General features: G+C 43.0%; 2 protein-coding genes and 1 long non-coding RNA gene across 5 annotated transcripts in view; 2 read left to right on the forward strand and 1 right to left on the reverse strand.

The window, feature by feature from the left end:
- The first annotated feature begins 927 nt into the window (after positions 1-927).
- On the forward strand, positions 928-15523 carry TNFAIP3 (TNF alpha induced protein 3). 3 transcript variants are annotated; one of them, XM_084515951.1, is made up of 9 exons: positions 928-1186; positions 3499-3811; positions 7474-7664; positions 7884-8031; positions 8247-8417; positions 9147-9327; positions 10668-11590; positions 12914-13146; positions 13787-15523. In XM_084515951.1, the coding sequence occupies exons 2-9, from the start codon at positions 3514-3516 to the stop codon at positions 14066-14068; spliced, it is 2427 nt and encodes an 808-aa protein (XP_084372077.1). In that variant the 5' UTR covers positions 928-1186; positions 3499-3513; the 3' UTR covers positions 14069-15523. The 3 variants fall into 3 exon arrangements, with proteins under 3 accessions (XP_084372077.1, XP_084372079.1, XP_084372078.1); XM_084515953.1 differs by lacking the exon at positions 928-1186 and adding an exon at positions 1336-1931; XM_084515952.1 differs by lacking the exon at positions 928-1186 and adding an exon at positions 1988-2728.
- A 29560-nt stretch (positions 15524-45083) lies between these two features.
- LOC311434219 lies at positions 45084-62326 on the forward strand. Its single transcript, XR_014691322.1, has 5 exons — positions 45084-45146; positions 52197-52416; positions 54625-54740; positions 57641-57864; positions 60237-62326. It is a non-coding gene; the product is annotated as an uncharacterized lncRNA (long non-coding RNA).
- A 1504-nt stretch (positions 62327-63830) lies between these two features.
- LOC311434218 (p53 apoptosis effector related to PMP-22-like) overlaps positions 63831-71628 on the reverse strand; it is a 15115-nt gene continuing 7317 nt past the window's right edge. The window contains exons 2-3 of the mRNA XM_084514235.1: positions 64483-64626; positions 63831-64213 (exon numbers count right to left, since the gene is read on the reverse strand). Of these exons, the coding sequence (XP_084370361.1) occupies positions 63999-64213; positions 64483-64626 (359 nt within the window). The 3' untranslated portion in view covers positions 63831-63998. The remainder of the gene's footprint in view (positions 64214-64482; positions 64627-71628) is intronic.

Below are 71628 nucleotides of genomic sequence, written 5' to 3' on the forward strand. Positions count from 1 at the left end.
CAAACTATATTGTATTGTATTTTATTTCTGCCTGCCTTCAGGTTTCAAGCCTTGTGGGCAAGGCACTGCCAATTTCCACCACAGATCACATCCATACGTTGTACCTACAGGCCCAAAGTATTGTATTTTATTTAGTTTTCCCATTGCACAGACTTTGGGATACTGTTTGAAGGTGTGAATTAATGGATTGCAAGCATGAAATTCAAGGATTGCTACAAACTGCCAGGCGTGGACAGGAGCTTACCAACCTGCCCTGAAAACTACCACCAGCCTTAGTCTGAGGTCCTGACCCACACCTGCACTGGCCTTGCCTTGTGCAGGGCTGGATTACAGCCCGTTAACACCTCCTAAAATACCAGTACGGGGATCTAAGTGATTATGTATCAAGCGGATAACCCCTAATTAACCAAACTGAAGTCAGCAGTGGCTACTGACACACACAGAGCCAAAATGGCGGAGCACAGGTAGCCTCAGAGGGGCTTGAGTTTGTGTGAAGGCTTGGAGGAACAGCACCACATGGGGCAGCCGGGTAGGGCCACCACCATCAGGCAGGGGGGCGCGGAGCCTTCCCCATGCACCACAGGGTGAGCCTGAGCCCGCCCGGCCGAGAGGGGGAGACACAACCGGGGGCAGGCTGCGGCCGGGCCGGGCAGGGGGCATGGGGCCGGGGCCCGGCTGCGGAGCGCCGGGGCGCTGCGGCGGCCCCTGGCGGCGGCTGCTGGGTGCTGGGTGCGGGCGGCTGGCGGCGCTGCGGTTGTCACATGTCGGAAAGTCCCAAGCGCTGACGGTGGAAATCCCCGCTGGTTTTTTTTTTTTTTTTTTCTTCTTGGTGTGTGTTGTGTTGTGCTTTTTTTTTTTTTTTTTTTTTTTTTTTCTTTCGCCCGGTCGCTGAAACAGAAAGGGGAAAAAAAAAAAAACACCAAGAGGCTGGGCTCAGCCCTTCATTCCGCGGCAGAAGCAGCGGCGGCGGCAGCTGCAGCTCCAGCGGGGAGGGGGCGGCGGAGGCGGCGGCGGAGCGGCCAGGGCACCCCGGGCAGCCCGGGCAGCCCGGTCCCGCTGCCGGCACGGCCCCGCGGGCTCTGCGGGCGTGGATGGCTGCGGGGCTCGGCTGCCTTCCCCCGCCGCGGCCCGGCTGCTGAGCAGCACGCAGGGGCAGCACCTCCCGCAGCAGCCCGGCGGCACCCAGGTGAGCGCTGCCCCGCCGGGGCCGGGGGGGAGGCGGCCGCGGCTTCGCCCCGGCTCTCCGGGGGCTGCTGGCGGCAGCCCGGTGCCGGGCGAGGAAATTGTGCCCTCTGTTGATTGGCACGGCGCGGGCATTTCGGGCTCAGGGGTCCGAAATAGGCTGACCCCAGGCAGCCCTAGGGGGATAAACAGGGACGTCAGAGCAGCCCGCAGCGTTTTGTTTTCCTGCGTGTTTGGGAAGGTCAGAGCGGCACCGCTGGGGCTGCATTGGCCGCGCTCTGTATGGCCGGGGTATGGGGTGCTGGTGGCTTTTGTTTCAACACCGCTTTCTCAAACCAGGGTCTCTCGGCTCTTGCCTGGGTTGCTGTTTGGTGGCTGTAGATGGCACAGGCAATATTTTCCATGCTCGGAGGGGGGGGGGGGAAAGCGGAGCTGCAGCGCAGGGCACCGAGCCACACGGTTCTGGTGAACGCTCCTCTAAGCGCCGTACTTTTTGTTGCTTAAAGCTGGAAATAACCATTCAGGGGGCCATGTCAGTAGTGCTTATTCATCTGCTAAGTCTTTATTTGGCTTTAAAAAAAAAAAAAAATCAACCTATTGACTCAATGACTCTACTTACGTAACGAAGGGATTCGATGTCCTGCTCGCCTCTGAGCAAAGCAGAGCGGTGTTTATGAAGAAAATTAATACGTGGTTGCTTATATATTTCTTAAATCATCCGTACATTTAACTGAAGGATTATGTGAGCGGTATGTATGAAACTGGGGGGGGCTGAGAAAACATGTTGTTTCTATTTTCAGCTCGTTTATTCTTAGGGAAAACGTTTATAATGTACCATTTTTATTAGGGAAAGGAAAGCGTCCCCACGTGTTGTGGGATGACAGCTCTGAGCACTGTTCCTGGTGCGCTGCCACGAGCAGAGGAAATAATACGGCGTGAATGACGCTGCCCTGCTTGGGCAGAGAGGGCTGTGCTGCCGTCGCCGTGTCTCGTCCATCACCTGCCTCTATTTCGGGTTTGACAGGGTGTCCACCGGCGGCGGCGGCCAGCTGGCTCTTGGCCAGGCTGCAGGAGGCAGGCGGCTCTTGGCAGCGGGAGCTGGAGGTCCCTCGCCCTGAGAGCCCGTCCCAGCCTCCGGAAGGATGGCTGGAGCTGGAGCTGGATGCTGTCGCTTACTAGAAACTTTGCTTTGTTTGTAGACAGAGAAGTAATCCGCCTGGACAGCGTGGAGAGTCTCTCCCTGTAAAAATAACTGTTCATAGCGTTAGCTGCTGTAGGGCATGGGAGCCTGGGGAGATGTGTGAATGTGGTCCCTGTGTTTGGCTGTAGCTAGCCGCAACGTTAGGGTGCTCCGAATAAGTATTTCGGGCTGTAGATAGTTTGAGGTTATGGGTTGTTTTTTTTTTGTTCTTCCTGCTGTAACCCATGAGGCCGGAGATACTGAAGAAAGGGATGCAGGGCAGTAAACATTACTTGTCCCACTGTGGAAAAATGCTGGGGTTTTTGAGCCAAGTGGAAATGCTTTTTCAGCTCTGTTGACTTACCGGTGAGTAATACTGGCACTGCTCTTTGCACCCCCACACGCTGCACTAGCACCTCTGTGCAGCAGCTGCACTGCTCACAAAACATAAGGAGCCTCAAGAAGAGTAACATAAGTCTGTCCTTGAGTACTTGCCCTGCTCCTAATACCTTATTTACCATCTTCAGCCTCTGTAAGTATGGGAAGGATACTAGCACATGTGTAATTCATTATTCAGGTTCTTTGTACTATCCCAGGCATCACTTCTCAGAATGCACGGGCTGCAGAAAGCTGAAATGGTCATTACCTGCTTTTTTTGGCATGTCATCAAAACAAGAGCTTGGAACGTGCTGAAAGTTCAATGGGTTCATATGGCATTACTGTGCAGTTATCAATTAGTCAAGTTTCCAAGATAATTTTCCCTTCCCTTGATCTTGCCTTTTTTTTATCCTTGCTTTCATTTAAATGCCTTTTTTTTTTTTTGGAACAGTGATGTAATTTCCTTCATTGTGAATAAATTCTCCTCGATATTTCAGTAAATGATCACAGTAAATAAGTGAAATAAGCTGTTCAGTGGCTATATCTGAGTAATGTGGACAGAATGATGGATGTGAGCTTTGAAAATGATCAGCTCTGTAAGCCTCAGTGGACTGCGTCCATTCTGTGTACTTTTTGGGCAAAGCAGCAACCAGAATCCCGCGCCTGGAAGTTCATTCTCAGTCTCTGCAGAAGTGATAGCACTGCAGTGCAAGGATGCTAACATGTCAATAAGAAAATCCTTTTCTTTTTTGTTTCAGATTTCGTGTGGGAACATGGCTGGCCAACATGTCCTTCCTCAGGCTTTGTATCAGAGCAATATGCTGAAAGCTGTGAAGATCAGAGAGAGAACACCTGAAGATCTGGTCAAACCCCCCAATGGAATAATTCACCACTTCAGGACTATGCACAGATACACCATAGAAATGTTCAGAATGTGCCAGTTTTGCCCTCAGTTTCGGGAAATGCTTCAGAAGGCGCTGACTGACCAGGCCACCCAGACTTCACTGGAGCGCCAGAGGAAGCTGAACTGGTGCATGGAAGTCAGGAGACTTGTGCCTTTGAAGACTAATGGTAAGTTGTGAGCAGGTCTTTGTGTTGAAATGCCAGTTGTGACTGGAAGGCAAGGTCTGGTGATGACCCAGCTGTAATATCGGTGCCCATGAGAACATGCTGACCTTGTTGGTGGTGGGCTTGGCTGCCCGGTGGGCTCTGCGAGCTCTTGCCTTCCCTCAGGGCAAGGAAATGTGCGATGCCCTTTTATTTTAAGGGTCACTGCTGGTCAGAGAACTTCACGTTAGCATTACTTTATGTGTATTGTGTCAGGCGCTGTAAATGAAGTAGCGCGAGTGCAGCGATATCTTAGCGGGGTGCAAGAGCCCATGTTGCCAAGCAGGAAAACTTTGCACATGACTGTGAGAACTGCTGGGCATTTCACGTTCGGTGCAGGAAAGATTTGGTAATGGCTATGACTTATGGTCATGCAACTCCAAGCTTGGACTCAGGATTCCCTACAGCATAGCAATGCCTCAAATGGGAAGGTAGACTGGGACGCTGAGGACACCAAGATTATGGGAAATATATATTCCTTGCTCAAGGAGCAGATGACACTGGGTGTGGTGGACCTTCAGCCTAGTTCAAGTCAGTACATTATGCTCTTAGGAAGCTTATTTTCCTCTCTGTTTATATATACATTGTCCGTGTGTTCCTAGACCACGGTCTTTTCTTTCCTGTTTGCACACAATTGTAGTTTACAAAACCCATGAAAACAACCACCATGCAGATGCAACTGCTGTGACCTTACTTAAAGAGCCTGATCCAAATGTACCCTTCTGTCACTGTAATTGAAACACTGACCTTTTGGTGGGCTTTTGTGGGCAGCTTCTGCTTTTGCATGAAATTCCTGTGGTTGTAATTAGTCTGTCCGTGAAGACTGGGTAACCTTGGACTTCCAGAGGACGAGAGTTGCAGGCAGTGCTTTGCAGGCACCAGGAGGGTGACATCACTCCAAGTGTTGTGTCTTCAAAACTTCACTGCAATAGATGCACTCTAACAGACCTACTATGAAAATGGACAGTGTAATTTATGTGTAATTTGTGTAATTTATGCCCACGGCATAGGCTTTGGAGTCCTGCATCTGATGTTAATAATTCTGCAGGGGTCAAAGCTTCCCTTACTGCTGCAAACACAATGTTCAGTGAACAGGTGCCTTGTGTTGTGACTCTAGACCAGTGTTATAACTGGGAACAATTTATGGACCTGGGTCCTATCCGCGAGTAGGTGCACCAGTATACAGGATGCTGAAATATTAGGGATGGCAGAGCAAAAGGGGTTAGTTGGTGTTCCCCCACTCCCCGTGCAGCCAGTGCATTGCACTTGGCTTCCGTCTGGTGCTGTAAGGTCATCAAGTGCTTGCGCAGGAGGAGTGGCTTTGGGAACCTGTGGTTTATGCAAAGTTGCTGCAGCTCTGCAGGAGGGAGAAGGCAGACTGGGCTGAAGGAGAGGATGGCTGAGAGAAGCCTGGAGAAGCCCTGTACGAGCCCAGAAAATTATGTTATTCAAACGAGTGGAAAAACTATGGTGTTTTTTTTTTTTTTCCTCCCACATGGCATGAAGAAAATTTTAAAAGCATTTGACTGCTTAACCCACAGATGTGGGAGGAGTATTAGTTCCTTCAGAGATGGGCTTTCTTCAGAAAAATCCACGTCTTTTAATGAAGGCTTTAGTTGTTCATATTGTTCAAATTAAAGAGATCCTTATGGGACCTTTTAATGTGTATTTTACCTAATATGTACACGAGTTGGTGGTGTCATTTCTCTTCTCACAAGAAGAATCACTGCACGCTTACTTGCAGGCATGTGAATGGTGGATAGAAAGCGGGCGGTAGGAGGTATAAAAATTGAAACTTTCGAAAAAAAATTAATTTAAAATCCCATCATCTATTGGCTGTAGCGATTTCACTTGTATAATGAATAGGCATTCATTCCAGCTCGCCCAACCACACCCCCCGGGAAAGTCCGAGGGAGGCTTCGCTGTGCAGCCGTGCGCGCAGCAGAACAAAAAGTACAAGTGTTGCTCAACTGCTAGTCAAACGGCGCCGGGGAATTCCAAGTGCTGCGTAAGGAATTTTGGGCGCTGCTTCTCAATAAAGAACTGAAAGTCAGCTCTGAGAGAAGAAGAAAAAAAAAAAAAAATCTTATCTTTGCTCTAGATTTTGCAAAGGGAAAATTTTAACGGGATTAATATGTCATCTCTCTTGTTCAGAAGGAAACCCAGTCAGGTTTTCAATATTATATGCTCTTCCCTGATGTTTTTTGAGCTCGAGTACACAGTCTGCAGACACAGTCTGCTTTGCAAGACTCCATTCAGAAACCAGAAGTCAGTGGTAGGAACCTGATATGCAGTGAGACCATAACAATTTATAAAATGTTAAGCATGTTTGCAAATGATACTTATTCAGGATCTGGTGTCTGTTGTAGGTTTTTCTCTGCAGTTTCACAGAAAAAATAGCGAAGTGTTCACAAACAATTTACTTGAGCTCATAATGCATGTAGCCTAATACATGGTTTTAAGTCTGGGCAGTGGAGTCTTTCCTTTTTTTTTTTCTTTTTTTATCTTCTCTCCCCATCCCAAGAAAAATCTAGCAGGTTTATCATGGCTGATGTCCTCTCTTCCAAGGAAATTAATATGATTTCTTAATTTTCAGTGAATCTGTTTACCACTGTATTAAACGCCAGGCCTAGTTTTGAATCTGAGGACAGGACAGTAATGGTTCTTGCTATTTCCCTTTCATAAAGGCTTTTGAAGAGGGTGGATAGAGGTAGAATTTGAAAGGGAGCCATAGGCATACTTTGTCACACCTTTCAATTAAGTTTATTACCTATTCAGATTCTCAGTTTCTTCCCTGTGAAACTGCAGAACTCTGCTTTTCTTCCTACATATAAAGAGGATTCCTTCAATGGAAGGAGTAGTCAAAATGAGAAGCAAATCATTATGCTTTTCATTTAGCTAATTTTAATTTTGTGCTTTAGAAAAGCAAATCTCTACATGGAATTTACAACAGCACAGCATACAGACAGCTAGCAGCTCTGAGAGGAAGGCAAGAGGTGTTCCTACAGTTGCTTTACATAAATGAAATAGGTACAGAAAGGGAAGAATAGGTCATTATAATTCGTTATAATTCCTCCATGCACAGACAAGTGCCAAGCTTTCCTATGCGGTGCTCGTCAGGGGAGGTGTTACTATAGGATATTATTTTTGTTTTTCGTTTTCTCAACCCTGTGCCATCAGGTGTGCATTTGTTTAAACACTGGTGAGGGAGACTTACACATTCTTTTGAACTTTTATGATGACTTGGTTGTGTTTAAAAGCCATTGCAACTGCTTGACATCTGCAGGCAACCCCAGAATTCAGTTCAGGAGATCAGTCCAAGTTAGTAAGATAAATAAGGAGCAGGTAAGTAAGATAGATAAGGGGCAGGTTTCCCACTGCTGCTGAGTACAGTTCACCAGCCAGTGCAGGGACAAGAAGCAGAGAGGGGACAACTTGTTTTCTTCCCTTGGGCAGAGCACTCACAGCTGCCGTCTTCCTGTGAAAAGCCCTCTGGCAGAGGCTTAGTGAAAAGTGCACGTGGAATATGTGGATGTGCTGCGTAATTAATTCCACATCCTTCTTGTTGGTGGGGTTTTATTTAAGCAGCCATGTAAAATCAACGTACTCTTTCCTTTTTCTTTCAGGTGATGGAAATTGCCTCATGCATGCTGCATCTCAGTACATGTGGGGTATTGAAGATATTGACCTCGTCTTAAGAAAAACACTGTTTAGCGCCCTCCGGGAGATTGATACACGGAACTTCAAGCTGCGCTGGCAGCGGGAGGCTATAAAGTCCCAGGAGTTTGTAGAGACAGGACTCCGCTATGACACCCGGGTAAGGCGGCCTGAGGGAACTGTGCAGTTTGCTGAATGCTTCTCAGGGTTGCCTTGCTGATTTTCTTTGAGTCTTTGGCTCCACGGATCCCGCTGTTTGTGGAGAGAGGAAATGCTGTTCCTTTGGAGGAAATGGGAAAATGTGCATATTTTGAGTGCTGCAGTTGGTTCCTGACCTCCATGTCTTTAAACCGTTGCTGACGGATGTTTCTTTCCTCAGAACTGGGAGGAGGAGTGGGAATACCTCATTGAAATGACCTCTCCAGAAACATCTGGGGCTCGAAACAGGCTTCCTTATAATGCGCTGGAAGAAATCCACATCTTCATCCTTGCTAACATCCTCAGAAGACCAATCATTGTCCTTGCAGGTGAGTTGCCCAGCAAGTCATCTCACATGAAGGGTCGTCTCAGTCTGTGCTCAGTCTGTGTTAGTGATCTGATTTTGCTAATTGTTGTTTTTAGGTAGGTGTATTTCAGAACTGGGAGTTTCAGCAATTGTTCTAAAACACCCAGAATGTTTTTCTGTTACCTATAGCACATACATACTTGTGCTTAACAGATTTTTTCCTTCTTCCTTGTGCAGATAAAGTGGTGAGAAGCTTAGAGTCAGGCTCCAGTTTTGCTCCTTTGAACGTTGGCGGTGTTTACCTGCCACTCCTTTGGCCAGCAGAAGAATGCTACAGATATCCAATTGTGCTTGGCTACGACAATATGCATTTTACACCTCTAGTGACCCTGAAGGACAGTGGCCCAGGTATTTTTCAAGTACTTCGTCTACTAATTGCATAGCCTCTTCAGTACTTTTATGCTGACGCAGCATTTAAAATATAATTTGGCTAATATTTGCATTTTAAAAGTTAATGTAAAAGACTTCTTCGGAATGTGTTCTTAAAATGTAAGCAGAAATAGCTGTGTCTGTAAACATGAATAGAAACTAAAAACTGTATTCAAAATGCCAGCTGAAAGTGGAGCACAGCTCACCTGCTTCCAGGCTGGCATCAAAGGGTGACCTCTGCTTCGCTGTGTGCCTCTGTCTCGCTGTGTGCTGGCCTCCTTTCCATGTTCCACCGTAAAAGTAGCTTCAAACAACACAGTCTCACAGCAGTGTGCAGCTGCCTAGCAGGGGCAGTGAGATACATTAAAAATGGCAAAGCATGTATCTCATCCAAATGGGTAACAGTGCTCTAGGTTCAGGCATCACCTTATAAAAAGGTGTAATAAACTAAGCTCTATGATACTGCCCCCAGGGAGAAGGCAATTGCAATGGGGACATTAAAAATTGCAGTAGGATGGGACTAAATTTTTGGGACTGATGTATCTGAATCCTCTCTTAATCACACTGTTTAGAAACCAGTTTGTCTTGCCAGCCAGTCTCTTGTCTGTCCAAAATTCAGCAGCAGTGCTGATATCTCCGTTGTGTTGTATCTTGTGGTTACTCCTGGCAGGTAAAATACCTGTGCTAACCCCTTGTGTTTCCACACAGAGATCCGGGCTGTCCCTCTGGTCACCAGCGAACGAGGCAGATTTGAGGATTTGAGCGTGCACTTTCTGACGGATGCGGAGGAGAGGGAAAAAGAGCAGCTGCTGAAGGACTACTTGATAGTCATAGAAATTCCAGTGCAAGGCTGGGATCATGGCACAACTCACCTAATTAACGCTGCAAAGTGAGTGTCATTCCTGTTTCCTCAGTTATGTTGGTTAAGGTGGTGGTAGAAGCCACGCCAGTCTGTGTGTGTGTGCCTCTTCACTATTTCTTTCCTTCCATGATAGTGCACGTTTGCCCTCTGCAGTATAAAATATTGGTGTTACCGTTCACATGGTTTTAAGTGGTATGGGCTTGAACCAGTCTCAAAGCCAAAGGCAAAAATGTATTTGGATTTAGCAGCATGAGCCTAATACGTTAGAAGAGTAAAGCCAACAGACTAGTTGCAGTGACATTTACGTTACTCGGGGAGTGGCTGAGAAGTAGTTACAACCAGGAACAAGTTCTGCAGAACTCCTGCACTTCATAAATTGCATAAAGTGCAGTGGTGTAATTTTGTCTGCACTTGGCAGTGTGTTCAACGTACAAATGCCTTGAAAGGTTGCATTCTTGCAGCGTCGCAGCAGGCAGGAAGCTGTGGCCAGTGGAGGAGCTGGCACCTGCCCTTGTCCCCCTGGCAGTTAGCAGTCAGCAACGTGTGGAGCAGCTGATTGCACTCACCAGCTTTTTTAATCTGGAGAGCAATGCCTGCCTATCCCTCCGTGACTCCCCGTATCCCCTGTCACTTCTCCCATTACAGCCCGTGGTGACATCTTTGTGCTGTCGAGTGCCACTGCTACACTGGGTTCTCGAGTATTACCAGCAGTGCTAGCTCCTCATCCTCTGAGCTATTGCATGATAAGCTGTGATGTGGGGTTTTCCCTGCGGTCAGGGTCACGTAGGGATTCTGTGATGGCTTCCAGCATTGCTTCAACTGAATTGAAGCCACCTAGTTTGTTTAAAGAATTTGACTGGTAGTTGCAGAGCCCATAGAGCAAAAAAAGGAGCAGATTTCAGAATGACTCAGTATTTCACGATACAATTCCACGGGAGGAAAGGTTTGTTCTGAGCATGGGCTGTGAAGAGGGTGGTCAAACACTACTCACAGCTCAGTTGGGCATTGGTCTTCAGAGGAATTTAGAATTTGAAGGGTTTTTCTTTTTATTTGAGAGATTATGTAGCCTTCCTGCATACATCTTTCATAGACAGTAAACCCTTACCTTGAAAATCCTTCCAAGAATACTTCTGCATTTAGCACTGTGAGACCATTTCTTTAGATGTGAAAGTCTCCATTTGACATCACTGAACACCTGCTTTTAAAATTATTTCCATTTACAGCAACAGTTAACATCCTGGATCTTCTAGCTGAGTAATATGGATGTGTATTAAATCTACATTTCCTCCCCACGTGGCCTGTATTTGTCTCCACCCCCAGCCATCTGCCCTTTTCAACCGGTGATATTTTTTTTTTTTGTCTGTCAGGTTGGATGAAGGCAATCTACCGAAAGAAATAAACCTTGTGGAGGATTACTTTCAACTGGTGCAGCATGAGTACAAGAAATGGCAGGAGAACGCTGAGCCTGCTAGAAGAGAGACCTGCCCCAGGGCCAGACAGGATCTGTCTTTCTCCCAGCTCTCCCTCTTACAGGTGAAATGTGAAACTCCGAACTGCCCTTTCTATATGTCTGTGAACACTCAGCCCTACTGCCACGAGTGCTTTGAGCGGAGGTCACAGGGAACCAAAGGCAGAAAGCAGACCCCTAAAGCAGCACCTGAGAAACTAAAAGTAGCTGGATCGGGCTCCTCCCGCGGTGAGGTCTGTGAACCTGGGGGATGGATGTCTAAAGAGTCCGTAGCAGGGCCTCGCTCCGCGCCTCCAACTGCTCCCAGCCTCTTCCTCTACAGCGAAACCACTGCCATGAAATGCAGGACCCCAGACTGTCCCTTCACCTTGAACGTGCAACACAACGGACTTTGCGAACGCTGCTACAATTCCAGACAGCGTGCTCCTTGTAACAATGTGGATGACCAGAGACAGGTAGACTATGCCACGTGTAAAGGCTGCCTGCAGAAGGCCAACAGGACCTTTAATGGCATGTGCAGCACTTGTTTCAAAAGGACTACAGAGCACTCCTCGAATGGTGGCCCTGGTTTTCTGTCCATGTGCCACCAGAGATCTACGTCTGACCCATCCCAGATGTCGCCCAGCCTCCTTCAGCATCCTTGCCATCAGGCTCCCAACAACTGTGAAGAGCCAGCACCGGCACCGCTGCCTCCTGCCCCACACGGGCCGGAGGAGAAGAGGGGAAGTAAACTCTGCAGGAAACCTGGCTGCAAGTTCTTTGGAACCGCTCAGAATGAGGGCTTCTGCACGCTGTGTTTCTTTGAGTACAGGGAAAACCATGGTAAGTGAGCTCTGTCAGATGTGGTGCAGATTGTGAAACTAAAGCTCAGCACACACTGTGCCCTAAAAAAGCAGGGGTTGGCAGAAACAGTGTGGAGCACAAGTAGCAGCGTGAGGAAAATATGCGTTTTTTGCCATTATTATCCCAGAAAGAGGCATGCAGTAACATGGGGGACTTCTGTGAAATCTGTTGTAAAGCTTCCCATAGTCTTTTGTGGAAGCAAAACGTAGTCAGTGAAGAGTCTCATTTAATGCCTTTCAACTGCAGTAATGTTTTGCTATGAATTTTCTCCAGTTAAACATCATAATAACTAGAGAAGTTGTAGGAATTGGTGGGGGAAATGGTATTATATTGATGCTACTGAAAACCAGCTGTGTTTGTAAGGCAAAGCTTTAAGGCAAACTTAAAAAGCTTGGTGTGAATTTCAAGATAAAACAGGTATAACACTCTGGAGTAACTACTGAAGTCACTTCAATAAATAAAGCAGGCAAAATTTGTGCAAATATGGAAAAAATTTGCAAAAAAATGTGCAAATACAACATGTGTGCAAGATAATACAGAATAAGTATTCTGTAGTGACATAGGAGTATATTATTATAATGTACCTTGAAGTCTTTCTTGGTAGTATCAAGTACATTTGTGCACATGTCAAGCCCATAAAAAAAAAAAAAAGTAACTGTCTATAAATCATGTCTTGAAATCTTCAACTTCCATGTTTCTGGTTGATTACACAGTCAAAGTGTCCTTGGGTACAGAGGGCAGAAGACGTGTAAGAGAAATAATGCTCACCTCTTTCATTGCTGACAAACATGCCAATACTGCCCTTTTCACATCCTTTTAAATTATGAGCTTGTGTAAATTTTGAAAAGCTTGCAAAAGCTTCTTTGCAGTGTTGGTCACAAGGAAAAATGTTTTCCTTACGACTGTGGAATATATAAGATTGCCTTGTGAGATTAATAAGTGTAAGGCATGTTAACCCATTTAGCTCTGTTCTGTTACCCAATGTGATTGTAACAGGGGAGGGTGAAAGGGAAGGAAGAGTTGGGAATATCACAGGCAATACTCTGAAAGCAGTGGTGAAATTCCCCTTGATTTCAGTGGAATCCAGTTTCTGTGCCGAGGGCAAGTTTTTATCAAATCAGCTGTTGGAGCAGTTCCTGGAAAGTGCAAGGACTGAGGGGTCTGTGGGTTGTCCAAAATCCATGCTTGAGGCTAGTAGATTTTTTTTTTTCTTTGTAAAATGAAGAGCTTTTCTTAGTCACTTTGGGTCACCCGATCTGTTGGGCTTATTCAAACTCCCCCTGTCCTTACTTTGCATTACAGACAGTTCTTTGCTACGCCATCAGAGGAGATCTCAGAGGAATTCCTCAGCAGCTGGTCAGCAAGGGAGCTCTGCTGCAGCCTTCCACAAAAACATGTCCTGCCAGCAGCGCAACTGTGGCACCCTGGGTAGCACCATGCTGGAAGGCTACTGCCAGAACTGTTTCATTAAAGCCCAGAGCCAGCGATTTCAGGAAGCCAGAAGGACAGAGGAACAGCTTGTGAGACAGCCCGAAGTAAGTATGAAGTTTGAAAATCTTGATTAGCGTGATTTTTCTCTTGTGAGAACAACTCAAAGCATGTTACAGGATGCAGCAACATTAAATTTTTCTAAGTGTCATGGGAAGACAAGTGCAAGGTATCTCATGATTTTCACCCCCTACAACTGAGCAGCACCATTGAGGTCGTTCTCAGTTTAGGGTAAGCATGGCTGTGTTCAGCTTTGCCTGACTGGAATTTCACCAGCAATTTCACTGGAAGCAATTGGACCAACAGTTGTTTTGCTGGCTGGAGAGAGATTTTTGTCCTTACCTTTAGAGCTGTGCAATCATGTCAAGAAACTTAGTCTGTTTCATGTTGCTTTTTTTCGTTGAGCACGTAAGTTTGTTTCAGGCTTTTTCACTTGATTTGTTTTGGCTCTATAATTGAGTTTTACCAAAGACAAAAAAACAGTTTTTCCAAGAAATGACAGTGTTTATGATGATCTTTGGTAAAGCCCAACTCAGCTGTTGGTATCACGCCCTTCAGAAGATGTGTGTGTCTTCCTAGGAGGGAAGCAGGGTTACATATACAACGCATTAGCACAGCTGAAAGAAAATGGAAATGCCATGCGTGTCGCCAGCATGATAACTGACAGTGTTTTTCATGTGTTTCTAGAGAACAGGACAGCGCAGAGATCTGCAGCGAGCAGCAATGACTAGCCAGAAGAGACAGTGTGCAGTGGCTTCGTGTCGGAACAACCTGGCCTGCAGGAGTGAGGATCTGTGCCAGGAGTGCCAGCGCCGCAGCCAGATCACGCAGCTGGGGAGTCCCAGGGAGCCAGCTGCAGACGAGACCCCGAAACAGCGCTGCCGAGCCCCTGCTTGTGACCACTATGGCAATACCAAGTGCAATGGTTACTGCAACGAGTGCTACCAGTTCAAACAGATCTATGGCTAGCGGGAAGGAAGAGTTGGTGAAGAAGAACGAGGTGCCAGCTACTTCCCTAACTGAAATGGTGCTATGTCCAAAACACTTACCAGTCCCGGGAGTGGGAGGTTGTGGGGGGGAATATAAGCTGTCCGCTCTTGTTCCTGTTTATTCCTATTCTTGGGAATAAGTATTTAATTCCTCTAAACACTGCATACAAGGACTGCTGAGAAGGGCTGGTTGCTTTCTGCACAGAGCTGTCTTTCACGAATAAGCTCCTATCGTGCTGTATTTAATTCTTGGACTTCCCAGTGGGAAGTTTGAAGCATTTGAATCCAAAGAGCTTCCTGCTTCTGCCTCTTTCACAATACCTCCCCTGCTCCCAGACAAGGAGCCACAGCTACTGTTGGAGGTGTGGGAACTCTGCGTTGATGTATATTGGTCAGAGGCAAGTTTCCTGAGTGAGGTCTTCCAGGACAGGCTGATGCATCTTGCAGTTGAAACAGAGGGTCTCTGAAGAAACTTGCTTTGGTTTCCTTGCTTGTGTTCTTGCAGAGCTCAACAAGGCTAGAGCTCCTGCAGGCGCTTAGGGCAGTAACAGTGAGTGGTTCTGGGTTTGCAGAGCCCTTGGCAAACTAAGCTGCACTGTTGAACAAGACCAGTAGTGGTCTGCTCCTTCAATACACTTAACCACCATTTAGATCCTTTTCCACAGCTGAAGATAGCTGGAAAGATAACATGATTACAGAAGCACCTTTTATAACTATGTATGTGATGGGAAAACCGAACCCTGCAATTCTGCTCTCATTGCCTTCAACATATTGAAAAACCCTTGAAGCCCTACATCTTAGGCTTCAGTTCTGAAGCCAAAGTAACTTTCTTCTCTTCCATGATAATTGTCAGAAATACGTATGCTGCTGTTCATACCCCCCACTCCCAATCTCTCACTTCTGTAATCCTTAATGTGATTCTGTTATCATGCTTACAGCTTGGAGCTTGGCAATAAGGTACTTCAGGAGCAAGATCTCACTCCTGGAGTTCATGCATTCACTTTTCATTCTGCAGTGCCTTAGCAAACTCACCTATACTGTTGTGCCTGATACCTGCTTCTCTCCTCTCCTTTAATACTTCTTAAGTTTTCAGCATCTGTTTTGCTGCTACTGTGTTGGAGGTGATAACCTCTTCTAATTTGCTTCTCAAGTTTAGAATCTTTTTTAGTTATTAAAAAAACAGGTTTCTAAAAAAGAAAGTTAAAATAACTCTTGACTTATTTCTGTTAAATTTTATATATTTTGTGAACATTAATGTGAACATAAGTTTTATTAAAATATTTATATTATTTCAAACAATGCAACTTGAAATTTGCACATCTAGGATTTTTTTTACATATATTTACTCCTGTGTTGAACTTTGCAAACTTAAATCTATGATTGAAAAACATTCTCTGATATAAAGAAATAAATTATTGAAGGATTGAGTTCAGTATTTTGTATTGATGAGAAGGAGCACAGTCGAGCATGGGCCACCCACTGACCAAAGGATTTCTGTCCAGGACCACCGTTCATCACGTCACTGATGCACCCTGGTTCAGGTCGTGTAGCCAAGCACTTTGAGGTGATGACTTGCTGTGTGTCTCCACGTACTGTCTCCTAGCTTCAGTGTCCTCTCAGGAAGAGCTCTTGGTACCTTGTGGGATACCCGTGCAGTCGGTGTGCATCAGGACTTGGCTCCTGGGGGTGGGTGCTCAGTCTCCTGTCCCCAGAGCGGAGTGTGGCAGGGTAAGGATGGGGCCGGACCAGGCTGTGAGGGATGCTAAGCCAGACTGACTTGACTTCCTTTCTTCATTCATCTACCAGTTATGCCATGGGTTCCCAGCTGACATTGACTGAGTGTCACCTTGGGTGGTAGTGATGGCCAAGAGTGACCCCCACGCATGCAGGGGCAGAGGCCCAGGCCAGCCCTGGCACCTCCTCTCACCATGAGCAGCAGGGAAGCCCTTTGCCTTGTGGTCGTGGCATCTGGCTTGCTCAATCACTCCTGAAAAGCAAGGTGCTAACTGCTTGGCTGAACGGTACTTGAAAGTGGTGTTCTCTTATCACAAACTTGTCTGAACCCAGCCACCCTGCCAGGGGCTTCCTGGGTTGTAACTCTCCCTCAGCATGGCATGAGGATTTTTCAGACCTCTCTCTGGACAGGCAATGCCGTTACACCACCGTGACTTCTACATGTTGCCCGTGGCCTGAAAGGAAAATGAGATGTGCCTGAAAGCCTCCTGGTGGGGTCAGGACAGGAGCCCCTTTCCTAAGAGGTGACCCTGGCTGCTTCCCCCCTCCTCCTGGTCAGTTGCTCTCTGTCCTGGTTAACCCTGTCACACTTTGTTTGTTCAGGAGCACACTTTGCACAAGCTTCAGTGCCTTCCCAGTTGAAACCACACAGATGTTACAGTCCTGAGTGCTTTTGTGGTAGGTCAGCCAGTGCTTGTAATTCCAGCAGCTCTTTAGCCCATGTTCCTGGGTTCCTGTCCACCTTCATACACACTGCTGTTTTGCAGTTTTTCCCCCCTCCCTCTGAACTAGAGCATCCCATCCTTTCAGACCAGACAAGCTAGAAGTAGCCTGCTTCCCCAGAGCAGAGCGTGTTGGACCTACCAACCCAATCTTCAGAGCATATTCCTGTTTTTCAGATTGTGACTCTTTTTATCCGTTCCTTCCTTCCCCTTTCTTCACAACTCATGTCTGCCCAATTCACCGAACTCCCACACCAGGCAGAAACCTTGGTGCTGAAAGGGCAAGCAAATCCTGGCAGGGCTGCCTGCAACAAAGCTCACCAAGATGAGGGCAGCTGACAGCCCCTGCTGCCTGGAGAGGCAGAGCCTCCATCGCGACACCCTCAGGGGAGGCAGCAGTGGGGAGGGGGAGGTAGGTTAACTCCACTTGCTGCCACTTCTACACAGGGGAAGGGTTTCAGCTGAAATGCCCCTAATCCCACTGTTTTTTTCTGCTGCTTTCTGGGCCCATTACTCATAACTTTGAAGTCACATGAGGCTTGTCTCATTCTGAAGCTTGTATGTAAATGAGCGCCCAGCCTGTCTCTTGTGACTGACTTGTGTGGGAACATTAAAGCTAATGGTGCCTTCTTTTTTTTTAATACTCTGGTATTTCCCTAATGGCCTTAGGGGATTTTGGTCCTCTTGATGCTTTCTGCTGTCTGCCTAGCCAGACACCTCCTCAAGTTCAAGTATTTTTTTCCTTCCTGTTCTGCAAGAGAGAACTTTTATTTGGATTCTCCCTTTTTTGTGACCACTTATGGAAGTCTCTTTGCTGAGATGCAAATCTTTCATAGATTGTTTCTGAGCATAAAGATGAAACTAATATGAAACAATTGGCTTAACTACTTTCATTGCTCTGGAGTACTTTATTAGATGGTGCAGTAAAGGATTGCTGTGCCAGATGTGCTTACATATTCATTTTGTTTATGGAAAGGATACTTTTAGATGTTTTCAGTAATTCTTCCTGACTGGGATCTGAATATTATCTATGTTTCTAGACTTCTTAGAGATATAACATCTGTATTAATATGTAACATGACATGGGAGAAAGCAGTTACTAAATTTTTATACATTTATCTTCTGACACTTCAGTGCTCTGCTGGGCAAGTCTTTGTTTTGCCATAAAGTACTATCCATATGGGCAGGGATGGGAGCACTAAATAACGTGTCATCAGTTAGAGGAAACATTTACACTCTTAGATCTCTAGCTTGGTGTGTTCCAGGAGCCCCAGGCAGGACCTAGCATGGTGGGCTTTTCAGGTAAAGCAACAACAGAGAGGTCCTGTTGCTTCACTCTCGGTGCCAGCTGTGATGCTCCACCTTCACACAGAAGCTTAAGACATCATATTGACAGCCTGCGAGCCAAACACCCATCCTTTCCTCCTGCTCTTGGTTGGATTCATCTCCATCCTGTACAGAGTCCAGCTCAGGCTGCAGAGCAGAAGAGAACAGTTCTGGTTATTGAAGTCAGGACGTGTTATTCGATTAGCCTGTCAGGAGTTGCTTGCCATGCAACTTCGTGTACAGCTTAGTGTACAGCTGCCAGCTGACCCACAGGCGGCGTGGAGCAATTAGGAATGTAATAAATGGAAATGAAAAACATTATTTGAGTTACTGTAAATGTAGGAGTGGCCTCATATCTGCTTTTTATGTGCCTGATGGAGTCACAAGTGGTTACTCTTTTGCCAGCTGTCTCATCCTGGTGTTCCTGCACATGCTGCAGACCGTCCTAATCTATACCACCCTGTTCCTTGGAAGTGTCTGAAGTTACTTCAAAGAGGACAACACAAAACAAAACAAAACAATTAAAAAAAAAAAAAAAAAACTTTTTTTTTTTTTTTTTCACAAAACCTGGGCCTAGTCCTACACCCTTTGGATCAGAAATAGTGTAGTGGTGACATAGCCATCAGCCTGGGGACCTGAAGAGTGAGAGGCCAGCTGAGGCCCTTTTCAGGCCACAAAGCTGACACTGAAGTCTCCTACCAGTGGAGGGAGGGTGGCTATATCCAAACTGCTGTGGGGAAGGCCCCTGGCATAGGCATCATACTGGCTCACAGGGGCACGGACCAGTGGGTTGAAGTGATCTGAGGCTGCCATGGCACAGCATCCATAGCTTGGGTCAGTGTCCCTAAGATTTGGGTTTGTTCAGATGCTTTGACTGTAAATTGGAAATGCTTTGCTTAAAGGAGACTCTGATTCTTGGGAATCGCTGTCATTTCTGCTGGGAGCAAGAAATGGCAGGTGCTCAGCAGAAATGGATACACATCTGCATATGTTTCCTGTAGTAGTAGTTTCCAAAGGTTTTAGATTATGGATCACTGTGAAACTGATATGTTTTGGTACCTAAAATTAAGCATTTGCAACAATTTCCAGGTCTTATGCATCACCTGGTTAATTAGAATTTACCCTATGTTATTGATGCAAATGCAGCTGCATGGCTCTTCAGCTAAATATAAGTGACTTTATCTGGAGCTGTAGTTTGGCAACTTTTATTGCACTGAAAGTCAGTTGAATCACCCATAACTGGGAACTATGGCCTTTACGCTGACAGTGACAGGAATAAGAGAGAAGGCAGTTCAGTGATTAGGATACACACAGCAAAAAGACCCCAGAGTGAGATACAAGCTCTCTGGATACACTAAATTGTCCTTCTCACCTGGGATTGGGATGTTTGCCTCAAAGTGCCTCTTCCAAACAGGCACAGCAGGGGCTTTTATGTTTCTATGTAACAGAAGTAGTCTACTTTATTGAAAAAAAAGTAAAAATGCATTCAATTTTTGTAAAACACATAGTTTAGCATGGTGCAAGTTTTGTCTAGGTGAGAGCTATGTGGGAGCAGCAATTGCATAATCTTATCCAGCATACCTGAGCAGGACACAACAGTGTAACATGTACAGCACCAAAATAGAAAACCACAACACTGAGCAGTTACCATTTCAGTTTATATCAAAAGGGTGAGGCCCCTTAAAATAAGCAGTTAGCAGTACAGGTGTCTTTACATCCAGGTGCTCAGTTTCTCAGCTGCCCATATTTAACAAGCTAACCTAAGTTTGTTCAGTAAGCCCTGCACTGATGCTTTCTACCACACTGGTGACAAATACTGGTGGCACGAGCCCTTCCCTGCTTCAGAAGGGCGGTGCTAGCTGCACATGAGGAAAGACAAAATGCTTGGAAGTGGCTTAATTGAGATGCTACTTTGTTGACTCCCCTTTCCTTGGCCATCCATGGGAATTTTGGAGAAGAGTGCCCTCACAGGGGTTATTCATCTGGCTGTTACGTTGAGAGAAACACTGAAGTACCTCACAGGCCTGCCTTGCTCCTGCATGAGTGGAGAGGCCGAACCCAGCCAGGTCAAGCCACACCAGGCCAAGCTGAGTCAAAACAGGCCAAGCTGAGCCGATCTGGGCCAGGCAGTCCTCCTCAGGTGACCCTATGGCCACTCACCGCCACCAGGAGCTGTGTCAGCCCTCCATCACCATCCTCCTCGGCCTGCCAGCAGCACGGGACCCCTGGCAAAGGGCTAACACAGCCCTGTCCCACTGAGCGCTCTGCAGGCAACCTGGTGAACCCGGTATGGTGGCATCTCAAGTTGTCGAGATAAATGATCACTAAAAAAAAAAAAAAAGCCTTTATATATATAAATTAAAAAAAAAAAAAAGTCTTTAATGTTTGTCAAACAGAAACCTGAAATAAGAGCAGGTAATTTTGCCTGGGAGTTTTATGATGACTTCTTTTTGTACTAATGTTAATTTTCAAAAACTCCCTGTGTCTAATATTGAAAGACAGCCTACGGCATGTTATCCAGACTACCCCCTCCTCCAGCCTCAGCCTCACTAAACCAAATACCATGTATGTAATCTCTCCCCCCTCCCACCACCCCCTGACCTCTGACAGCAATGATTCTTTTTGTTATTGATTCGGGTTTTTTTCTTCTCCCCCCAACACCCCACCCCCCCTTTTTTTTTTTTGGTTAAGCCCTAGTACACATACGTGTTGGGCAGGAAGTCAGATTTCCCCTGGTGAATTACCATGGAGGGGGGGAGGAAGGGGGCTTAGGTTTTGTTCTGTCATTATGGCTTCATTTCAAGGGATTCATATGATCTAATATTGAGCACACATTGTGAGTTAGTCCAATTCCCAAAACAGTGGCTACTAAAATTAAAAAAACAAACAAACAAACAAACAAACAAAAAACACTGTGGCTTTTTAAAAACATTAATAAGCCACAATGTCACAAGAAGGGGTCAAAATTCCCTTCTCATTTACAATGTAGAGCAAAGCTAGTGAGCTGGGGATCTGCTCCAAGAAAGGCAGTGCTATGCAGTGTTTTGCACTTTTAAACAAATGTTTCTATCACCCTGAGGTGCACTGCTGATTACAGTGGGACCAAATTTGTCCATGACATCAAGTGTTATGTAGCCTGAGATCACACAGTCAGAATTCCCACTTGCTAAAGGTAATGACTGCAGGAGTCATTTCATTTCCTCTCCTCTGACATTCATAACAGAAGAGTGTGAAGAGCACTGAAGTGATGCCTGGAAAACATTTTACTTCCACCTCTGATAACATTTATACTGGTGTAAACCTTTGAGAATTGGACTGACTTCAGCAACTTTACTCCAGATATTCTGTAGGATTAGTAGGATGGGAATTTAGCCAGGCTATTTATAAAAATAGTCTCTTACTTCCTTTTACGTGTTCTGGAGTAATAAATAAATAAAATATATATTAAATTGCTGCTGTTGCAAACCACGTGCCACAAAGATATGCCGATCTAAGCACACCTTATTGTTAAGTCCTCTTTTAAATATTGGCACATCTTGCACTGGTTACTTGTTGCAGTTTAATGGGAATAAATCATCTCAGCCTTTTCTGTGGTCCTTAATGCACAGCCACTTAAAGAGCAAGGGAAGTAGTCAGACTGATATTTCAGCGTGATAGGTTACAGCTTATTCAGCCTGCAATGTACTACCTGCAATGAGGACAAAACTAATTTCTCCTTGAGGGTGGAGATCACATTATTTTTCATTTACGTATTATTAATGCACAGCCTAGCAGAAAGAGATGTTGTTACATGGCTTTTTCATGATCACGTGCATGTCTAGACCAGCCTACATTTGCCTAAAAGAAAAAAAGTCATCGTTTCCAGAGACTTTTTTTAAAAAAGGGAAGTTTGGGTGGTGGTGATAGAGCAATGAATGGTGACCCCTGGCAGAGCTGCTCTCTGCTAAGGCTGGTGCTGGGCTGGGTCCTTGGAGGCAGGAAAGCCTCCGGTGCTTGCCAGCGCTCCTGTGCATTTGAGTCATAGCAGTAGTGAGCACCGTGTAAGTTCAAAATGCATTACTCAGAGCAGGCAGGTTGCTCAGGCCCATCAGGCTCAGCCATACCCCAGTCTACGTGAATGTCAAACTTAATGTATTCATCACCAGAATTTTCCTCCTCTCACTCTTTCTTTTAGGCACTCAGCAGGGAAGACCTATTAAGGCAGAATTTCGTATTGTTGGAGTTTCGCTATTGAATTAACCAACTTTCAGTTCGGTTTGCCATTACTTCAGACTTTGAGCTTTGCTCCCCTTCCCTGCATGGGCGCTAAATCAGATGTCCACACCGGGCTACACTGTGCACTCAGTTCTCCTCAGGGCTTTAGTTTTCCATGTGTCTGCACATTATAAGTCGGCTACAACAGCCGCATCACCCAGCACGTTGAGTTACCTCACTGTCACACGTTCTTTCATCCAAGCTGGCTTTCCTCTCCCAGAATAGCAACCCACCAGCAGCTGTGACCAAGAGCAAGCTGATCTTTATTGTGCAGAGCTTCATGATACTTTCCACTGCACAGTTATGCATGCATTTATAGAAGTGTCTACACGTGCTGTAGGTGGCACAGCGTTTCCAGCTTCAACTCCCCAAGGTACCTGTGGTTTCCCTCTGTCCTCTGATGGCTTCTGTCTCGCTGTTCCCCCACCCTCACAGTGGAGCAGGGTGCTCCTGGGTCAGTTTCTGGGGGGAACACATTCCTCTGCTCCGTGGTCTTTGGCAAAGTTGAGGATCCCAAGTGCAGCTTGTTGAAAATGTCCAGCCCCTAATGCTCCTCTTTGTGCTTGTCTTCTTCATCTTGCAGATGGCTACATCTGTAGAAATGCAGCAGTCTGGCCAAGTTCTGCAAAGGGCTTACCTTTTATATTTCACAGTGTTTAATTTTTTTGAATTATCAACGCCTCCTATTTGGAAATAATTTTGAATTAAGCTCTCATCAAGCCCCACCAAATAAAGAAAATATAGGTAGGTTTCATCTCTCTCTCTCTTTTTTTTTTTTTTTTTTTTCTTTTATTCTCTACATTGAAGTTTCAGCCTGTAATAGTAACATCTGTTGCATAGCTGTCAGCAGAGTAATTGTTCCCAACCTCTTTTTATTGGCCTGCTCTTCCTGTTGTGTTTCAGGGTATTTCAACTAAGTATTTTCAGCGCTAGGGGAGGTGCAACTAAATCATATTGATCATGACTTATTTTTTGCAGAGTTTAAAAGAAACAAGCTATTTGAAAATACATACTAATTTATAAGAGGTCAAATAAGTCTGTTTTAATACTGCAATGAGGAAAATATCATCTGTATATAAAATTAATCCATCAAAGCCTATAATAACTTGGAAATAATTGCAGGACATCAGAGAGGACAGCAAAAACAGGAGCTGATAACTTTGTGGAACCAGTAAGTGTTTAATCTATAAACTCTCTTGCTTTGAGCTGGGTGAAGCAGAGACAAGTAGACACAAGAAAAAGTACAAACAAGTTCTTTATTCTGAAACTGCATTAGAGCACTCTAAAGATAGCATCAGGGACTGCGTGGAAATCCCCTGGATACTCTTTGTAATTTTTTCCGGTGAATCTCAGGATAGCAAATATGAGAGGCAAGGGTAAGTGGATGACCACAGCTGGTGTAAGCCGCACTCTGGCATTCTGCTTTTGTGGTGCAGACACCCAGGGTGGAATTCAGCTTGCTTGTCCTTCTCTCCCTTGACTATAAGTAGCATTCTGATGACTAGTTCAGATGTAGATGTTTACACTGTAAAGGTGACACATTTGATGAGATGTATCCCACACACCATTTCTAAGGTGACGTTTCGTCTCGAAGAAAGTTAGAAAATCAGGGCAATGCACAGATTACCTTTTACTTTGTAGCTTAATGACTACTCAGATTTTGATGATGGGCAAACCACAGAAATCATTATAATGTATGGCAATTAATGCCTCCTGATGCCAGCTGTTAGGCATTTAAATGCCTCGCATAGCTGGGGGAAGTAACCTCTCACATCTTCCATGTATCTATTTGTTCTGCAAGAAACTAAGAAAGAAGAACTAACACTCACCTAACTCACCTCAATAGTTATGAGATTATACTCATTAATGATTATAATATGATCCTGAGGTGAAAGATCCAATACTGAAATTATTATACTTAATATTTCTATCTGTATTGATGATGTACTCGCTCCCCACCAACAATGTAATTTTGGGATCAGACGAGTCCCAACTTTAGAGATTCTAGCATTTTTCTGAACTAACTTTATCTTGTTTTCTTTCAGGTACTCCATGGGATATAGAGGAACCAAGATGAAACTTGCCCAAAATGAACATGTAGAACAAGATACGTGTCTCTGCACTAAGCAATCAGCTAAATCATAAGCCTGCTCTGTTTACCATTTACACAGTTAGCTTATCAGTGTTACAGAAGTGTATTTGAATTCCTAAATAATTTCCAGCTCAGGTGTGTTGTGATCCCAGTGTAGAAAATCAGAGTGCAGTAATATCAGAGAAGGGCTGTTTGGAGTAAGTGTTAACTGCAAGATACTTGGCATTGTTACCAAGGACAATATATGCCGTGCTTGCATTAATAATGCATTCAGGAAAAGAAGATTTTCCTTTGCAGTAGGTGGAATTGCATCAAAGAACTACCTGGCTCCATCATCAATTTCTCCTGTTAACTGAGCAAAAGATCTGAAATGTTGTCAAACTACATGAAAAAGTACTGGGCCACAATTCTCTGCACGCCTCACTCAGTTGGCTGCAGATCATTATGTTTAGCTTCTTTGAATCATAAAGATCAAGATGTACCAGGGAATTTGTATCCAGCTTATACAATGATTAATGTTATAAACTGAGGGGGAAATAGATGACCAATTTGTTTACTCTGAGGTTTTCAAAGTTATCAAGGGAGATGAGAATAAACCATTGTGGCATGAACAAGGAAGTGAAGTGAGAAGTTCATCTTCTCTCTAGCTAGCTGTTACCTATTTTTTGCAGTGATTTATTGCCATAATCAATGAATAAACACCCTTTTTGCAGTGGAAAATGTTCCTAATAAAGATAAAATTCCAATCTCAGTGAAAAGTGGGAAGTACCAGTAAAAAGTTATTAAAATGGAAAAAAAAGGCTAAGCAATGAGAAATACAGGGGCAAAAACACCTCTTCTCCTAGCTTGCTTATACATACAAGAACTGCATAATTTCTTTTTACCCCTGCAACAAACAATGAACATATATTGAGATATTTGCCCGTTGTGCCCCCCCTACCCTCTTTGTTGTTTTCAGGATATAAAACCCCTTGTATATTTTTCTGTATTAAAATGCATTTGTTTCAGTGCATCTAGATTGCTAACCCAACTATCTTACACTGTCTGTTTTACAGACTCTTCCGTCTCCTCCATTTTTACCAGTTTACCAGTCTTTCTGTCTTTTTTTTTTTTTTTTTAACCAGTAATGACTTAATATTTTCTTCCTGGCCACAGATGAAACTGTTGAATTAAATAAAATCTGGCACTGATCTCTGCGGAAAATCACCAGAGAAGTCATGTGCTAAAGATTTCTTATTGCCAATCTATTAATTTTGCCAGGATGTCAGTTCTCAGCTTAATGTGTGTGCTGTTTCTGGCAGTGAGAATTGCTATATTTTTTTCTATCAGAACGTTGTATAATATTGAATCAAATACCTCACAAATGTCTACATAATCACTTTTATCAACCATTTTAGTAACTACTGTCAGCTATTCATGGAATCATTTATTTATTTTTTTAAAGGTGTTTTATTCTATTAATTAACATAAAATGACATGAGCTATTTTCCTTCTTCTTCAAACAACTGTTGTAGGATTTGTGGGTGTAAGTTGCCTTCAAGAAGAAATGATGTTATTTACTTATATCACACAAGAACAGTATTTTCCATTGCATTAATAATTTAAGGGGAACGTTAAATACAGAACCAGGATGTTCACTGAACACTTTTTCCCTGTATGTTTATAGAATTGTTTATCTCCAGAGGAGATATTTACTGCTTCTGAGATGAATTTGATGATAAAAATTTCTTTATTGCCTTTAGCTTTGCTAACCTTTGATTTTCCCTCAATGTGAGTGTAATTTGGCTAGAGAAGATATCCAAAGTGTTCCTAAGTTCATCCTTCTACATGTTTGTGTTCTCTTTTTGTAAAGTGGAATTATATTGTAAAAGATCTAATCACTTTACACATGCACAAAATGACCTACAGTATTAAAAAACTCTTCAATGTCATTAACTTTTTGTAGTGTCTGTGTACCAATCTAAACCCCATGAAAAATAAACAAAGTCAAGCCCTTGGCAAAGTTTTGCTTAGCAAAAGGTTGCCAGGCAATCTTTTTTTACCTACCCTCTATCCAAAACATGTAAACCACTGTATCTTCTGCCATCTGGTGCTCGACTTTGTGGAGTTTCAATCCCTGTATGTGGGAGAGAAGTGTTCATGCTATAAGCAACTCAGATGTCAAATGAACAAATGGATGACACACAGTGTGTACTGGGTTACAGTTCAACCGTCAGGTTTTGGCATTATGTGGTAATGCAAAAAGTTCCCTCCTCCTACGTGTCTGCACAATTCATCAGGCTCCACTGCCATATTCTTGCTACTGAGCTGTTCCAGCACAGCAGAGAAAATGATCCTTCAGACACTCAACCTAAAAAATTTGATAGCCTTTATTTGTAGTTCCACTCAATTGTTATGTTGTACAAAGGCTAAACAAACTGCAAACACAGTTAAAAAAAAAAAAAAATCAAATATTTTCTTATGCTAAATAAGAGAGAAAAAATGTGTTATGGGCTTCCTCCATTGGGTCACTGAAAACTTTCAGGAAGAAAGCATTAATTTTATAAACAGCATTTCATGTATTTGTAATGAGATTTACATAGGGGTATAAGCAAAAAAGAGATAATCCATGGGAAGTCTGTGAATGCTTTTTCTCAAGAGCATTGTCTATTATATTTGAATGGCTCAGCTGAAAGTCATCTACACCAGTGCAACCGCATGTGCAGCAAACAGAAGGAGATAGAGCTTTGTGTGGCAAGCAAATTATGACTTAGTTGCCATCACTGACACATGGTGGGATGACTTCCACAAGTGGAGTGCTGCAATGGATGGCTATAAGCTCTTCAGAAGGGACTGACAACGAAGGAGGGACATTGGCATGCCTCTCTGTATTAGAGGGTGTTTTGATGTTGTAGAGCTCAGGGCTCATAATGATAAAGTCAAGCCCCTATCGGTAAGGATTGGGGTAAGACCAACAAGCCAGACATTCTGCTGGGGGTCAATTATAGACCACCAAACCAGGATGAAGAGACAGATGAGGCATTCTACAAACAGCTGGCAGAAGTCATGCTATCATCAGCACTCTTTTTCATGGGAGACTTCAGCTTCCCAGACATATGCTGGCAATACAATACAGCCCAGAAGAACCAGTCTAGGAAGTTCCTGGAGTGTGTGGAAGACGACATCCTGACACAGCTGGTAAGTGAGCCTACCAGGTGGGTGCCCCACTAGACTTCCTGTTCACGAACAGAGAAGGACTGGTGAGAGATGCGGTGGTCAGGAGCTGTCTTGGGCAGAGTGACCACAAAATGGTAGAGTTCTCTCTTCTTGGTGAAGTCAGGAGGGCGTGGTGGTTTTACTCAGCTGGGCAGCTGAGCTTCCACCACAACCACTCACTCCCCCTGCTCAAAGAGAAAGGGGGAGAAAATATGATGGAATAGGGTTGAGATAAGGACAGGTAGATCACAACAATTATCATCATGGATGAAACTGACTTAACATAGGGAGATTAATGAAATTTATTACCTATTACTAACAAGCTAGAGCAATGAGAAACTAAAAAAAAACAAAAACAAACAAACAAACAAACAAAACAAAACAAAGAACTCCTTCCCTTCATCCACGCTCTTCTGTATCCTTCCCCCCCTGCCCTGAGCAGCACAGGGGATCAGGGAACGGAGGCTGCGGTCAGTCCCTGACGCTTCATCTCCCCCACTCCCTGCCCCTGCTCCCCATGGGGTCCCTCCCATGGATGCCGTCCTTCCTGAACTGAGCCTGGGGGGCTGCCCACAAGCAGCAGCTCTTCAAACACTGCTCCCACACGGCTCTGTACCACAGGCAGCAGCTCCCCCCAGACCCCCTGCTCATGCATGATCTCCTCTCCATGGGCTGCAGCTCCAGTCAGGGGCCTGCTCCTGGGTTAAAACTGGCTGGATGGCCGGGCCCAGAGAGTAGTGGTGAATGCAGTGAAATCCAGCTGGCAACCGGTCACCAGTGGTGTTCCCCAGGGGTCGGTGTTGGGGCTCATCCTTTTTAATACCTTTATTGACGATGTAGACGAGGGGATTGACTGCACCCTCAGTAAGTTTGCAGATGACACCAAGCTGGGGAGAAGTGCCAATCTGCCGGAGGTTAGGAAGGCCCTGCAGAAGGACCTGGACAGGTTGGGTTGATGGGCAGAGGCCAATAGGGTGAGGTTCAACATAGCTAAGTGCCGGGTCCTACACTTCGGTCACAACAACCCCATACGGCACTACAGGATTGGGGCAAGGTGGCTGGAAAGCTGTGCAGAGAAAAAGGACTTGGAAGTGTTGGTTGATGAACATGAGCCAGCAGTGTGCCCAGGTGGCCAATAAGGCCAACAGCATCCTCGCTGGTATCAGGAATAGTGCAGCCAGCAGGAGCAGGGAGGTGATCGTCCCCCTGTACTCTGCTCTGGTGAGGCCGCACCTCAAGTGCTGTGTTCAGTTTTGGGGCCCTCACTACAAGAAGGACATCAAGGTGCTCGAGTGAGTCCAGAGAAGGACTACGAAGCTGGGGCAGGGCCTGGAACACAAGTCCTATGGGGAACAACTGAGAGAACCGGGGTTGTTTAGTCTGGAGAGGAGGAGGCTCAGGGGACACCTTATTGCTCTCTACAGCTACCTGAAAGAAAGGTGTGGGGAGCTGGGGGTTGGCCTCTTCTCACAGGTAACTAGTGGTAGGACTAGAGGGAATGGCCTCAAGTTGTGGCAGGAGAGGTTTAGGTTGGAAATGAGGAGACATTTCTTCTCAGAAAGAGCAGTCAGGCATTGGGACGGGTTGCCCACGAAAGTGGTGGCATCACCGTACCTGGGGGTGTTGAAGGAAAGGATGTATGTGGTACTTGGGTCACGGTTTAGAGGGCAATATTGGTGGTATGTGGATCGTAGATTAAATGATCTCAGAGTTTTTTTCCAACCTTAACGATTCTATGATTCTATTTCCCTGTCCTTCTCAGCTGCAGTGCCTCCAGGTTGCAACTCCCAGGACCGAGGACACCTCAGGACTATTTTTCTCCAAATGGTTTGGGTCTGGTAGGTCCAAAGAGGAAATCTTCTCTCTGGACACTCCACCTGGGAAGAGCGTAAATGGTGCTTTTACATGGACATTTGCAAAGAGGGCATTTCCTATTCATAACTACAAGAGTTTATAGATTTGCCTCTTTAAAAAGAAATTGCCAAGAAAAACCACACAAGCTGACTCCTGGGTTTGGCTGGCAGGCACCATCCTGGTGGCACAGCTACAGCTGCTATGGTAAAGCATGGCAGGAGATGGCCTTCCCCTCTGCCTTGTGACACTTGTTCCTCCCCACCACGCTGCCTGTGGAACCTACACTGCCATGTGCACAGAGGAGGCCACCACAGCCCCTCCAGGGCTGAGATGTTTCTGTGGGGAGACATTTTCCCTCCTTGTCACCTGCTGGGGCTGGGCCTGCTGTGGGGTAGGGGAGATGGGGCAAGGCAAGAGAGCAAGCCAAGGGCTCTTGAACAATGCCAGGAGTGGATGAGTCTGCTCATCACTTATTTCTTTTTCATGCATTTAATTAGTTATTTCCATCTTCTGATTTATTCCCATTTCTTTTCCTCTACTCTATGCCAGCAAGCCCCAGCACTGCCCCTGTGTCCTGGGAGCCAGTGCAGCAGGACACACTGGCACCAGGTCAAAGCTAATGTACCTCCTGCTGCTGGAGGATAGGGGCAGCTCCACATGGCAACCATGCATGGCTCAGCTCAACTTCCACGACTTCCCCCAGCATGACCTAAAATACAGCCCAGTGTCTTTAGGATGCGTGGAAAAAACTCTTGAAATCTCTTTGCTGTTTCCACATACAGAGCCTAGCAGAATCTCTTGGGGTTTTGGTTTTTTGTTGCTTGTTTATTTGTTAGATTTTGTCTCATTTCCTGTGAATTTTGAAAGAAAAAGTTTTAAAAAGTCCCCAGGCAAGCATGTTTCCAGCATGAAACTCAGCAGTGCCTGTCCTGCCTAGCCAGGCTGCTCACTCATGCCCAAGCTGTGCGTGAAGAGTGAGCTAGGCAGAAGTTTCTAACCACTGACACCACCCCATTCACCCACAAGGACACAACTTTTGGCCTTTAAACCCTGGTTCATCCATTTCATCTGTTCTCAAAATGATTCTACAGAGAGTTAGAGGTATAAGCCTGTATAAACATATTTATACCACACTGGTCGCGTGGGACAGACAGGTGTGCAAGACTGTGCTTACCCTTGCTCACAGCAGTGAGCCAGAGAATCTGTGTGCCAAATATTTTCAGGCTTTGTAATTTAAATGAAACTGCAATTACAACAAATAAAAATAAAAAATATATATATCTGTAACTGATTTTCTGTGAAAAACTATGAACAGGATGAAGAAAGAGAAAGCAGAGTGTTTTGCTGGTTTTCTTTTTTTTTTTAAACTAAGATTGCAGCTCACCATTGTAAAATTACCTCAGTCAAAACAACATTGCAATATCATTGTATATAATGTCAAAGCCTTAACATACAGCTGTTGCCTGACACAATACAATATTACTGAAATGCTGATAAAGAAAAGGACAGTGTATATTTATATTGTACCTCGCCTTCTTCTATAAATAAGTTATCTAACCAAACAAATAGTGAGAGGAAAATGAGATCTTGCATACATTACTTATTTTGTCACCAAAATTAAGTTTACCACATAGTGTTAATAACTGCAATTTAAAGACATCATCTCACTGAATAACAGTGAGAAACAGGAAAAGATAAGTCACACCACACCCAGAAACCACGCTTGCATAGTCACAGAATAACCTGAGTTTCCTGAACAAATGACAGGTGATTTTTTCCAACCTTCAGATAGTCATTTTTGTCCTCCTAATTCTGGCTTAATCAAAAACCACATGTGAAAATCTTAAAAAAAATCCACCCTTAAGTACTCACCCAGGCTGGACAAGTCTGTTCTCTTCGCCCACTGGCAGTGCAGGGGCTCATCTCAGCAGAGGGTCTCCCCCTGTACTCACCTCCTCCTCCCTGCTAAGGATGCTGCAGTGGGTGGGATGCTTTACCACTGGGCCACCTAGCAGCTCCTCTACTTCTGCTTGGATCATGTCCAAATTCCTCTAACCAGAGGAATAAGGATATAAAAGCATATCTGATATCATTCGATCAATACCCACTTGAGAGTAACCAGGGATGACTTTAAAAAATGCCCCCTACTTTTCCCTTGCCTATTAATTACACAAACTCCTCCTCCCCTCCCCTTGTCAGTGAGACACAGGGGAAACTAGCCACTGGTGATGACTTATCTGCACAGATTTCATGTGGCTTGTCATCACAAGACTGGGTTTAACACATCATGCAGCTGTTTTGCTAAACAGAGTGCTTTATTCTGTCTTTGGTCACTTTTTTTTTTTTTTTTTTTTTTGGCCAAAGTATAACATTTGCACGGATATGTGTTTCAAAAACAAATTCTATCAACTTCTAGATGGTATCTCCACTGTCTCAACCCTCACTACTGTAAAATCTAAGTTGGAAGTTTACCATGATTCATGCAACCTCTTCCTTTCCCACGTGAAAATAGTTCTTGTTCCTCAGACACCTTACCTAGGAGTCTCTCACACATCTGTGTACCTGAGGCTCGAATGCTTGTACATAAGTCTCAATTGTTCCTTATTTCAGCTCAGGGTCAGATGTTTCAGACATCATTCATACTTCCAGCCACATCTCTCCAAGTAACGTGAAAATATTGACATATTTTTTCCAAAATGCCATGGGGTACTTCCATTTCAAAAGCTATCACTGCTAGAAAATTTCAGGTGGGAATCAAGCCTGTGGCTGGAGCCAGCACATCATGCACACCAGCTGATACCTCCAAAGGATGCCTTCAGTTCCCACCACTCCACTGTCATCTGGCTGGCAGATCTCTGCAGCTTTGCTGTGTGCACGGTCTCCCATCTGTTTTGGCGTCCTGATGTCTTCATCTCTGTGCTTTCCCCTGGCAGAGTCTCGTTGCTGCCTGCCTGTGCTGGGAAGCCACTGCATGTGCTGAGGACCCCGAGTCATCAGGGCAGTGCCTGTGGTCAACACAGCTGCTGCCATGCAGTGAGAGTGCTGTGACATAGCTGGCTGAAAAAAGTTTCCCTGTGGGCAGATTCCCCTTCCCAGTTCCTCTTTTAGCCATTTTTTTGCCTCCCCCTCACTCATCACAGCCTCGTCCTGTCTGCTTGGCCAGCAGCCTGCCCGCCTGCTGCCTGTGTGCTGTCATCCCTGGTGCAAACAAGCACCACAATTGCTTTGTGAAGCCCACAGGACTTCACAGCTCTCATGTAATGACATGAAATGTTTGAAAATAGCTAAAAGAGACATTTTTTGTGCCACATACTCTTTTTTTTTTTTTTATAAGTAATTTGCTGCAGTGCTTGGTGGAAGTATTTGCAAGCATGGCTGTAGGGCAACCCCAGCATTTTGTCTCCAACTAACCATTATTCTTTACCAGGTGAAGGACCAAGGACAAAGCATTGCAGAAGTCCACAGTCCTGTTAGTACACTGGTGAGGACAATCCACCATGAGAAAGAAAAACGATGGCATGGATGTGGCTGACAGACTCTGTTGTCTTGCAGTGCTTCTCTGCCTCTTTAAGAAACTACCCAACCAAGAGGGAAGGAGTGTTTGAATTTTTCTAGGAGGTTATTTAGGGATGCCTGTTGCCTAATTAAGAAATGTTTCCACCAAGTGATTAGCAGGCTACCCAACTGTGTGTATCTTTTATTCACCTTCTGCTTGGGAGCACACCCAGGCTTTGTGCTTTATACTGAGCTATTTTCACCTTTTTTTGCTGCAGCTGTTTTCAATTTAAAGTGCTGAAAATGCTTCTCCTCTGTCTAATGGTCAAGAAAATAAGAAATACTACTTAGACTTGCCAGAGAAACAATCCAGTCACCTGTAGTCCTTTACAGGTTTCTTTGATACCTGCTTTTTGCTGAGGAGGCACCTCCTCAGAGGCACACATACCCTTTCTCCCTCCCCACCTTGGACAGATTGGCAGCATGCCCCTATACTGTTCTGTAGAGCCCGCAGCCCATGCGGGTCCTTCAAGACCTGCTGTGTTCTGCTTAGGTGATCAAGGCTTAAAATGGCATGAGAGCCTGGGAGAATTGTTCCCTCAAGAACCACTTCCTGCCATTACTCTGTACCTTTTTTTTTTTTGGCTTGAGAAGAACCATAGCTACCACTTGTAAACGTTTCCTCCCTCTTCAATAATTTTCTCATGTCCTCTCCATTTTATAAAAGGAAATCCAGATGTGCCTGTTTTTTCCAGTGCCTGTTGAAGATGGAGAAAAAAACACAAGCTTCAGTAGCTGACTTTCGTACACTACACAAATACCCCAGCAATGAGTAAAATATAGCACACTCTTCAGAATTTCATAAGAGATCTAACCCATGTTTCGTTCTACAAGCAAAGAGGGATGATGCATCTCAGATGAATCAGGTAAACATCCCACACTTGCCTGAGCACTGGAGGCAGTCAGTGACAGTTTTCTCAGTGACCAGTGTCCCCTGGAGGTCCTCAGGTTCAGACCCATTGCTGTGAAGGCTGGGTTATTGCACAGCAGAGGAGGGTCTGTCTACCTAAGCATATCCATTGATTGATTAGAACTGTAAAAAGAGGAGATCAGAGACAAATCTTTTCTCAAGCTTCATGCAGATTTCACAGAAACTGACCTGAGCAGCCATTAAAATTCTTACCACCCCCAGGGGCACCACAAGTTATGTGGGAGGCTGATTATCAATATACTGCATCTCTCCCTTAAAAAAGGGTCCCTGAAAATCCCTCTGCTACATGCTGTATTTCTGCTGCTTCCCTGAGGGATGTGTCACCTCCACCTGCTTGTAGAAATAAGATTTATACAGATATAAAGAAGATTTAAGTACAAATTTATATGGCTTTGCCTGTCTAACAAGGGTGCCTCATGCCAGCAGCTTCAAATCTCTCAGTGAAGTCTGGGTTAATACCACAAATCTTCCAGCGAAGCTTCCTGGCAGCTCTTCACTTCAAAACTTTTCTTACACTGGGATGGTTGGTGGAACAAAAACCAATACCAAAGATAGAAAATGTTTGAGACTAAAAATACAGAGTAACCAGGGGTATTGTGTGTGGTTGAATAAGGGGAAGTACTTGACCTCATGGTGCCCTGGGTTCCAGACGAGCAGTCCTGAGCCTGTCGAATCAGTATCTGACAGCTTGCTTTTTTTGTCAGTGTTCGTCCTTGGCATTATGTGTCACATCTTAAAGAAAAAATAAATCGTTTATAACTTCATATAAATACCTGCCTATGGGATATAGTGACAGCTGCTACAGGTATGCCCAACAAACAGTCTGTATCCGTGAGAATAATGTACATTTGATGTAGCGATTGAATATGTACTACTTATAGAAATTATACATATATATATATATATTACTTATACATAGAAAAAGAAGGAAAAGGTGAACAAAGCATTCAGTACATGGAGAGAGAAAACAAGGGCATTGGAGTTTAATGTTCATTACCTTCTATTCAGATAGACTACAAATCCTTTCTAGATGCCTGTCTTTGAATAAGAGAATTTTGTGGGTTATCTGGGGACTCCAGACTGATGAATTCAATTCTTGTGTCTCCCACAAATTTCCCATATAACTTGGAGAAATCATTCAACCTATCAATACCTAAGCTCTTTCTTTTCTTTTCTTTTCTTTTCTTTTCTTTTCTTTTCTTTTCTTTTCTTTTCTTTTCTTTTCTTTTCTTTTCTTTTCTTTTCTTTTCTTTTCTTTTCTTTTCTTTTCTTTTCTTTTCTTTCCTTTCCTTTCCTTTCCTTTCCTTTCCTTTCCTTTCCTTTCCTTTCCTTTCCTTTCCTTTCCTTTCCTTTCCTTTCCTTTCCTTTCCTTTCCTTTCCTTTCCTTTCCTTTCCTTTCCTTTCCTTTCCTGTTTTTGTTTTTGTTTTTGTTTTTGTTTTTGTTTTTGTTTTTAAGTAGCATTTCTAGTGGCACTGCTCAGTATAAAACTTTCATATACTAGATCAGGTGCCTGATATGTCTGTCATATAGAAGCACACGTACCTCATCATGCCTCCTAGTGCTGGTGCAGTGAACAACAGACACCCTTGTCTCATGAAGGTACGGTGTTTCTGCAAGAAGACATCATGGTCAGGGCTAAGCTTATGGCCAGAAAGCTCTAAAAAGGGTTTCATAATCACAACTCACTCTCTATTTGGCATCACCACAGACAGTTTCATCAAGCACTTTCTAAACAGGGACGCAAGATTACCTTGATGGTCTCTTAAGAAATCTCTCGTTTCCAAATTTTTGAAAGCTGCAACCATTAATTTTCTCTGAATATGCATGAGTCCTGGTCATGCTATTAGAAACAACAGAGAAAACAGACTTACTGGCAATTGACATAAATGGACAAAAAGTTAATAAATAAATCACTGTTCAGCATAAGAAAAGTCCCTAGAGTACGCTTGTGTAACTCTTTATTTGCATCATATGAGATTTATACTGATTTCTACTGGCCTGACATTAAGCAAGAAAAAAAAAATAAAGTTTTGCACAATTTTTATGAAGTCTTGTAAATCAATATGTGGTCATCAGTTTCACAATATATGCTCTGGAAGAAGAGCCTTACTTTTACTGAAAGACTAAGACAAAGGTAAAAATTTGATTAAACTGCTTCAGCCTCAGCTAAATCTCATCACACGTCCTCTCAGCTGACTCCAGTAGTTTCGTTTTGAATGTACAATCTAACAATCTAAACTCAAATCTCACTGCTGTACCAGTGAAAAGGTGTAGAAAAAACACCTAGGCTCTGCGTGGGAATTTGCTACAAGATTTTGAAGACAGTCGTCCTGGTCAACAAGGTGCACCGATTCCCCTCCCCAAGAGCCAGTTATTTTTTTGGTAGCTAGTGCCTAGCCTGCCTACCATTCTCCATCACTGTTTTTTCCTAATCCCTAGCAGTGCAGAACAGGCTTCAAGAGTGCCAGTAACCAGAAAACCAGACTAGCTGAGAGGAGAGTGGTTTTTGGTGCCACAGTACTGTTCCAGAATACCCCAGTGCTCTAATCCACTGCCCTATCAAGCATTCACATTTCATTGTTTAATGTCAAGAAATAGAAATCTGTTTAAAATATTTTATCAGATATGGATACAGAAGCAAAGATTTCCTGTTGCTGGATACTGATAATGGTGCTTGGTAATAGGGATGCAGTAATGCTAAGGATCAAGGCAGAACTGCCTTGCACTTCTGCTCCTCTCTTCAGATGAACCCACAATTTTCACACTCTAAATGCACAACAAACTGTTAAATGCTTCCTATTAATAATAATAATAATAATAATAATAATAATAATATATTAATAAAATAATATCATTATAATAATATTATAATAATATTATAATATTATAATAATATATTTTTATATATTATATATATTATATATTATAATATATTATATTATAATATAATTATTATAATATAATAATAATATAATAATAATAATATTATAATATTATAATAAAATAATATTATAATAATAAAGTATTAATAATAATAATAATAATATGAAAATAATATTATTAATAATAATAATTAATAATAATAATAATAATCCACTCTATCTAGTCTGTGTAGAAATAAATAAATTGCTATACAGGAAAAAAAAATCCTTAAACCAAGTAATTTAATTGCTGAGCCAAGAATGAGATATCTCCAGGAAATGTAGGTGGAAAAATCTTGCCATACTAAAGACAATGCCAGATTTTTCTTTGTCTGTGAGGCCAGGTTTCCACTTTCTGCTTGTGAAATCAGCCTGGATATTGTAATTATAGGAAAAAAACATGCAGTCATGATGAAAATGCACTAAAAATTTCTGTCACACCCAGAGTGGTTGAAAAAAAAAATGTCAGAATACTTCCAAATTAAAAAGGCAATATCAAAGCAATATTTCATAATATCACGTCAATTTTGCCAAAATACTATTTCAGACAAAAAGATGAGAAATTCCTGACCTTATCAGATGATCTGTTTAAATGTCTCATTAAGGAAGAAAAAAAAAAAAAAAAAAGGAGGAAAAAAAAACACCACCAAGACTACATTTTTTTGTTAAAGTGAAATACCTGTGCAAGTCCAAGTTAGGCTAAGTGCAGGTCTAGGTTTCTTTTGCTATATTCCTACTTGCTGTCCAGAGTTCTTTGGTGACAAGTTAAACATTCAGGTTTCAAAAACGTCAAGATCTTTTATGAAAGCAAGACTTCAAACTCTTTTAATGATTTTCAGATTTCTTTCTTGGAGATTTTTAACATAATATTTTGATTCCTAAATGTCAAAAGAAGCAAAACAATATTTGCTATGCAATGTTTCTTAGTAGGTGAGTAGTAGATTTCCTTTACAGATTGAGTCAACATTTTCAACCACAGGAAACTAAAGCTAAGGACCTATATCCATGCATGTACATCTAATCAGCTCTGAAAATGCACAATTAGCATTTACATCCCTGAAGGAAGGGGATTGCCTTTATATAGAAGGGCAAAAGTGGTTGTAAAAGGCACGTTATCTAAGACAAGGGCACCTGTACTTTCCCACTCCTGCAGAAGGTATCAGGATCCAGAAAACCACTTAAAAGAAAGGAGTACATTTTAGTTAATTTCTGAGTAAAGAAATGGCAGTAGAAAATGCTTTCAGAGAATGCTAAATGGCAACACCTTACTGCAGCATATGGGTGGTGGTGGTGTTATCTTCAGTCTGTTGACCAGGGCCATGGTGTTACTGTTCTGCCTGGGCTGTGTTACAGGTGAATGGGACCATTGTAGTTTATGACCCTGCCTCGGTGGGGTGATCCCTGCCCAGCAGTCACCTCTGTGGCTGTCTTTGGCTCAAAGTGGTGCAGACGTGCTGCCAAGTCATTGGGAACCCTTGAAATAACTCACCCACAGGCAACTTGCTTATGTAGTGGTCATAAGATGCCATTATTATTAGTCTTAACTTCCTATCTGCCTGATCCACTGAAATCATGGCATCATTTCAAGTTTCCTTACAGATGTTTTAGGTTTACTAAGGCCCTAGTTCAGACCATACCAAAAACTGAGAGCATGAGAGGACTGATACTGCGTAAGTAATATTCAAAAACATTTCAAAGGCTTGCTAGGTGCAGACAATGCAAATGAATTAAAGTCTGATTTTCTAGGTTGCAGTGACTAGAGATCTCCCATTTCTGACTTTCACTGTAGACTTAATTGACCACAGCAATAATTTTTCTGTTGACAGAACTATCATCTCTATTTCTCTGAGACCAAAAGTTTGCTCTCAGGCATGAGTCACTGGATTTTCTGTGGAGAAGAGATATTACACCACTGTAATATGCAGAAGCACCTCTAAGCTATCTGTACCTCGGTTTGGCAACAGTGAGACAAGTCCATGGCCGGTCTTGGGGAAGAAGCATTTCAAGATACAGCAGTGCTGACGTGGCCAGTAAAATGTAACCACATACCAAAATCCCTTGTGTCACCTTTGAAAAGATCCCTCCATCACACTAAACCCATAATGTCCTCATCAGATGTGTCCTGTGGCTCACAAAGCCCGCCTGCTGCCTTTGCTGTTTTTTATGCAAAACTGAGGAACATGAAGCACAGAAACAGCTTGACCTACAGAGCTCACTGTACAGGTAGAGAGACCTACTAGCAACAGAGATGAAGGGATTACTAAATGAGACAAAACAAAACAAAACAAACAAGCAAACAAACAAAATAAAATAAAAACCTACTTTTTGATTTGCTCACATCCACAGAAGTACATTAAACAAACATATGGACAAACAGACCTCTTTGACCTACTTTTCAGGACACAGGCCTACTTTTTGCTTTGTGAAACTATCCAAAAGTGTCCTTGGTCACTGTTTGCTAGGGCACACACAGAAGTGATCCCATGAAAAAACAAAAAAAGAGGCACCTCATAGCCATCAGCTGTTCAGTGGGGCCTCACTGTCAGGTGCTCTTCCCAGTGCATCCAAGGGCAAGCCATTCCTAATGGATCAATGAAAGAAAGCTCAAACCCTGGTAAATATGCTATCTATTTAATTTCTGTGATTTCTAGAGACTGAGGAAAAAAAAAAAAAAAAAAGAGTGGGAAGCAGCAGAGGGAACATCAAAGTCAGAGAAAAGAGGAGGAGGAGGTGCTTCGTGGTAGAGCAGATCAACACTGCAGCCCATGCAGAGCTAACACAGGAGCAGAAGGATATTCCCAAAGGACTGCAGCCTGTGGAGAGCCCACACCACAACATAATGTTCCTGGCAGGAACTGCAGCTTGTGGGCAAGCTCACACTGAGGAAAAGTGTGAGGAGGAAGGCGGAGCAGAGAGCACTCCATGTACTGACCATGCTCCCCTACTGAGGAGTCCGGAGTGAAGGAGTAAAGTTGAGCCTGGGAAAGGGTGGAGGAAAGGTGTTGGTTTATTTTATTTATTTATTTTGTTTCTCATTTCTCAAATGTATTTTAATTGGCAATAACTTTAATTGATTTTCCCTAAATTGAGTCTGTTTTGCCTGCAAAACTTTTTCCATACCAAAAGTTTTCCTGATAAGTAACCTCCCTGTCTTTATCTCAGCCAGTGAGTTTTCTCACCCAATTTCCTCCCTCTGTCCTGCTGGGGAAAGGAGATGGCAGGGAGTGGGAGGAGGAGGCTGCGTGAGCCACTGGCTGGGCATTTAGCTGTTAGCCAAGTTTAACTCAGCACAGTCCTCTTTTGGACTTGTCTTTTGGGAGACAGGGTAGAGAGATGTTACTTTTGCTTTACTTTTTCTCTCCCAGCCAACAGCAAGGCCGGGCACAGACACAGGCTGACGGGTACTCCACATCTGGTACTTCCAGCATCATCTCCAGCTGAGCCAAGAACTTCTTCCCTCAGGCAGGGAATATCCTCCTCAGCCTTTGTTATAATTAGGATGGGTCTAGTACAAGAGGGCAGATGAGGGCATACTAGCTCAGGCTCAGTGCTGACCACAATGCACTGTTCAGTCTGGTTTTGTGAAGAGCTGCTGTGTAGAAGTCTGCTATGCGCCATACCAAACATTCCTCATCATCCGAGCATCCCCACTACCAGCACACAGAACAATCAAGATTCCTGTTATAGCCAAAAACAAAGTAAGTTGTCCTGACGCATTGGCCCGTCCACATGAATTTGTGCATGAAGTGACTGATGGTTGTATAAAAATAATAATGTGTGTGTATGAGGAGAGCAGCATTAAGAACTCACGAGTGGCCTTTTGTTACTATGCCCCGCCATCTAGTGGATACTAATTGTTGTCTCCAATCGTCAGAAAATAACTGTGCTGCTGCTCTTTACCGCTGGTGAGTAAAGAGACAGAGAGAAAGAGGATGCACAGGCAAGAAAATTCCTTTCCTCCTTGTCCAATGCATAAGCATTAGCCTAGAAGTGTGACATGGAGAGTCACACATGGAAAGTGTGACATAGCTTTTTGGCTATGGGTAGTCTTTCTAAAAAGGTAAGTTGGTAAGGCAAGTTGGTAAGGTGTGTATGGGCACTGAAGTCCCACCAATACCACAAGTAATTCCTGTCAGAAATGGCAACAGTTATATTGCTCCTTGTGTTAGTCCAGTGTGTATGTGCTTACATACCTACAGAAATCCCATACCCAAACAACTTCCTGGTATACTTTTGGCTTCTTTTTCTGTAGAAATCTATTTACACATGACAGTGTATGGGTTTATTTCCTAAATAAACTATTTTGCCACTTATTTTCTAAGAAAAAAAAAAAAAAAAGTTATTTTAGCATTTCTTTGTGTCAGAGAAATGCTGAATGGTCTTAAAGGAATGCATAAAAACTGAAACAAACAGAAAGAGCACACGTATGTAAGGTTTTATTTTGCTGATTTGCATATCCCCAGACAGGATGTATGGGAATACTTACTTAATATTTAGCTAATAGTCAAATGGTAATAAAAAGAAGTTGCACAAGAAACTGCAAAAATGTTTAAACATTGATCTAATTCGTATCACCAGCTGCGTACTAGTAAAGCTTGTCAGTCTGTGTAGTAGACCTCAGTAGCAGTTTCTACTGCCTGACAAATTACAGTCACAAGGTACGAGAATCCAGCTAGTTTCCCATTTCTGTTGTATCTTCTCCCTCCTCCTCCCAGGAGGCTGCCAGCTGACCCGTGGTCCGGGGCAGGCACCACCAAGCACACCACCCTCACCTCCCCTGCACTCACTAAACAGTTGTCCATGTGCAGTGCAGAGCATGATGGAGTGCAGAATGCACTTATAGCAGCAAGAGGAAAGAAAAAGCAGTTTTGGTCACTCAGACATAGGTCCCCCACTACTACTCTGCCTGTGTGCTGTGTGAGCTATTTTGGGGTCCTGTGTAGCTGAAGCACCACAGAGCAATGTGTGAAAGGAGGCAGGACTCCTTCACCATCATTTAGTGGTGCTTGCCTTAACCAGGGAAACACATTGCAGTCCAGCCCTTATATTTTCATATTAAAACTAAAACAGTATAAATCTCTGAGAATACACACATAAGCATCTGTGTTTGTATTCTTACGCTGATACAGCTTGCTCTGCTTTGTGTGGCAGCCTGCTTGCAGAAGCAAATGAGTACATTAATATGAACCATGCACAAAGGAGCCAAATCTTATGTCAGTAGGTTATACACATATTTTGAAAACAAATCCTTCGGGCACGCTTTATTAACATGGGAGAATGCATGAATTTGTACAGGTTTGTGAGAAGAATGTAGAGACCTAAGGCAGAGGAAGCTTTCCAACTCCCTGGTCTAGCCTCCTGTATCACACCAGCAGTGTGTCTCACCATCAGCCTTTGCTTTGCAGGTATCTGAGGGTGAGTATTACTAAGCCTTGCAGGAAGGCAATGAGCTGGTCCTACTGAGCCCACACACCCATGGATCAGGCATATTTCTGCCTGATATTTAACATATTTAACTTTATTTAACACTGGTTAAATCGTGGGCCCAGGAGACCATACTCCACCAGGAAGATGGAGGTGCACCACTGCCTGGCCAGAAACAGCTACCAGGCATCCAGCTACCACATGGCTCCACAACAGGACCCTTCCAGACTGATCCTTTCTGCAGGCTAGCCCTTCACAGGAAAAAAAAAAAAAAAAACACCAGCTCAGCTGACTGCCTTCTGGCCCCTACGAGCCCTCCAGCCCGGGAGAAGTTCACAAGCTCCGGGTGGCAGACAGCTGCGTTTGCTCTGTATTTGCCTCGTTTATGAGGCGAGACCGGCTGGCACGGCCCTGCCCGGCCCAGAGCCCCCCAGCCCGAAGCCCCCCAGCCCCGAGACCCCCGGCCCGGAGCCCCCCAGCCCTGCCCGGCCCCGGCCCCAGGAGCCGCCAGGGGGCGGGCGCGGGCAGCGCGGCGGGGCCGTCCCCGGCCTCCTTCCCCTGGGGGACAGGAGCGCCCTGTGGCAGGCCCTGCCCTTGTGTGGGGGCAGCTTTCTTCTGCCTGCAAGGAGAGGTTTCCTGACGGGGGAAGCAGTCGTGTCCTCGGTCTGGGGGCAGGCAGGTGCTGTGCTGTCTCTCTGCCACGGCACGGTTTGGTATCAAGGGCATCTGGCCACCACCCGCATCTGTTTTTTGCAAGTAGCCCTTCCTGACTTTTTTTTTTTTTCATCCCTGGGGTCTCATTCTTTCGCCAGAAGGATCCTGCCCTTATCACTTGTAAAGAAATAAGCACGAAATGAGAGCAATTATCTGACATGGAAAATAAAAAGTGTCATTTTGCATGGCAAAATCTCTCTCCTGGTTTAGTAATCGTCTCCACAAAGGCCAAAAGCGGCACTCGCTTCAGTCTGTGGCATTCAGACATGAGCTAAGTGCCTCCCAGGGCTGGCCCAAGGTGGCTTTGTGCCTTCCCTATTGCACAGCAGTCTCTGGAGAACCAGCACGGAGGGCTCCCTGCTGGGACCCAAAGCCATTATTTCTGTTGTAGACATAACCATCAGAATTAAGGTTGGCTGAGACACCCTCCTAAGGCAAGCAAGACCTTGCATGGAGAAAAGTAGTTCAGATAACCAGTGAATGACTGATTTTACCTTACTTGGGAATTAGCCAGAGTACTGTGGGTTTAGCAGGGACCCTGTTTTTTCATGCAGTATAAGCCCTCAGGCTCTCTGTCATATGTTTCTGAAGGTAAAGGAACTAATCCAGATTTTTTGCCAAATTCCAGTCTGGGTGTCTAATTCAGCCTAGCAGAAGTTCTCCTGCAGGTTGAGGTTGCTGGTAATGCAACGCACAGGTCCCTTCCAAGCAGCCATGCACTGCTGTGGCACGCTGTAAATCAGCTCCTTTATTAGAAACTGGGGAGTGCAGAGAGGCGAGAAATGAATTACTGTACAAAGGGATATAGTGGATTCTTTTGAAAGAAAACAGTTACAGAGGACACATTTCTGTAACTCGTTTTCCAAGAGATGTGCCAGTACAACGTAATCACCCCGGTGCCCAGTGCAGGCCAACCCCATTCTTTTCCCTCCAGGTGCAACTCCAGAGTCACCACCACCAGAAAAAAAGAGGCAATCAAAGAGTATTTGGGTGCAGAATTGCAACTACTTTAATAATCCCTTTGATCTGGTTCTCTTTCTGCGTAGGCTGAGGCCGTGTGCTGTGAATACAGCTTCAACAAAAGACAGAAACTAATCTCAAATTGTTCATCCACTTTATCTTTTCCTCCGTGCGCAAACGTGCCTAACCAATTTGAGGAGACAGCAGCTTCCATCAAGTATAGAGTCATGGGTAATTCCCTCGGCGCAAAACAGCTTAGCAGTTGGAGAGTTTTACATGATTTATGACCTTCCGTGCATGCAGGGAGGCAGGAAGGGCAGATTGGCAGGCGCTGTCTGGTTGAAACCACCCCGGTTTGGGTGGAGCAGGCTTCTCACAGCTCCAGCTGACAGTTTCACTCTGTCACCAGGCCAGGGGAAGCAAATTAAACTGCCTGGAGTTGCTACAATTAGACATTAATCTCTGCCTCGCTGCTGATTAACTCCTTAATGTCACCCTACCCACCAAACAATTTGTTACTCAGCCATAGACACGAATCTCTAGCAGCTTACTGCCCCTCCTTCATGGGTGCAAGCAGCGACTCTTCTTCCCAAATCCACAGCTTTTGTTGTGGAGTTAGCTCACATTGTACTATATCCTCAGCCCCAGGCCCTCCCACCAGCAGGGTTAGCACAACACTGGCCCAGGCAGGAGCAGCAGCTGGAGAAAATGCCTGCTGCAGGAGAAAGGGAGCTTAAATGCTCTGAATACATCTGAGTGTGATGGGAACTCCTGAGATGGTTCTTAAAGTGCCTTTTAGAAAAAAAAAGGTAGTGCCTGTCAGAGTACTGATGACAATCTATATTTCCTGTGTCTTCAGGAGGCCTGAAGCTGATTCCCTAAGCAACAGATAATCAAAATACTGTTATAATGTTGGATGGGAGCCAGAATGCATCTGTGCAAGCTGAAATTATATGGTTATATATGATTAATGTTGGTCTGGCTTTGGTTCATAGAGGCAATGCTTTATCCCTAACACAGAGGGCACGACCTGCCAGGTATTTTGGGCCATTATTCTAATATCTATAATCCCTTGGTCTTTCAGTATATTTATTCCTGCAGCTTCCTCATAAACAGACTATTCCCCCCCTTCCCCTTCAACATTGGGCTTGAATATGGAGATCTTGAAAAGACACAAAGGTTTCTAGATGCCACAGGTGCCTTGTTTTCTAGCATACACCAGAGCAGAGTAATCACAAGGCCATGGGAGCCCTGGGTTCAGCTGCATCCCATAAAAACGTAGCTATATCCCCTCCCCTTCCCTCAGTTGGAGACCTGTGGCTTCACATCTCACTGGGCTAGAGGCAGCACAGTGGTGAACTACCTCATGTAGTAGGTAAGAGAGAATATGTGGGGAAATGGATTGCAGCCCCCTCTGTGACATATGTTCATGAATATATAATGGTTCTTAAACGTGTAACCAGTACTTTGAGAAAAGGCAGAATCTCAGGTCTCCCTTCAGGTGCTGTGTGCTAATCCCTGAGCTCAAGGCAACGATCCTTGCGATCTCTTACTTTGCTCTTATACTTACCTTTTCCTCTGCAGTGGATAAAAACACATTTATCAGCCCTAAAGATTAGCTAACATTCCAAGAGAGGTAGTTTTTAAGACTTGGACTTGCTTTCAAACGCTTCATATCTTGCATCCTTAACAGTATAGCTGTCCTTTACAATTTTACCTAAAGCAACTTCCCAAGGTGACACAGGGCATGAAAGGCAGGCAACAATTAACTTTTCTTTTTCTCATTCCTCTGAAACCTAGGCTAGGTGGCTGACTGTGCCTCTTTTCTCATAATTTTCTGAGGACAGAATAATATGTATTCCAAGACCGTGAGATCCCCTGCTCAGCGCGTTGCTGAGGGTTTGGGACGGTGCAGTGCTGCAGTCAGGATGCAGCAGGCACTAAGGGTGGGCAGTGGGGGCAAAACTGCATCAACAGGTACTGGAAGAGATGCAAAGCACTCTGCAGCCTTAGTGGGCATTTCATCAGCGTTCTCCTAATTTCCTGGTTAGTGCCCTTGAATTGTGCTTCCTTCTCAACTAATTCTAATTTTTCCTTTTGTTTTTTTTCACCTTAGTGACACTGAATTACATCAGCTGCTTTTCTTCCTCTGGCAATTAGTGCAGCTTAGTCACTCCTATTGAGCATGATGCCCTACCAGCACCTAAAGGACCCTGCTTGTTAGCAGCACCAATCTGGTCACATCACTGTTTGTGTGTTTGTTCCCTTACAGGTCATTCTCCCCCCACATTCATACACAGCACCTTCTGCATCAGCAGATTTGGAAAACTAAACCCTCTCTTCTCTTGTCTACTGAATAAAAGCAGGTTGCTAAGCTGCTCTGTAGCTTTTACCCCCCAAGAGCTTAATAGCTCTAAACGTGTAGACAGTGCCACTGCAATGTGACACTGAAGAGGGAAGTGGTGGTGCCACCTGCTGCACAGACACACAGACCTTGTGAGCAAAGCAGACATATGCCCACCAAGTGATGACAGAATTTGGCCAGTCCATTAAATATTTCACTGTAAACAACTTGAAACCAGAACTGGGAAACTGAGCTTTGGTTTCAATCTGAGTTTCCTGAACTTTAGAGCAGAGACAAAAGTTTCAGAGGATGCCTGGAGGAGTGTATTTCCATAAACTGTTCTGTCCAAACAGTCAGCTCATACATCAAAGCTCTGTAAATTTGGTCTGCTTCTGGCTGAATCAGCTGAGGTTTTGCCGTGGGCTTGTGTGTGGACGACATGAGACCCAGTTAAAACATATTACTCACAGTATCTCTGTTTGCAGTTTTTAGCCCTGTGGTAAATTTCAGCCTCCTTGCTCACCATGTTCATATTTGAAAACCCTCAGGTGGTGGAACCTGCAGCCTGGGCACGGGCAGCTACAACTACCTGTTACCGCAGGAAGCAGAGAAGCTGATACAGTCTCTACAACATATTCTCCATCTTCTCCTATGTAGAGTGAGAAGTGATATTTTTTTTACATACAAGAAATCAAACCTATCTTACACGGCTATGAAATTTGAACTATTTACCAAACTTGCTTCTTATGTTCAAACTCATCATCCCATAAAGTCTTCTAGATCCCATACAAAATCTCAGTGTAAACTATTCTGGGCATCTGTCCATGAGTAACAGGTAAAACTTCTAAGACCATCAAACCTGACGTCGACAGCTCTTCCTTCCGATACTTCTATAACTACCACATTCAGCCAGAGCTGCTCACTAAGTGAACAAACCAAGGGCACACGCTTAGTGTTTACCAAGTAATCCATAACAGGGATTACAACGTCCTTACCGCAAAAGCCAAGTCTCTAGAACTGAAATAAAGAGAAGTCAACATGGGTGCTACTAATACAGAAAGCTAAGGTTACTTTCTAAGTCACACAACTGGAAAGAGTGTAACTGTAAAAAAGTTACCAGCCAAGACATCAAAATCTAAATTGTGATCAGTGGCTGGGCTTTAATTGCGAGGACTTAATGATCAATTTTGAAAGTTATAAATTTATGTAACAAATTGTTATTTGTCCTATGTAATAAATAACTTCTTATTTGTACAGTGCTGTTAAAAATGTGAACTCCTTCCTCCTGCCCACAGACCACAGCTTGCACTACTGACGTTTGCCAAGCAAGTGCTGATGTAAAGAAAGTGAAATGTCCAAAGCATACCATCAACAGCTCAAGGTTTACTTTAGAAGCTACTGTTCTGGGTGTCTTATTCAGTCTGACAAAGCAGACTGCCTTTTCTAGAGCAAGTGAAACAGATAAAGTCCTTGAGATTCTTGTGAGATAATTTTTAAGAGAGCCCATGAAGGTCCTAACACTTTTCTACCTGGGAGATAAACTTGCCTGCTTCTAGATGATTAATAAATATGAGTCCATTATGCCTCCTGATAAAATAAATAAAAATAAATAAATCCATACAAAACTAATTATTATTTACTTGGGTTTGTTTAGGATAAACTTCAAAGAACTCAAGGGCATGATATGTTGCATCTGAACTTATAACATGCTTCCTGGTGAAATTACATTGATAATAGTGATTGTCTTTTGTCTATTTTGTGCCATGAAAGGAAAAATCTACACAAAGTGGGATAGGCATTCAGATATATATCTGCAGCAGGTTCCCTTTTGAGCCTGTTTAAAAACAGATTAGTAAAGGAAGGTTGTTTGTACAGATATCAGGTGGTGGTAGTGCCAATAAGTACTGGTAGCATTTCTGAATGGTGCAGTCAAATCTTCCTGTTTTGCACACTGTCCTCTATTTATTCCATTACACGTGGCATGATGGACTGAAGTTTGTGTTTTGTTTTGTGTTTTTTTTTTTTCCTTTTTGGGGAGTGGATAGCAAACTCCAGCCATATGACTGTTTTTTTTTCTAGATCTGCCTGGTGAAGGTCTAGCTCAGCAGGGAATAAAGCAAAGACCTGTAGTGAAGAGCTCCTGTCTCAGACAAGAAAATGACTATAGGTTTAACTTAGTTAAATGATGGGGGTTGACTCCATAAAACAGGATTACGTCATCCATACAGGGAGGGGATGTTAATATTTTTGCATTAGTTTACTGGGATAGAAAAGCAGATGTGAACCCATCGTTTGAACTGTCTTCCATAAAATGGAATGAGAGGGGATTTTGCCATTCACTTTCACTAGGAGCAGGCTTACAGGAAGCTGCAGAGTCACAAACAGGGAAAATTTTGCATGCTGAGACACAGATGCTTCCTAGATGCCTGGTTGGCTTTCTTGGCCTGGCCGATGGGGAGAAACAAGCCTTTTCAGTTCTTGCTTTATTTCACAGTCCTTCCGTGCCTGAGACCTGCTGGAGATCACGAGGGAGGCCTCCAGCAGGCTCCCCACAGCACAAGTGGTAGTCGTCCTTCCTCCATTGCAGTCACCAGTCCCAGAGCATCGCCCCAAGCTTGTTCTGGGGCAGGAGATCCTTGGCCAGTGCAGGTTTCTCTAGGTCAGGAGGTCTTGCACATGTGCCCAGTCATGACAGCAAAGCATTGAGTGATATGGGCCCACATCTGCGTGGGAGCTCAGAATCAAGACAACCACAATTCAGCAGCACAGAAAATGTGCACTATAGCCATAAATTCTGAGCTATGCTTTAGCCCCAGCTTGAGATGATCCGGGGATTAGAACAGGCAAAGGTGGCTTGTTTGTTTTTGTTTTGTTTTGTTTTGTTTTAATTTTATTATCATTATTAATAATCCATTGAAAAAGTAAGCATTTAAATGGTTGGAAAAGTGATCTCACACTTCAGACAAATAAACTATAAAGGCTGAGTTTGGCAATGCTCAGACATTTTATTCATTAAGAACGTTCATGGCAGTGTCATGCAAGAAGCAAGACTAGTGATAAGAGCCTTAAAATCTGAGGTTATTGAAAATGATACACAAAGTATCAGAAACTGAGATAAATGTACAGATAGGTTAACCTATCTTAGATGTCTACACCAAAGTTGCTCAGGCTGGGCTCCCTTCATCCTCTGGGGAGGAACGCACAAGGAGATTATTTTCATCTTAGACTCCGACAACTGTGAAATGTCAGCTGTAAAAGGAGGGTGCACTGCAGCAGCTATCTGAATTTTTGTCCCATAGAACCATTTCAGAGGCCTGTTTCTTAACTCTTCTGACTTTCACATTTCCTGCAAACTTATTTCACATGCAACGCACCCAACTGTCAGTTGTGGTGAGAGACACAGTCCCTCATTTTCCAACAGAAATCTTTCTTTTATTTAAGAACAGAGAAAGGTTAGTTCAGTTCAATCAGTCCTTCCCACTGATGTTGCCAGTCAACTAGCTCCATTTGCTTTCTGGAACTAGCAGACAATCATTTTAATTTTGTCTCTCTGCTTGGAAGGAGAATTTTTCTGAAAATGACGGAACCCCAAAACCAAATATAGATCTGTTGTACTAAGTGTATTTGGAGCATTAATAAAAACAAATGTTCATGGTTTTGCTTGGTTAGTTTGGGATAGTTGATGCCTGTGTCAAGACACACGTACAGTCCTAACCTCCTGCAGATACCTTATGTGTCCACTTGAAAACCTTTTATGTACTGTAGTATTTTTATTTTTCCCTAGAGTGCAATGGATTATCACTTTGAAACCTGAGAAAACATTAATGGAGAATTATCTGTACATTCAGGCTACACAGAAGTGCTTTATATTGTCATTTTATATGGGTGTTTCTAAAAGACGTCTGTGGGGTGTTGAAGGAAGCAGGCAGAGAATTAAGCGGAGTTTGAAAAATAAATCACATGCATATACCCCCATGAAATGACCTTGGTGAAGACAAGGTAGGGCCCAGCTCTCAGGGATGCATTTTGTATTGCAAGGATAGGGCCTCTTCTGGGTCCAGGGACAGCAGAATAAATGAATCCCACCTACTTTTTTCTTCCACAGCTGTTCTGACAACACTGCAACTACCAAAGCACTTTCTAATTCATGTCACTGTTAATCAACAAATATAAATAATGTAAATTAGAGGAAAGTAGAGACTTGGTAGGAAAAAGTCTGAAAGAATCCAAGTGACTGTGCCAGAAACAAATTAGGGAAAAATAACAGAAATGATTTTGAGGAAGATCAGCATAGGTATAACCTGTCTCCTAGCAGGAGACAATGACAAATAACAAGGGAGGTAGTAAGAAATAAAATCAGAAGAGGATCCTTCTCAGCTATGAAAGCCATGACCATTGCCTGGTTCTCAAAAAGCAAGAGCTCTCATGTCTGATTTTGAGACAAGGTTGTTCTTTCCAGTACTGACAGATGAGAAGACTTGAAAACCAGTCAGTTTCTAATGTGAATGAAAACACTTGTGGCTTAGGCAAGTTCAGTTTAGGGGAGGGCTTTTAGACGTTTGGGCTGAAACCCAGTCAAGGTTGATTTATGTTTAAAAAGAAATGACAGGAAATAAGCTGTTCAAGTTACAGACCTATGACACCTGGAGTAAGAGATAAACTTGCAGTCTGTTCCTTCCATATTCCCACCTGGAGGATCACTGATAAGGAAATTTGCCTTCCAAGGAAAAGAGTCATCTGTGCTACAGCTCACAAATAAACCAAGCCTACACCAAATGTATCACTCTTTGCACAGCCTCTGGTTTGTGAAATTGTAGATTTACACACCTACTCACACCAGAACTATTTTTCATGGTTTGTTTTGCTTGTTTATTTACCAGTCTTAGCAAAATGTGCAATTGATCCAGCCCTGCCATTCATTATTTCCTGTTCTATTAGTAGGAAATATATATATATATATGTATGTATATAATGTTAGCAATAGTTATAACACTTTCATTAATTTGTTCAAAGTTAAGAGAAAACTTGCTTAGGCAAATCCACTCCTTAAGTCTACATGTCTTTCTAAAACTGGTATCAAATCTCAGAGTTTCTAGTTCTGTCAGATGCACTAAAATCCATTGTTGCTCCAAGAGCTGCTGTCTGGATGCTGTTAGTCTCTGTGTTCACACTCACACAAACACTAGGACCCTGCTTTTGTTTAATAGGGGACGTAGAAATCTTTGAGAAAAAAAAAAAAAAAAGTAAAAATCTAGATAAATATAATTTGTTTTCTAGTTGCTTAATGAGGCTTTTGAGATCCCCGAGCTACTCTGGAAGCACAGGCAGGGTTTTTTCCTGTGCATGCTATCTGTTACATAGATCAGTCCCAGACCTGGACGGTGACAATGACAACGGGAGTGTTTTCCTAGCTCCGTACTGGCTTTGTTAGGCTCCTTTGTGGAGACTTTCTCTAAGCTGAGCCAAGCTGAGCCTGAACCAACACCCTCATGATTCATCGCCCCTCTGTGCAACAGAAACGTGTTGCTCAGCTACCAGAACAAACTGAGTTCTGCAGATGCAGCACCAAGGCAGCCACGCCATGAGCTGGGAGGAGCATCACCACGCCAGCACTGCTAATGCACGGATGAGTTGTCCTTGTGCCTTTGACACCGTGTAGGAACCCCTGTAATGACAATGAACGGAGGGGTGGTGCCACTGCTGCAGGTGACAGAGCGGTAGGCTTTGAAGCTTCTTGTGTATGAACTTGAGCTTCCAACCAGGCTTGCAAAAACAGTAAGAAATAAAAAAACTAATGGTGGTGTTTTGTGCTAGAACATACACAACTCCCAAAGAGTATGCAGATTGTACTGAATCAGCACAAAAGTTACCAAAAATATTCTGAGTATTTTGGATGTGTATCTACTGAAATTACGTTGTACTGTCACAGTTGCTCTTTCTCTAAAGCATGGGAAAGTACATAAAGGACAGTATTGCTTCATCTGCCTCAATCACTGTGGCGTCTGACGTGAGCAGAATGGGGCTTGGGGACACAGAGGAGTAAGAGGAAGGAAGGAAAACAGCTTCTTCATTTCTTTCCAGATCAGGGTGGTGGTGTTGTCTTGGGTGTTGCCCTTGAGGAGTGGCTGCGTTGGCATCCCGAAGAACAACAGGCTCAGATTGTTTGCCAGTTTTAGCAATCAATTACAGCTAAATGCAAAGACATCTGCAGATCCAATGTTCCTTTCAAATATTCATCCTCCCAGCGGCTCTACGAGATGCTGCTCTCCCTATTTTACATGGAAACAGATGCTCAGAGGAGGTAAGTGGCACTGGAGAATTACAGCTCGTTGTTCCTGCACTCCCTGTGTTATTGGCCATGCTTTTCTGTTCATCCTTCACATCCACACACGCAGGCAGAATTGAGATTCCCACTCATGAAAATCACAGCTAAGCTCAGCCCCCTGTAGGTTTCCTTTCCTCCCAACCCTTCACGCACAACCAGCTGCTGAATAATGAAGACTTTCCTGAAGCAAATTTCTGCTATCAAAAGACTTCAGGAATAATCAGACAAGAGTGGATAAAAACGTGGGTTAATATTAACTGAAGTGTAATGCAGAATCTTGTCTTGCACATGTGTATTTGTCCTTTGTCCCTGCCTCCTCCTTGACTGAAAGATTTCCATTTAGCAGCTGCTGGTCATCGTCAACCTTTCAGTCCAGGGTAGCTTGGAAAAGCTTTAGCACTAATAACTGCTGAAGAGCTACGATCAAAAGCTTCGTGTCTTTCACGTGAGATGCGTCTGCTTGTGTATGGTGCAATAAAAGCTCTTACTAAATCAGTAACATTTCAGTTTAAATCATTTGCTCATTATATAATTAATAGTCTTCCCTTTGCTTGTAATCAGTCTTGTACTACACAGGGAGCAAAGGAAATGTTGTGGATGCCTCCCTAGACTGTGAAGCAGCAGCCAATACCTTACAACACACAGTCCTCAGTAATACCAGCTGCATTGGTCATTAAATGGTAAGTGGTCATGTTGCAACTCCTCCAATACTGAAGACAGAGGCAGACTTATTCATCTCTGTCTCCATGTCCAGTGGTGCTGCCCCTGCAGTCTTGTAGCAAGACTTTTCATCAGGTAGGCCAAAGGAGGTTGATCTGCTAGGTCTCCTCTTCAAAGTGAGCAGCAGGGTCAGGGCTGGCCAAATGCAGCAAGCTCAGGGCCAGGCACCAAATGTTCCTCCAGAGCAGGCGTGGGATGAGGAGGAGGTTTGAACCTGCCATTTGTTCAGATCCTTTCTCATTTTTTTGGTCCCCAGTCCATCCCGCCTACCTCCTGGAGGTGCTCAGAGAGGATTTGAGTCTTCCTTTTTCCCATCCCCTGCTTAGTGGGTCTTTCTCTTTCTAAATCTGGTCTTGCACTGAGGAGATGTGCCAGATGTGCCATGAGAGGTCACACATGTCAGCCACACGCCAAGATATGATGCCTACATAGCTTTGCTCAGGCAGGCAAGGACACATAGGATTTTAATGGGCTATGCCAAAAAGCTATTCCTGAATATTTGGTAGATACATGCATAATCTTCAAGTGGAAGAGGACATAATTACAGAAAATCCCAAATTTTAAAGACATATTTATGTAACTCTCCATGGTGCCTGTGGCCCTTACATCCAATACTGGTTCTTACCCAAGTTTTATCTCAGCTTCTGCCCTATACTTACAAAGCCATTATTTGTATTTCCATTGACTTTGAATCCATGCTGACCGTGGGCACAGCTGGGGTGTTGGTTTGAGTGTAGCTTCATTTTAAGGCAGGATCTAATCTATCCAAATAGGCTGAAGCCCCAGTTACAGAGCTGAAGTGTTGTTATGTACTACTCAAATAGTCAGGGCATTCACAGTTTCCACCAGAATGGATCTTTTCTCTACCTTTTTTATTTCATTACATCTAAATGCAGGACTATTGTGTCATTCCCCTCCACCCCCCCTTTTATTTACATCTTTTTTTTTTTACCTGTAGAAAACTTGAATTTCCTAATTTCCTTAATGAAAAATAACTCCTGGTTGATACCCCCAGTCCCAACCATTTCACCAGACTCAAAACTTTAATAAACTTTAAAAAAAATCAATTTTGACAGTAACAAATCAGGACATTTCTTTTGTATATTTTTTGTTATAAAATTTTGGTAATTCCACCTGCTGTGAGATACATTTATATTCTAAAAGCTGAAGAAACAATGATTTTAGAATATAAATGAAGGATTTACTAAGGTTATTTTGATGAGGTGAAAGTCCTTTTGTTTTGATAAGATTCCGAAATTCATCTCATTAAACTCTAATTTTGCTGTTTCACATGAATAAAAATAATATCAAGATAAAGTGCCTAAGTCTTCAGATGAAGTGCTACAGTTTTTCCTAATTATTTCTGGTTGAAAAGCTTTATTAAACCAGACCGGTTCATAAAAGTTGTTTTGATTTTTTTTTTCCAAATCTTTTTTTTTTTTTTTTTTTTTTTTTTTTTTTCAGTGGGAAAGCTTTCCTTGTGAAACTTTTCACAATTTCCATTTTAATGGCTGTCCAGACTCTTACCATCTTCAAAAACAAACAAGAAAACAGCAGTGTAAAGAAACAGCAACAGACAGGTAAAGGGTTCAATGTAAGCCCATAAATCTCTTATTATATACATTGTATTTGTTGCTAATAATACATTTTACTGGTCACAAATGATAGAACAAGGACTATTAAAGTTAAAAGGAAACTATTATGCAGATGAAGGGAGAAGCATCCTTTTAATATCATACTGAAGGTGTTCAATTATTGTTATTAAAATGGGCGAAGTTGTTGCTTTAAATTAACCCTGTGAGGTTACGGTCTTTCCTTAATTTCTGCCCACATGAAAACACTGGACCTATGCAGAGGAAGGTTCTGAAAGCCTCCTCTTTGCACCAGCACATGAGGAAGAGAGAGTATCAGAGGAGGCATCTCTATGATGGTCAAGTGGTGAGTCCTTCACAGTTGCAACAGACTGACCAAATAACCTAGCAAGGAAACCCTGCCTATTCAGATGTGGTAAAACAGAGCATTTCTAGCAGTCACCCACACCTTTCTCATTAAAATAGGTGCCACCAGCCTCCATCACAAATCCAGTGTTCTGGTTTCATCCATGCCATTTGGCAATCAAAGCAGGTGACCAGTCATCTAAAGCCACAGGGAAAAGTCTGTTGACAAACCTTTGGAGACGAAAATTACAAAAAAAAAAGGAATAATAATAATAATAAAAAAAAAATCTAAATTGCACATTTTGAAATTGAATTAGTTTATAATTATGTAAATTATGTAAATAAATGTATGAAAATAATTTTTAATTACTTGTGTTCCACTGCTGTACTGCCTTGTCTCAGTTTCACATCTCCTTCCATTTCTACCACATTTCCATTCCCCTCTCTGGCCATTTTCCCTGTGGCTTTAGCTATTCCTCCAGTGAGACTTCAAGAGATGATGGTTTCAGACACACGGCTGGGCCACACGGTGGTGGTGACATAAAGCCGTTTTTCCAGATTGCAGCCTGCTACTGACCTACACAGAATGGTCCCTCCTGGCTTCCTAACCCTATTTTCAGGATGTTTGCAGTTGGAAGGGTACAACTGTTAATTGGAAATTAGGGCATGAGGGCGGAGGCTCCTAAAACATAATTACAAAGCACCATGCTGTGTCCCAGCACTGCCATGGGAAAGCAGCTTGTAATTTTAATTTCAGGGCTGTGATGGCTTCTCTGCCAACTGTCTCACCGCCCTCAAGCAATTGCGAAGGAGCTGCTCCCTGTACCCAGTGGAAGATGTCTGCACCGCCTGTGCCTGCTGTGGCTTCACCCAGGAGGCTTGGAGCAGCCCAGCCCTAGCCCGAGGTGTATTTTCTGCCCAAGAGCTGATACTGGATGTCTCATCACCAGTGTCTCAGCCCAGCATTTTGTGCCGATTCAGCTTTACAGGACTGTGCAGTGTATTTCTTAATCTGTTGTGTCAGTAGGCATAAACTAGCTGCCCCAAAGCTGAAACAGAGGCTTTCTTCTTTTGCCTAGATTAACTGTTTCATGCTGAGTTTAACTTTTGTACGAATAGATATTATAAATGCCTAATATTTGCATCTACGTGGTACTTCGCCAGTCCCAAAGCGTGATAGCATTTGGTATTTGAGGGGTACCAATTCATATTTTTTTCTTACATGAGGTGAACTACAGTGGTACTTAAAATAGCAGTGAGGGGAGGAGGAAGCACAATGATGAAGCTCTATAGGAAGGACGCAAGACTCCCTTTTTGGAAAGCCCCTGCACTTTAGTTCTTCAATTAATCCAATAATTTTTATCACCAAGTCAGCCTACACTTTCATTTTATTAATACAGCCTAAGAGAAGCTTCACACTGTAAGAATATTATGTTTAGAGATGCCAACATCTGCAGAGCTACAGCGAGGCTTAAATCAAACTTTTAGTGGCAAGAATGTATGGCAGCAGCACTGTAATTATTTGGCATTTGTCTGCAGTGCCTCCCTGCCTTCAAAACACTTTTCACAGGCTGTCAACAAGTCTTTGTGTTTGTGTTTGGCTTGGCAGTGACTCTCAAAACTGGGCGAGTAAGTGAGGAGGAGCCCGTGCACAAGCCCAGTCCTATGCAGCTTTGCTCAGTCTTCTGTGATCTCTCATCCGATAACCTTCAAAGCCCTGCCTTTCCCTGCATTTCACTCACTGTTTGTATGTTATCGCTACTGACTTAAAAGAAAGGATCTTTTCAGATTACATTAGCTGTACTACTGTTTCTAATAGCAGAATGGCTCCTATATTTACAACAGCAGAGCACTGGTCTTGGGCAAATAGATTATTCACTTGAATAAACAAATCAGATCTCAGCTTGACTTTAAACTCTCAGATTTGTCATTTGTGAATATATTCATCCACTAAAAATGAAGTAACTAATAATAAATGAAATAATGTTGTATCTATACTTTTGAAATAAAGCTATTTAATTTCAAGATTTGATTATTCTAAAATCTGAAGAAAAAAAAAAAAAAAAAAAGATTGCACTGGCAAAAGGAAGCTGAAATAAATATTTTGGTTTGGGCTGAACTAAATCTCATGTAGTAGCCAAGCAAAAAGAAACCAAAAAATGTCCTGAAAAAAACCCCTATCATTTAGGTGAACAACATGAAACTTCTGGATTTTGTATGAGGTAAGCTACATATAAACACAGTCCAAAGTGGGACTGTTTTGATAACACTGAGGTTGCTGAATATCAATCCCCATTTCCAGTATTAATCCACCCTAGTACCCCACCTGTAGCATTATTTAATACTTCAGAACAAAGCATCCTTTCCCAAAACAGGCACTGTGTAAGATCTGCATGTGATCTTTATATTTATTATTCTATGCAAAATAATGTTTATACATAGGAGGGGATAGCCCACTACGCTGCCTGAAGTGATCTTTCCTCCTCGGAGATATTTTGGTTTGGTTGCTTCATGTTACTTACACTCCCATTGCAATCTTGGAGTTGTATCGCCAAGAAGAGGTGGAAATGTGTGTGGAGAAGAACCCCCCCTGCTCTCTTTGAACTTCTGGAGGACCCATCCTTGCCAGCACCATGGTTCCCAAGGGCCCTGGAGGCTTTGGGACGTGAAGGCAGAGCATGTCCTTTCAAGTCCACCCCTGCAAAAGGCGTGCGGGCAAACAGTTCCCTTGTCCTTATTTGTCTTAACCGAACAGATGGAGACCTGTGTAAGTTTGTTTTCACCTCATTCTTCACAATTTTTTTTTTTTCAAAGCTCCCTCATGCTGGCCTAGCTGCTGTTTAACCACACACATTCATGGAGGGGAGCAAAGCTCCCCACCAGCCTGCTGGTGGCTGCTCCTCACCTGGCCACTTCGTGGCCAGTTCTCAGTAACTGTGCTCTAGGCTGGGCAAGGAGAAGGAGATACCAAGGGGCCTGCCCGGGGCACTGCTCTGAATTACAGCAATCACGCAGAGCAGCAGCCTGAGCAGGGAGCAGCAGTCATGACAGGGACACAGATGTCAAAGGCTGCGTGCGGCCTGGGGAAGGGTGTGTTGAAGGGGCTAGAACAGACAAAATGGGACATCTTGCTGCCAAAGCAAGAGCTTCTGCTTGAGAAGAGCTCAGGGCCAGAGGCACTGCCCCAGGGTGAGGCCTGGATATAGTCACAGGCCCTGTCAGTGGGAGAGGAGCTCTTGTCACCTGGCTTGTGGTACGGGTCAGCTGCAAGGCGGGGGCCCACTCCCAGTGCAGCCTCCTCGGAAAGCAGTGGATAGCAAGCAGAGCTCAACAGACAGCAAACAAGGAGATAAGAAATTTTCTCTGACAGCCAGGGACAGCACTCCTCCGTGACTCAGATGGTCCCTTACCTGTGCTGTGACTCAGAAATTGTGTGCGATTATGAAGATAAATAGGTGCATCTGTTCCCTGTCTTTTTCCATGTGTTATACATGGGAGTATTTTATTTAAGCAGGAAAGAGAGAGGGTTAGGGCATAAAACCTAGCTGTATTAATACTGGATAGGAGTGTGGTAAGAAGGGGTGTGCTTGCCAGGACCCGGTGTGGTAAAACTGGGGCAGCATACCAAGGAGCAGGAAAGCCTTACAGAACTGAGGTGAGAAAATTTCTGCATGGAGAGAAAGAGAACAAAAACCTCGAAATAACAGTGCAAGCCCAAATGTGTTTATATACCTCACACTGAGGTCGATTTTAGACAAACTGCTGATATATATGTATATATGTGTAAGTCTTTATGTAATATTTTTCCTTACCTAGTTCCTTTCTAAGAAATTGGGAGCTGGGGATGTAACCCAGGCCAACAACTGCTAATTGAGTGAATTTCCTTCTCCTGGCTTTACACTATTCTCCAGAAAAATCCTTTAAGCAACAGCTCTCTCTCTGCTTGAAACACATGTGAACAGTAAAGGGCTATTTAGAGTGATCTATGATGGGTTCTCCATGGATATCTAATATAATTTCTGTTCAGCATAATAGGCTCATTAGAGTAGGCTTGTGCAAAACTGTTTTTACAGAAAAACAGATGGCTCAGTCAAACAGGAGCTCAAGTAAAAGGATGTGCCTTAAAGCTGTCCAGGAAAGGACGTTTTGATCCAATCTTACTACATTTATCATAAGCAGTAAGGCTATTTTGAAAGATGTTCCTATAAATTCACACCCAAAAGTCATGTGCAAAATTCTGTGATGCATCCACATTTTCACATTTTACATTATTATGTAAAATAAGAATAAAAATCACTACACCATTTCACATGCAGGAAATCTGTGGAGCTAACCAGTGTGTATAAACAGGCATATGGGCCCAAATCCCTAAGTACTTAAGGAACCATCTATGTAAACAGCTCTGATGACCCTACCAAAACCATCTGTAACCTTATCTGTGCTTTTCCAGATTATGGCACTTGGCAATGAAAAATTCAGGACATAAAATTTAGACCTAGTCATTATTACAGAGCTGCACCCAAATAGTTTGTTGTTGTTGTTGTTTTGCTTTTCTTGTTTATTTGTTTATTTTTGAATCACAGTTCTCTAGCAATAGCAATATTTTGACAGTGGGAAAAAGTCAAGGGAAAATCCATATGACTTGTTCCCTCTTTCTCCATTATTAGCTATGTAGCAGTCTTTTAATTCTTTTTTCTTAGTTGACTTTCCATTACAACTCTGAAGTAACTCTTTGGTAGTTCATTTCAATACCCCTCAAGCAAGACAGTTTGATTCCTGCTTCCTGACAGAGTGTAAAAATAGGTTAATTCTCTTCTCCCTTATCACAAGCTTAATTGTTTCAATCTTTTCTTAAAATTACTCATCTTCAGAGAACAGAGAAGTCCATTGAATATAAAAGCATACAAGCAAGGATTCCAAGAAACTGCATTATAATAAATAATAATTGTACAGCTGAGATGTGCCAAAAGGGAAGATCCATCTTTTTCCTGTGACCATGCTGTGTCTTAACAAAGTGTCATGCAACTGGGATACAGATATTGCTTATCTTTGCACAGATTGAATTGTCCTTTTTTTTTTTTTTTCTGGGAACCATCCTGTCTTCTGTAATTGTGGCTCCTTACCTCATACGGACTACAGTCCTACTCCAGAAGTAAAGAGAGTTGCTGAAATCAATGGAGCTACCCACAGAGATGATATTGATTCTGAGCACATGTAGGAAAAAGTGTTTGCTCTTCAAGAATGAAATGTCAGCTTCAAGAAAATCAATAATGGATTTACAAGTGATGTCAATGGGGTCAAAATTTCACTCATAGCATTAGTTCATACAGCAAAGTATGCACAACTTTAATACAGTTGCAAACTAGATTACGTTTGAATTATTGATTAGGCAGGCTACATTACAGGACAACATGGCAGGTGCCTGAAAAATGCATAGTGAAAGATGGAAATATTTGCAAAGGGAATTGGAAAGACCAAGGCATCAACATGTTACACAAGCCCTGGCAGAAACCCCAGAAATTAAATTCAGAATATTAACTTACCGATAGAAGGATTCATTTACTTCTTCTGCTTTGGTTTGTATCAGTAAGGCTGCTTAACAATCTGTTTGTTCTCAGCACATTCTTTCTTTTGTTTTTCAGTAATATACTTGAATTATGCAATGCATTTGTTGGAGGATGTTCCCCAATACTTTGTTGTTGTAGCAGACCTCATGTTCTCAAAAGCCAAATCCTGCAGATATCTGTTCTTACCTGGTATCTCTTTAGCATTGCCATTGGGCACAAAAAAACTTTAAGTCTTATTTTGTTTCTTTTAGTCATTAAGTTTTCGTCAAAGAACCGTAGAATTGCAGAATGGTTTGGGTTGGCAGGGACCTTGAAGACCATCCAGTTCCAACCCCTTGCTGTGGGCAGAGACACCTCCCACCAGACCAGGTTGCTCAAATCTCCATCTGACCTGGCCTTGAGCACTTCCAGGGATGGGGCATCCACAGCTTCTCTGGGCAACCTGTGCCAGTGCCTCACCCCCCTAAGAGTAAATGATTTCTGCCTTATGTCTAACCTAAACCTACCCTCTTTTAAAGCCATTACACCTTGTCCTATCACCCTGCTCCCTGGCAAAGAGTCCCTCCCTGTAGGTCCCTTTAGGCAAGGAATTCATCACCTTTTCAGTTAAAACATTGCATTTTGCATTCTGCTTTTGCCATGCTGTCTTGAGTAGCTGGTTGCCCTGTTGTGGCAGGGGGGCATTGGACAGAGTGCTAGATAATAGACTCCCTTTTCCCATGGCATCTTGGAAATGATGGTGTTTTTGATTTCCCTTCCAACCTGGGTTGTTCTCTGACTGGAAACAAGCTACCTTAAGTATGGACACTCCAGCTCTGGCACCTGAGATGCTTCTGTGTGTTGGATACCTGCCTGCTGGCCTTCCTTTAGAGAAGCCTTTCCCTGTGTGACATGGGGGCTCATGGAGAGGAGCTGGGCTGGGTTCCCTGTGGCTGTGCTGGGGTCAGTGATGCCACTTCACCTCTCCTCCCTCCCAGGAAGGGGAAGGCGGCAGCAAGGAATGGGTACTGGGGCTGTGTCCTGCAATGCCACCACCACCAGCCCTGATGCTGCTCTGTTCTGTGCACCTTTCCACCTCCAGATGTTGGGTCACCATTCAGATAATGGCAAAGAGACTGCAAATACAGTCAGTGGTTGCTTGAGTTCCCCTTTGCGTCCTCAAGGGATTGACACATCCATTGGAGCAAAAGCATGGAGCAGGACCACACCGGCTTCCTATTTGGTGAGCCTGGTTGTCCTCCTTGTGAAAGTGAGCTGTAACACACTGCAATACACAACCATGCAGATGGTTACTTGAGTCCACGTGGACCATAAGCTCAACAGAGCAAGTTCAGTATTCATGTAGATGTGAACGAGGTCCCAGGATGTGGTCCACTGAGGAACAGTACAAGCTGTTTTGATGTTATATTTGTAAACTTCTCTCACCCTTTAAATCCAGACAACACACCCATACGCTCCAACATGGTGCCTTAGAAGAGAATACTCTGGGGTCTTCACACTTCCCTGCTCTTGATAGAGAACAAAATCTAAGACTCAGTTTTTAAACAATACACAGATACCATCATTTATTAGGTGTTATAAGCAGAATGAAAAGAGTTACGATTTTTTTTTTTCCCTAAACAGATACCATTACATAGAAAATTGCAAGCCATTTTATACAAATTGCTTTTCCATGTGTGTTTATTTTATTTTCATTTACTTCCGACTAGGAAATAGCTTCTTAATGCATTTGCAAGTTCTTGTCTAGCCAGTCCCTGTTGCATAGACACTCCACACTGGCCTGATACAATTCTCATGTTTATTGATCTAAGTTAGAAGTTAATCTATAAAAGTGAAAGGGATTAACTGTTTAAAAAAAAAAAAAAAAAAAAAAAAAAAAAAAAAAAAAGTTAAGGCCTGTGTCTTTATTAATTTTAGCTACTCAGAGGTTTTATTAAAATAATGTTCCTACCTCTCATTCTTTGCAGTAAAGAATACTTGGCAAGGCTCTTTTCATAGAGTACAGATTGTTTAAAAATTGCAGATATATTACAAGATAATAATCAACTCTGTTTAAGGATTTCAGTGGGACTCCTTTTTACACACAGTAGAATTATTCCTTTTTTTATGTAAGAGAAGAAAAACAACATTATAAAGCGAGGGTTTGCAATGCAGAAACCAATAGTGTTGAGTATACTTCATTGCTTGCAATATTGCCAGCTCTGAAGCACTGTGGAGCATAAGATACCAAAGAGTGTTTCATGAAGATTTCTCTCACTGAAAGTCTTACTGTGAGATGGTAGGGGGTATTTACACATTTTACAGTACATACTTTCCACTTTTAGAATATTTAAAACAAGCAAATTAATTTTAAAGGGCGTTTTGACCAAAGTTTGATACCTAGAGCCACACTGCTCCAAGTCCACTCCTGCGAGCCAAATGCTGAGGGGAGTCATACCTCTGTTTAACTCCTTTCTGACCCTTTTATCCTGGATAAAACAACTGGAACAGTAAAACAGAGCTTTCTAAAGATAGATGTTGATACAGCCAATTAAAGGGGCAGAGGCCCGTGGAGAAAGCCAAACCAGGAGCCTCTTCAAACCAGGTCTGTAGGTTGCAAGGATGGCTGGAAATCCCCTCTGCCTGCTCTGTGCTGTCTGCAGCAATGGCATCCCAGGATTTTTAAGGGTGTTTGGATTACTAATGGTCCTTGCTTACTCTTACTGATACTCAGTAATAAAAGCCTACCCTCCAAATAGATGGGTGGAAGTCTGGGTGCTGGCTTTGGTAGGGGCGGTTCTCTTGCCCTTTTCTTACTGTAGCCCTATGGCTTAAGTTGAATGAATAGAAAATTGGAAGCAAAGCCATGAAGTCCTGGCTGACTGATTTGCTGCTCTGGCAGTCAGTGGATAAAGGCATTTGGCTTTCTGAAAATGCACAAAATCTTCAGGTTAAAGGAAACTAACACACATGAAGTGGGACTTCTGCAAGCCACTTCCCTTCAGAAAGATGATATACATTTTTTGTTGTCATTGTCTGCTGATAAATTCTTTTCTGAATTTAATTAGAAATATGAAGGCACATAAAATTTAGTAAAATCCATATGCACCCCCACTCATCAGAATGAATGAGGAAACGCAAGTTTTTTTTAACATTTAGACTTAACCTAAGCAACCCACATCAGATATGAAGGTCCACAAAAGAGTAGATAACTTTATTGTAAAATGCCAGTACTGTTTTTCTACATGTATTGTAAAGTTTCCAGACTTTCCTACTAGCATCTGATGACAATATTCTGAAAAACATAGATAGCCTGTCAGATATCTCTGGAATATGAATGCATTTTTCCTGGTGTTTACGGGGAAGAGTAAAAATATGTGGGCTTCACATTACCCAAGATTTGGTCTTCATAGTTAGGAAGGCAGCAGAAGAAGAATCCCAAGCATATTTCCATAATGGCAGTGGTCCAGCCAAAGCCGTAAGCCCAGCTGAACATATTGATTCCTGTCATTTCAATTTCACTGGAGAACTTTACTGGGTAAATGACCAAGCCCATGATGGAGAACACAGCTGAAGAAACAGGAGAAAACAAAACAAAACAAAAGGATTAAACTAACACTCATCACATTGCCCGTCTCCATAATACCTGTAGCTAAATCCAACCATATTTTGGAGGATTTGGAAATAGATCCACTGCCATGACAGATTTTACATTCTTTTTCACTGAGAGTTCAGGTGCATACAGGCATAAAACCAAGTATAGAAGCAGCTGGGAGAAACGCCAGTTCTAGTATGGATATTCCTGCACAAGTTAAACTTTGTTTCACATATTTTCTTACCAGCCACAAAAAGCAAGCCTCCAATCCCTCTTATGAAGTTGAACCGAAGCGTATCAATGGCAAATGCTATGATGGCCAGAGCAAAACAGATGACGAGGAGTATAAATCCAACAAGGTATGTGGCAGCTGCAGCTCTTCCCCAAGCTGAAATCAGAAGGAAGGCAAATTAGAAAAAAAAATAAATTAATTAATAAATAAATTAATAATAATAATAATAATAATAATAATAATAATAATTTTTCTCTGGTTTATAGTGAACAGCTAATTTTAAACAATCATGGAAAGAAGGTCATCTCTCAAGAAGAAAAGCAGGGAGCTCTCTTTCCTCTTGTAGCTGAGCATCTGAATGCCACCAGAAATCATTCATTAAGTGCAGAGTGTGTAAGGACACCAGCTTAGACCTCTCCTACAGAATGCAATGGGACTTGCATACATGCTTCCTGTTTAGGTTTAACAATTAAGAATCAAGAGAAAAAGTGACTCTAAAGATTTAACAGTGGACACTCTACTTCACTAACAAACATCAATACCTCAGCAGATGCTGTAAAACCAGCAACATTCTGCATGGGCAAGGAGAACTGGACTATCCCTGAAACCAATCAAACTCTTCCTTAAACAAAAACAAAACAAAAGTTTGTACAAGCACTACCACTCTGGCATGCAAATGTAAAAATATGGCAATACTCCACTACTGTCAAAATTCAGCAATTTCCACTTTTTTTATCCTTTGTTTAGCCCTGTGTCCTAAGTGGAATTAAAGATTTGGTGTCTATTCTGTAATAAAATTTGACCTCTCCTTTTGATCCAAAATCAGAAGTGTCTTATTTTGAAAAACTTGTTCAGGATAGTAATATTTTCATTTCCATATTATGTAACTTTACGTTATAACATGTCAGAGCTAAGCATATTGTGTTGTTATAACAACAGAAAAAATATTATTTATTCAATATTTTAAGTCTTGAGGCACAATGACTGCTCCAAGAGATCAAAGTGCCTCCTCCTTTCAGTGTAAAAAGCCTGCTTTGACACTTTTAAAATTGTGTGTGTAGATAGAGTAGGCAGTTAAATCTGCTGGGCATTTACAGACTTTACCCCCTCGCCTATACCATGTGTTTGCAAGGTGTTGGCTTCTAACCAAAAACATAGAGCAACAGTGCTGTAAAATTACCACAGCCCAAACAAGCCTGGTGATAATTAGAAAACTCAAATGTGGTGCGCGTTGTTCAGTAAAGGCCTTTTTGCATCGAAGCGCCGTCCATCAGCAGCTGGACAGGCACCATCAGACAGACAAACCAGGAGGAGGACACAGTTCACCAAATAGCTTGGATTTATTATGCTTTTCCACACAACCATCATATACATTGGTGACCTGCACACTCTATGGCTTGCGTGCCTGTGCAGGTAGAACCAGAAAATGACCTTCATCTCAGCTCCCTTTTCCTGCTGCTGTAGTAGCCCAAGGCTTAAAGGACGGTCACCCATATAAGAGAATTAAAGTAATAAAATGCAAAGCATCCCCAGTGTTGTGTTGGCGTGAAAGCCCTCTGGGTTCAGCCACTGCTCTGCCTCTGGCTCTTCCCCAGCCCTCTGATATCGGACTAGGAAAATGGGTCAGGATTATGAGTCAGCCTTACTTTTAACCCTTCAGCCTATCAAAACCAATTTCCCTTTCTGTTTACTTTTCACTATCCACCCCCGCTTTTTGACCCTTGATCCAGTCTAATCATTGCACTACACTTTCCATTTTATGTCCTGTCCGTTTTCTTCCTTATGCCAAAGAGTTTCTGTCTCCTTTAGAGGACTTCCCAACTGTACTATTCCTCATGTAAACGGGCATCTTCCTGAGAAAAACTGAAGGGACAGCAAAGATGCGTCTCACCATCTAGCCCAGTGTTTTCGCCTAGACTCTTCTCTTAAGGAGTTTACAGGAGGCATGGAGATAGAGAATTGTGGAGATGCAGGGTCCAGCATGGGAGGGGAGCACCTCAGCAGGTCTGCTAAGGCCTAGTGTGCCCGGAGGAGCTGGTGGCAGATCACCACCCCTTGGCTGGAAACATCACCCACGAAGGAGCCCAGTGGGTGCCTGATGGCCACAGCCATATGCATGGCACCACGCCCCTACTGCCATCTCCATCCTCCTCGGGGCTCGCCCAGGTGTTTCTCCCGAAGTAGTGTTACAAGTATGGTGACTGTGTGAAAGCAGGTTGGGTGTACACCCAGCCTGCAGGGCACTGGATGCGTGGCAAGAAGAGACATGCTTGCTGCAGGATGCTTACATATTTAGGATGCGTTGCTTAATCACCTAACAGCCGATTTTGTGACACTCACTTCTAAAAAGATAAAAAAATGTACCCCAAAGTTGGGAGAAAACCAATGTGCAGCTGCAGTACAGCAATAGGCTTCCATGGGAGAGCCACCATGGGTTTTTTTGAGGAACAGTACCCTGACTTTGCCACCTGTCCTTCACAAAGAGTAGTTTTCAGGAGCCTAAGACCACAGCGTGTAAATGGCTTACATTTCTGGGGTAAAAGATTATGTGGTGGTAATTGCAACTGTTTCTGTATCTGAGGTATTAATTTTTCCTTGTGCCAGAATAACTAGAGTAGCTTAGTGTCCTTACAAATATGACTAGTACTTACAATTCCTCAAAAAGGTCAGAAATAGAAGAATTAGAAGAATTAAACGGGTCAGAAAACAGAGGGAGAATGTATAACCTCAGCCATTACAACTGCAAATGTCTTCTGCACCTCTAGAGCAGATTCTCGAGGCTTGGCACAAATGCAGAGTCCCTGTGATGTTGAGCAGCAACACCCTTCCCACGGGCTCTTTTCTCCACAGGCTGCAAAACGCTTTGTTGAAAGTACCATTTCAGAATAGGTGTTTTATTGGGAAACACTTTTGAATGGTTTTAGGAAATTATTTAGTTGCAACCAAGTGGCTAAGCTGATCCCAAATACTTTCTTATTTTCCTTTTTTTTTTTTTGTCTTTAACATAAAGCAAGCATTATAGCATAATATATTTTTTCCTAACTGCAAAGTTTTTTCATAACAATTAAAAAAGGAATGCAGTCCAAAGAATGTAACACCATGGCTGGTGCAACACCAACTCAACGAACACTTGACTCTAGAGAGAAGCAGCTGGAAGTTCTCCCATCATAAAATGAGAAATAGGGATGGAGGGAGCAGCAGCTTGCAGGACATCAAGCTGAGTCTGTAAAAATGCACAGCAGTACGTGAGATCTGTTTTCTCAGTCCCTGCACATGGCAGTGATGTTTTGGCTGTTTAATAGTTAAAATCTGCTTGTTAGAAAAGAAATATGTGTTTATGCAAGAGTGTCCTGGAATACCAGCAGGATCCTGTAACACTGCATGTCAGTCCTACTTCTCCCTTTTCACCTCCTCTGTCAGCTGAAAAAAAGCCAATCAACAAGCACTACGAGAGGCTTTGCAGGAAGCTACACACCACCCTCCCTTCAACTCCTTTTAGCTGGCAATTTTCTGAGCGACTTTATCTTACAGCAAAAACCTTACAGCAAGACCTTGCTATCTCACACAGGCAAAATTTTCATGCCTATCTTAAGCAGAGCACGGAGTGCTTCTATTTACAGTGTCTTGTGCAGAAGTCAGTGATGACTTGCAGTCATCGAGCCCAGACTACCCACTGTGATTGCAGCCATATGGGACTACTGGAAAGTGAAAATAAGTGCCTGCCTTCTGAAACCCACTGCCATGTGAGGAGACCCAGAGCTAATTTAGAGAACAGAAAGAGTCTACCCATACCCTTGCAGAGCTCACTGTAGCTTCTGAGCAAGGTAATTAGCTGACAGTGTACAATAATAACAGCTTTATTACTGTGCTATTAAAGCTAAGTTAGTTTGTAGGTAGCATGACTACCTCTTGTATTGCTCCATCTGAACATATTCTGAACATCCTCTTGCTGACTGCAGCCATATGGAAGCTGATTGGCTTTATTAGAAACCCAGGACTAAGAATGGCTCCGATTTCCTGCCTTCCTGATTTCACTCCCTCATGCGTTCTCCAGTTTGCAAAAGTGCAAGCACTGCTTGTGCTTCACACACAAGGAGGCAAACTTCCTTGCACAGCAGTAAGCCGAGTCCCTGGTGTATGTGGTTCAAAACACAGAAACGTTCACAGTGATCTTCTCATGCCTTTCTTGCTGTGGTACCCCCAAACCACACGAACTCCAGAGTGTCTCTGAGTCATATTTTCTGAAATGAACACCAGAGAGTTCAGGAGTACTTCTGCTCTAATCAATAAGAATATGCTTCATCAACTTTTCCTCCTGTCTTGAAGCTGACATACAACTAGCACTGGAAAGAAAAATAAATGGTTGTTGTCAGCTCACAGGCATCAACAAATTATCTATGCCTTTTCACCAGCTGATCATTTTATCACATCAGCCACTGCAGCAAATTGTGCAGCAATTTTAAGGAGAGTTTCAATATAGAAAGGGGGGAAATGCAGAACTGTCTTGGAAAGATGATAATGTTTACTTTGTTATCCCTCATACCAACAAGGGAGACAAACACAAATCCTGCTGTTCTAGCTCCAGTCTTACATAGCAATTCTTACAAGAGCTGAAATCTGCCTTGGTGGTGATTCATCTCTGTGTTGTACGTAATGAGCATGTTTCTAGACTGAGTTTGCAGAGCTCAACCTGTTTTATGACTCTCTGATTAAAGGGAAAGAGCATTATTTTGGAAACAAAGCTGAACTCAGATTTCTCAACCTGACGTTCTTCACCAGGGTGTGGCACACTCTGCAGAGCACACAATTCACTATGAAAAGGAACTGCTTTAGCCAGGTTTTATCCATTTCATTTTGTTTTGTTCTCACCGAGAACATTTCCATGTGAAAGCAAAAATGTCTGTAGAAAAACATGTCTGCAGCTTTGAATTTGTGCATGCATTTACAGTAAGACTCCTTGATTTGTATCCTTTGGAAAGAAATTAAATTGAAGGTGGTTTTCCTAATTTATATCCCCTTAGCTTGCATTTTACGTGGACCCATCAAACTCATTAACCCTAAGCTTGATTTATCAGCTGAAAGGTTACAAACTGCTGGTGTATATATAAGCCACTGATATCCAGGACTCAAGATAAGTGGCATGGTCAGGATTTCCTTTTAACACTGGACAGGGCAAAATCTTGTCTTCTGAAAATCATGACCCTCTAACAACCAAACTACAAGAAATTTCTGCGATCTTTTTGGAAATGAGAGAACATTAAAATCTCTGCAATTGTTTGCTGATCACAGAGCTGTCTTTGAAATACCTGACTTCATTTATTCATTTACAGCTCAAATAAATCAGAAACTATTAAAAGCAGCTTCTTATGAATAAACAGTATATGCAGACTGAAAGCTATTGACTGAAAATAATTTATCAGAAAGGCTATAAAAATGAGGAAAATCACATATTAGTCACAGATAATTTATGAACAGAATAAAATGGGGAAAAAAATCAAAGGCATGACTGGATGTGTATTATTCTCTGAGCTTCTATCCTCCAGTGCTCTTCATTGCATCTGGATTGTTCTTAAAACATCTATGTTTTCTGGATATATTTTCCTTGGGAAGTTGATGCTGGTTGCTTACCTGTTTCTCGTGTGAGTTTATATAATTTGAAATGGAATAAAAAATACACATTTTTGGTTCTTCTTTTTGGTGACTTTGTTCTCTTTTCCTTAGCATTACTTCAGAATTCATTGGCAGTCAATAGGTGTTTCTCAATTAATAACCGAGTATTACCTCATAACATGCAGGCCATTTTTATGTGGGCAGGAACCAGTTATTTAGCTTGTCGCTACTAAAGAGACAACCACTGTGGCAGAGAACAACCTACTTAGGTTCACACTAAGTACTGGCATTCTAAAGTTTCTCCATGATTAGTAGCAGGTCCAGTATAAATGGGAAAGGATCACGACTTCCGATTACCCAAAAATAAAGTCTTTAAATGACAACAGTAATGAAAAGAACCCTTATGCATAGACCATCTATGAGTAAAACATAATATGCATTAGCAGAAAACAGTGTCTAGCCTTAATGCTAAGATGATGGTTCATTCAGCTTGGTGGACTTTAACTCATTTAAAGCAAATTACTATGAACTCCCAACCACTGACTTTAGTCGTGAACCTATACAGGCAACACCTGCATCCAAGGCTTCTGAAAACCTCTTCTCTTACTGAGGAAAGCAACCCAACTTAGGAGCTATCCTGACTTGCATTTTGAGGGGAGGAGCAGTGACGTCTTGAGGGAGTGGTTCAAATTAATTTCACCAAAAGCCCAGACATGTATAAGCTTGACTTAGAAGCTGGCTTCTGCAAATCCTGTATTAATGAGGGCTTCTCCTTGATGCTTACTTTGCACTAGGGAGGCATAAGTGGCAGAACGTGTAGAGCCATCATCAAAGGGATCACCAAGGGAGTAAGTTAGCTATTAAAAATAATGTGTGCACTGTGCCTCAGAATTAAAGGTTTGACCAGGAGAGAATTAGGGAATATCCCTAGCCCGCATTATCTTCAGAAGCAGTTGCATATGCTGCAAACATCTTGGGATCAAAATTTAGTTTTGTTGTAATATTACAACATTTTTCCTCCTATTTTTCCTACTCATTTTACGCTAAAAGAGGATGACTTAAACTTGAATGGGTGTATAGGGGTGGGCAAGGTCAGATAAATAATTCAGGTAAGGTATTGATGAATCAGTACATATACATAAATTCAGTTAATCACACAGTGGCAAGATGTACCTGCTTCTTAACTACTTCTGTGCTAAAAATTGGTTAAAATATATAATGTGAGTTAAACAGAATAAACTTCCACGACAACACAGCCTATGAACTAGGACTTGTAATTGAAACAGCAGAGTGGAACCTTTCCAAAAAGCTCCTTTTAAGTTTGATTTTCCTAGGGCCATCTGAGGCTGAAGAATACTGAATTTACATCTCATTTCCATATGCACCAAGTATTGTTCTCCTTACTCTTGACCTGCATTTTTCATGCTGTGAGCAAACTGTGTTCTGAAACCTTGCTGCAAGTAGCCTCTTGCACTAGGGAGTTTCTCTCCAACAGAGAGCAGCTATAAATCTGGATCTAATTTCCTGTTAGAAGCAAAAAATTATCAT

The sequence above is a fragment of the Aythya ferina genome, assembly GCF_964211825.1.
Source record: "Aythya ferina genome assembly, chromosome: 3".
Taxonomy (NCBI): domain Eukaryota; kingdom Metazoa; phylum Chordata; class Aves; order Anseriformes; family Anatidae; genus Aythya; species Aythya ferina.

Bases quoted from the DNA above. Each gene is read 5' to 3' on its own strand.
- TNFAIP3 (XM_084515951.1), top strand. From the start codon at position 3,514: ATGGCTGGCCAACATGTCCTTCCTCAGGCTTTGTATCAGAGCAATATG. The intron at 9,328-10,667 runs GTGAGTGTCATT...TTTGTCTGTCAG, and splicing joins CACCTAATTAACGCTGCAAA to GTTGGATGAAGGCAATCTAC. The intron at 13,147-13,786 runs GTAAGTATGAAG...ATGTGTTTCTAG, and splicing joins AGCTTGTGAGACAGCCCGAA to AGAACAGGACAGCGCAGAGA.